This window comes from Engystomops pustulosus, chromosome 3, assembly GCF_040894005.1.
Source record: "Engystomops pustulosus chromosome 3, aEngPut4.maternal, whole genome shotgun sequence".
Taxonomy (NCBI): domain Eukaryota; kingdom Metazoa; phylum Chordata; class Amphibia; order Anura; family Leptodactylidae; genus Engystomops; species Engystomops pustulosus.
Genome location: NC_092413.1, coordinates 4368803 through 4440891, shown reverse-complemented (window position 1 = coordinate 4440891; position 72089 = coordinate 4368803). Strand labels below are relative to the sequence as shown.

Genomic DNA, 72089 nt, shown 5'->3' with positions numbered 1-72089 from the left:
TGAATAAGCCTGACAGGACGACATCCAGGGTGATGACGAGGAAGGCTGACAAAGGAGAATAAGCCTGACAGGAGGACATCCAGGGTGATGATGAGGAAGGCTGACATTGAAGAATAAGGCTGACAGGAGGACATCCAGGGTGATGACGAGGAAGGCTGACATTGGAGAATAAGCCTGACAGGAGGACATCCAGGGTGATGATGAGGAAGGCTGACAAAGGAGAATAAGCCTGACAGGAGGACATCCAGGGTGATGACGAGGAAGGCTGACATTAGAGAATAAGCCTGACAGGAGGACATCCAGGGTGATGATGAGGAAGGCTGACAAAGGAGAATAAGCCTGACAGGGGGACATCCAGGGTGATGATAAGGAAGGCTGACAAAGGAGAATAGGGCTGACAGGAGGACATCCAGGGTGATGATGAAGAAGGCTGACAATGGAGAATAAGGCTGACAGGAGGACATCCAGGGTGATGATGAGGAAGGCTGACATTGGAGACTAAGCCTGTCAGGAGGACATCCAGGGTGATGATGAGGAAGGCTGACAATGGAGAATAAGCCTGACAGGAGGACATCCAGGGTGATGATGAGGAAGACTGACAAAGGAGAATAAGGCTGACAGGAGGACATCCAAGGTGATGACGAGGAAGGCTGACAATGGAAGATAAGCCTGACAGGAGGACATCCGGGGTGATGATGAGGAAGGCTGACAAAGGAGAATAAGCCTGACAGTAGGACATCCAGGGTAATGACGAGGAAGGCTGACAATGGAGAATAAGCCTGACAGGAGGACATCCAGGGTGATGACGAGGAAGGCTGACAATGGAGAATAAGCCTGACAGGAGGACATCCAGACTGATGATGAGGAAGGCTGACAAAGGAGAATAAGCCTGACAGGAGGACATCCAGGGTGATGAAGAGGAAGGCTGACAATGGAGAATAAGCCTGACAGGAGGACATCCAGAGTGATGATAAGGAAGACTGACATTGGAGACTAAGCCTGTCAGGAGGACATCCAGGGTGATGATGAGGAATGATGACAATGGAGAATAAGCCTGACAGGAGGACATCCAGGGTGATGATGAGGAAGGCTGACAATGGAGAATAAGCCTGACAGGAGGACATCCAGGGTGATGATGAGGAAGACTGACAACGGAGAATAAGGCTGACAGGAGGACATCCAAGGTGATGACGAGGAAGGCTGACAATGGAAGATAAGCCTGACAGGAGGACATCCGGGGTGATGATGAGGAAGGCTGACAAAGGAGAATAAGCCTGACAGGAGGACATCCAGGGTGATGATGAGGAAGGCTGACAATGGAGAATAAGCCTGACAGGAGGACATCCAGACTGATGATGAGGAAGGCTGACAAAGGAGAATAAGCCTGACAGGAGGACATCCAGGGTGATGAAGAGGAAGGCTGACAATGGAGAATTAGCCTGACAGGAGGACATCCAGGGTGATGATAAGGAAGACTGACATTGGAGACTAAGCCTGTCAGGAGGACATCCAGGGTGATGATGAGGAAGGCTGACAATGGAGAATAAGCCTGACAGGAGGACATCCAGGGTGATGATGAGGAAGACTGACAAAGGAGAATAAGGCTGACAGGAGGACATCCAAGGTGATGACGAGGAAGGCTGACAATGGAAGATAAGCCTGACAGGAGGACATCCAGGGTGATGACGAGGAAGGCTGACAAAGTAGAATAAGCCTGACAGGAGGACATCCAGGGTGATAATGAGGAAAGCTGACAATGGAGAATAAGACTGACAGGAGGACATCCAGGGTGATGATGAGGAAGACTGACAATGGAGAATAAGCCTGACAGGAGGACATCCAGGGTGATGACGAGGAAGGCTGACAATGGAGAATAAGCCTGACAGGAGGACATCCAGGGTGATGACGAGGAAGGCTGACAAAGGAGAATAAGCCTGACAGGAGGACATCCAGGGTGATGACGAGGAAGGCTGACAAAGGAGAATAAGCCTGACAAGGGGACATCCAGGGTGATGATGAGGAAGGCTGACAAAGGAGAATAAGCCTGACAGGAGGACATCCAGGGTGATGACGAGGAAGGCTGACAAAGCAGAATAAGCCTGAAAGGAGGACATCCAGGGTGATGACGAGGAAGGCTGACAAAGCAGAATAAGCCTGAAAGGAGGACATCCAGGGTGATGATGAGGAAGGCTGACAAAGCAGAATAAGCCTGAAAGGAGGACATCCAGGGTGATGACGAGGAAGGTTAACAATGGAGAATAAGGCTGACAGGAGGACTTCCAGGGAGATGACGAGGAAGGCTGACAATAAAGAATAAGCCTGACAGGGGGACATCCAGGGTGATGACGAGGAAGGCTGACAAAGGAGAATAAGGCTGACAGGAGGACATCCAGGGTGATGATGAGGAAGGTTAACAATGGAGAATAAGGCTGACAGGAGGACTTCCAGGGAGATGACGAGGAAGGCTGACAATAAAGAATAAGCCTGACAGGGGGACATCCAGGGTGATGACGAGGAAGGCTGACAAAGGAGAATAAGGCTGACAGGAGGACATCCAGGGTGATGATGAAGAAGGCTGACAATGGAGAATAAGGCTGACAGGAGGACATCCAGGGTGATGATGAGGAAGGCTGACAATGGAGAATAAGCTTGACAGGAGGACATCCAAGGTGATGATGAGGAAGGCTGACAATGGAGAATAAGCCTGACAGGAGGACATCCAGGGTGATGATTGGAAGGCTGACATTGGAGAATAAGACTGACAGGAGGACATCCAGGGTGATGATGAGGGAGCTGACAAAGGAGAATAAGCCTGACAGGAGGACATCCAGGGTGATGATAAGGAAGGCTGACAAAGGAGAATAAGCCTGACAGGAGGACATCCAGGGTGATGACGAGGAAGGCTGACAATGGAGAATAAGCCTGACAGGAGGACATCCAGGGTGATGACGAGGAAGGCTGACAATGGAGAATAAGCCTGACAGGAGGACATCCAAGGTGATGATGAGGAAGGCTGACAATGGAGAATAAGCCTGTCAGGAGGACATCCAGGGTGATGATGAGGAAGGCTGACAATGGAGAATAAGCCTGACAGGAGGACATCCAGGGTGATGATGAGGAAGGCTGACAAAGGAGAATAAGCCTGACAGGAGCACATCCAGGGTGATGACGAGGAATCCTGACAAAGGAGAATAAGCCTGAAAGGAGGACATCCAGGGTGATGACAAGGAAGGCTGACAATGGAGAATAAGACTGACAGGAGGACATCCAGGGTGATGACGAGGAAGGCTGACAAAGGAGAATAAGCCTGACAAGGGGACATCCAGGGTGATGATGAGGAAGGCTGACATTGGAGAATAAGCCTGACAGGAGGACATCCAGGGTGATGACGAGGAAGGCTGACAATGGAGAATAAGACTGACAGGAGGACATCCAGGGTGATGACGAGGAAGGCTGACATTGGAGAATAAGCCTGACAGGAGGACATCCAGGGTGATGACGAGGAAGGCTGACAATGGAGAATAAGACTGACAGGAGGACATCCAGGGTGATGACGAGGAAGGCTGACAATGGAGAATAAGACTGACAGGAGGACATCCAGGGTGATGATGAGGAAGGCTGACAATGGAGAATAAGCCTGACAGGAGGACATCCAGGGTGATGATGAGGAAGGTTAACAATGGAGAATAAGGCTGACAGGAGGACTTCCAGGGAGATGACGAGGAAGGCTGACAATAAAGAATAAGCCTGACAGGGGGACATCCAGGGTGATGATGAAGAAGGCTGACAATGTAGAATAAGGCTGACAGGAGGACATCCAGGGTGATGATGAGGAAGGCTGACAATGGAGAATAAGCTTGACAGGAGGACATCCAAGGTGATGATGAGGAAGGCTGACAATGGAGAATAAGCCTGACAGGAGGACATCCAGGGTGATGACGAGGAAGGCTGACATTGGAGAATAAGACTGACAGGAGGACATCCAGGGTGATGATGAGGGAGCTGACAAAGGAGAATAAGCCTGACAGGAGGACATCCAGGGTGATGACGAGGAAGGCTGACAATGGAGAATAAGCCTGACAGGAGGACATCCAGGGTGATGACGAGGAAGGCTGACAATGTAGAATAAGCCTGACAGGAGGACATCCAGGGTGATGACGAGGAAGGCTGACAATGGAGAATAAGCCTGACAGGAGGACATCCAAGGTGATGATGAGGAAGGCTGACAATGGAGAATAAGCCTGACAGGAGGACATCCAGGGTGATGACGAGGAAGGCTGACATTGGAGAATAAGACTGACAGGAGGACATCCAGGGTGATGATGAGGGAGCTGACAAAGGAGAATAAGCCTGACAGGAGGACATCCAGGGTGATGACGAGGAAGGCTGACAATGGAGAATAAGCCTGACAGGAGGACATCCAGGGTGATGACGAGGAAGGCTGACAATGGAGAATAAGCCTGACAGGAGGACATCCAGGGTGATGATGGGGAAGGCTGACAATGGAGAATAAGACTGACAGGAGGACATCCAGGGTGATGATGAGGAAGACTGACAAAGGAGAATAAGCCTGACAGGAGGACATCCAGGGTGATGATGAGGAAGGCTGACAAAGGAGAATAAGCCTGACAGGAGGACATCCAGGGTGATGATAAGGAAGGCTGACAAAGGAGAATAAGCCTGACAGGAGGACATCCAGGGTGATGATGAGGAAGGCTGACAAAGGAGAATAAGCCTGACAGGAGGACAGACATGACTGGAAGCGGTGAGACTGATGGGTTTCCTGGGACAGTGAAGGTGGATGATACTGAGAAAGACGAGCAGAACGCTGGGTACATGGGGAGGTGCGATGAGGAGGACAATACACAGGACATTTAGGGGGGAATTTAATAAGACTGAGAGGATGACAAGGTTCATAGGGCTGGAGATTATAGGACTTAAAACAGGATGGTGGGTTATGATTGTTTAGATTGTTAGATTGACGGGTTGACAGGGCGAGAAGAATGTCTAGGGTAATGCAGTTCCAGCATCATACAGCAATATCATAAAGGAGCAGTCTTAGTTCTATTTGCAGTTCCAGCATCATGCACTAATATCATAAAGGGGCAGTCTTAGTATTATGTGCAGTTCCAGCATCATGCACTAATATCATAAAGGAGCAGTCTTAGTTCTATTTGCAGTTCCAGCATTATGCAGTGTTAAGTTAAACTACCAGTCTTAGAAATATTTGCATCAGTGTTTTCTTACAGTACTAGACTTAGCAGCATTTGGATCAGTGTTACCTTATAGTTCCATTCTTTCTAGTATTTGCATCATTGTTACCTTACACTACTAGTCACAAACCTGTATGCATCACTGTTACCATACAGTACTAAGCTCCCTCTGCTACTTCGATTGGCTCAGCCTCTACCACCAATCCAAAAGGGACACGGCCACCTGTCTCCACACAAATGTAGGATGTAACTCCATCGCCACCAGCAGCACCACAATCACCAAGCCTGTCCACGCCATCCATTCAGTTCTCCATCTCCCAAATCATAGGGAGAAAGCGAAAGTTTGGCCTATCACACTCACCAGCTCAGGTCTTGAATAGGAAGACATTTCCATATTGCTGGTCTTTGAAATGCTCCCATTCAGGCTGGTGGAGACAGACAGCTTTAAAGATCTGATGGCGGTGGCTGTCCCACAATATGAGTAGGCAGTCCAGCACCAAAAGGTCGTGTCCAAATCAGGTGTACACTGTGCAATGCTATTAGTCCCAGCAACATGATGGGGATGGTTTGCGGGTATAGAGAGGGTAGAGTGCAGCCCAGAAGGAGGGGATCGTTCTCTTAACCTACTACGCCGGGAAAGTAGGTGCATCATAAAGTTCGGAGCTATGGGTGCATTAGGTCTTAGTGACCGGAACAAAATGAAGGTCTTCCTCCAGCCATTAGGAAAGGAATTCGGTGTATTGTTCTATGATATATTAGTGTCTCTTTAAGTGTGATTTTAATACCATATGTGTCGCATATTTTGCGTCTTTTAATTTTGCACTTACCTGTACGTTACTATATGCACTGATTTTTTTACCGTCTCCTTGCTGCACCATCCCTATGCAAAGTAGATGTTTGTTACCATGCTTTTGCTATTTGGGTTATGTGATTGCTTTGATATAAGGGGCATTTGGTTTACTGTAGGTGTAAGCAGCATAGTACGTACTGTTAGATTGTTTGTTGTCACTATGACAACGCAAACGTACCTCCCCTTTATTTCCAGTGGGAGGCGCGCATGCGCTGTCACAGCCTTGAGAAAGTGCAACGGCCCGTTGGCTTTGCGGCACTGCGTGCCTCCCTGTGTATGTTCCTATACTAATAAAGAAGACTTATTTAACCAGCGGTGAGTGCCACTTCGTTCTTCTCATCTTACCTTTTAGTACCATGGTGCACCTCCCAATTCACATGGTGCACCTTAACTGCCCACTGGATTCATGTAGTGTCGGCCGTTCTGGCTCATATTCTGCCCGCACCCAGGATTGCCAGACATCAGTCCTTGTGTGTCATCACTCCTCAGGTGAGTTGAAGTAGTGACCAGCTGCACTCCAGCACCAATGACTGGGCCAACATGTGGGACATTTGTTTAGCTTCCAATATGCCACCAATATGGTCACAACCGATGATGCCATGGTCAGCTCTACCATCCCCATCTTTGACTTACTAGAAAAAGCTCTTCAGGCCATGATGGAGGATGTAATGGTGGCACAGGAGGAAAAAGATGAGGAACAGGTGTCAGGACAGTCCACACAAGGTTCCCTGGGTAGGTTGAATGACCAGTATCCAGGTACGGCACTGTCCCACCAGGGGACACTTTTGGAAGAGTATTCGAAAGAGCAGGGTGACACCCAGAGCATCTCAGTGACTGATGAGTGGCTGGGAATAAAGAGGTGGAGGAGCAGCTATTCCTTGCCTCTAGGCAGCCCAAACCACATGAACCATTATATGCTCCAGCACCTGAGCAACAACACTGGACTAGTTATGATTACTGGATGGCCACCCTGCTGGATCCATACTAAAAGGATAGTGTAGCACCCTTCATTCCAATACTATAATGTGAGACTAAAATGAGGCATGGTGGTGTTGTGGCTAAATTGCCATCAGCCTGTAAAAGTAGGGTTAATGTTTATACTGTTTACAATTGAATGTAACACTATGTTTATCCTTTTCTGCAGCAAGGTCAGCCATTGGTTGGAAGTCTGGAATTTCCCCCAGAGGAGAAGTTTATCAATATTCTCTCGGGCTGGAGTTTAAGGCAGTATTGAGTTCCAGTTAGTGATGGGAATTCTTCAGGCTCATTAGGATAAGCAGAGCCGGCTCTTCTGGCTCCTGAAGGGCTCCCTTTTAAATATACAATAGGGAGCCGCAGGCCAGTCAGTCACCAGACACCACTCCACTTTCAAGCCGATTGTATCAGGTTAAAGGGGGCGTGGTGAGCCGGTTAGGGGCGGGGTTAAGGGAGCCATCGGCTTCGTGAACAAGAGCTGGCTCTATGTCCGGCTCTTCTTGCATCCCCTCACAGACTCTGCCTGGCATAGCAGAGGCCTTTCCACCTGCACCAAGCTCCCTGTGCCACGACTAGGGCTATGCCGTATTACAAGGCAGCCACTCAGGTAAGATGGGAATCCAGCTGCCCCTCACGTAAGGTTTGGCCCCGGTGGGAGGACGGTATCGATCGTTCGTGGTACACTATATCTTGGACGAGTTTATAAAGGTACAGGATACCCAGGAGGAGGCAGTATAATGGCGAGTAAAACCCTAATATGACAGTGAGGATCCGTATACCCGGCCATTACACCATCAGCTATATATAAAGGTAACAGTATATCAGGTAAATAGATGGGGCAATATATTAGGGGGGGGGGGGGCTGGAAATGTAAGGAATACAGAGAACAAAGTATCAGTAGGACAGATAGTCCAGAGTCTGCAACAACAGAAAGTCCAGCCGTAATCTAATCAGGTCACCAGAGCTGGAATTTTCACTCTCAGAAAACAAATGATATAGTATCAGGATATCCAGGAGCAGAAAACCAGGAAAACCTGATGAGATCTCCCATAGAGACCCCTGCAATGTGTCCTGATACCGTGGGGTCTCACACATGGTCCTAGGGTGGTCACCAGAGCTTCAGGTCTCCCAGCGCCTTGTGATGGGGGCGCTAATAAGGGGTTCATTAGGATGGGGGTCGTAGGGACCCCATAGAGAAGAGTGGGGTCACTATTAAGGGAGATAGAATGGCTGAGGTCCACCAGTCATGAAGGGGAGTCACAGCGAGGACACAATCACAGGTCTATGAGGACACGGAGATGACGGTGATTTTCCAGAATATCCGGTAATTATATGATGCTCTGGCTGTAACCTGTAATTGTACAGAACTGGCTTCATTCTGCGCTCAGAAAAAGAAGAGGAGACAATGTTTCCCTGTAATCGCTCTCCTTCTATTACCCCTCCTCGTCGGCTCATAAATCCCGGGAACGAGGGATGAGTAGAAATGCGTCAGTCACAGTCAGAACCGCCAGACAGAACGAGAGCGAATGGATCTGAACCCTAGGAATGGGGTCATTCTAGTAATTGTAATGAGGATCTCCACCATAGACAATCCCTACCTGCAGCCAGTGTGCAAGGTCCCTGCAGCACCCCCGCAGGGAACATGAAGTATTACACATTATTCACTATTATCCATGGTAATGCGGGAAAGAAGGGACCTCCAGTGGTTAATCTGGTCCAGGGATGAGGCTCCAGAACACAACACCCCAATAAACACCAAGACCCCAAGTGCAATAGAGAAGCCCAATATTATTATGACCACACATGAGATAGCTGCGAGCAGTTGGCCAATATACACAGTGGTCGAGCATAAAGTATGTCCACAACGGGCCGGGGGAGACATCTGCTGCCAATTCTTATTTTCCCTGATGTCTCCCATAGGAGTAGAAAGGACCACATCTGTGCTCTATGATCTCTGCAGCCAATGTTAGTTATTTATCCCGGCAGAGGTGTGCAATCGGACCTTTGTGCATGCTGTTAGTAGCAGCAGAACTGTGATTCATGAATTTATATTCCAGGATTGTAGCCTCTCCAAGTGCGCTAAGGGAGTGTCCTCACACTGCTGTGCTCTGTGCAGCCAGTGGTGGTATGTATTGTCCCTGGGGAGATGTGTAATCAGGCCTCACACTGCTGTGCTCTGTGCTCTCTGCAGCCAGTGTTATGTATTGTCCCTGGAGAGATGTGTAATCAGGCCTCACACTGCTGTGCTCTGTGCTCTCAGCAGCCAGTGTTATGTATTGTCCCTGGAGAGATGTGTAATCAGACCTCACACTGCTGTGCTCTGTGCAGCCAGTGTTATGTATTGTCCCTGGGGAGATGTGTAATCAGGCCTCACACTGCTGTGCTCTGTGCTCTCTGCAGCCGGTGTTATGCACTGTCCCTGGAGAGATGTATAATCAGACCTCACACTGCTGTGCTCTGTGCTCTCTGCAGCCAGTGTTATGTATTGTCCCTGGAGAGATGTATAATCAGACCTCACACTGCTGTGCTCTGTGCTCTCTGCAGCCAGTGTTATGTATTGTCCCTGGAGAGATGTGTAATCAGGCCTCACACTGCTGTGCTCTGTGCTCTCAGCAGCCAGTGTTATGTATTGTCCCTGGAGAGATGTGTAATCACACCTCACACTGCTGTGCTCTGTGCTCTATGCAGCCAGTGTTATGTATTGTCCCTGGAGAGATGTGTAATCAGACCTCACACTGCTGTGCTCTGTGCTCTCTGCAGCCAGTGTTATGTATTGTCCCTGGGAAGATGTGTAATCAGACCTCACACTGCTGTGCTCTGTGCTCTCTGCAGCCAGTGTTATGTATTGTCCCTGGAGAGATGTGTAATCAGACCTCACACTGCTGTGCTCTGTGCTCTCTGCAGCCAGTGTTATGTATTGTCCCTGGAGAGATGTGTAATCAGACCTCACACTGCTGTGCTCTGAGCTCTCTGCAGCCAGTGTTATGTATTGTCCCTGGAGAGATGTGTAATCAGACCTCACACTGCTGTGCTCTGAGCTCTCTGCAGCCAGTGTTATGTATTGTCCCTGGAGAGATGTGTAATAATAATACCTTTTTTGGAGAGAATACCAGATGACCTAAAGACGGGTTCCATCTGGAACCTTTTTAACCTCTTTAGAATCTTCCTGTCATAGAATATTATGGGGACTCAGTGTAAGTCTATGGGAAATTGCTTTGTCATTGTGTTTGTGCTGAATGTCTCCTCTCCTGGTAGAAAGTATGTAATGAGAACAGTCCCGGTCCCTGGTGTCCTGCAGTTAGAGAACAGGAAGAGACTCCTCCTCCGCCATAGACCCCGGGCTCCAGCCTGTGTAGCAGGGGAGCAGCCTTCTGAGAGAGAGGGGCAAGTAGCCAAGGCCTGATCTTCAATCATCATCATGCCAATGTCTGCTGCAGATCCTCAACCATCATCATGTCAATGTCTGCTGCAGATCCTCAACCATCATCATGTCAATGTCTGCTGCAGATCCTCAACCATCGTCATTTTATACTGCAGATTTGCAAAGCACAAGGTAAAATCTGCAACAAACCCACAGCAAATGCCCAATAAGTTTGCACAGATTTGCTGCGCTGGTGGTGCATGCATTGAGTCATGCAGCCGCAGCCTAGAGCGCTAAGAGCCTGCGGAGCTCTGCATGGATCTGGCTGTAGGTCCGATGTTTCATGGGATGTCATTGCAGCAGAACATCTGCAGGTTCTCAGGATCTACAAGAGCCTCCGGGTCCTCCCTGGGGACCTGCACATCTCCTGAGAAGCTGGCACAGCCGCACAGACTCCTCATTCACAGATTCCCAGCGCTGGCAGGATGCCCCGGAAGGAGTGGAAGTCAGAACAATGTCATATACATTCCAATTCTTCTGTCCCGGCCAACCAATCACAACCTCAGCCCACATCAGCATATCATGCACACAGGAAGACGGACAAGTGGCTGCTGCGGGACTCTGGGATGTGATTGGCTGCTGCGGGGAGGCAGTGGCGGGGTGTGAGCTGCTGCATTGTTTTCTGTATTGGTAAATAGACGGGCATGGAGCATTAACCCTCAAAACCCATTGACACGTCAAAGCACCCAGGATGCGGCAGCGTGGACCACGCAACGTCCACGATTTACTGAGCGGTTTCTGTTCTTCTTCTCAGACATCGCACTTCTTGCTCCCAGCTAAACGTTATCTTAAGAGGGAGGATTGACGGGGTTAATTGCAGGTTAACACACGGCTAACACGGTGACACGTGGTGTCCAATCAAACACTTTGTAGACATGTGTCTTACATATAGGGCTGCGAGGAGACCCCTGAGGTGTGGCCCATGGCCGGTAACATGCTGTGCCCCCATCTATAATGAGACCCCTATATATAATGTATCATCTATAGAACCCGTCTTCTCATAGGGGGAGAGACATCTAAGAGATACTGATTCTGACATCTTCACCAGGGCCACATCATTGTAGATCTACAGAGATCAGCGGCTCCTTAGGCCACGTGACGCTCAGAGCAGGCGAGGACCACAGTCCGGCATCGCTCGTGTCACCAGAGATCCGGCTGATGGTGACATTGAGGCTGTAACACGACCGTGTGATGATCTGTGTGTTATCTTGTGTCCTTAGCGATGCGATGGCTCCAGTGCGACGTTGTATCTAGTGACTGTCACTGTTACTTCCTACGGTTACAGAAGATCACAACCTGTTACATCCTAGTATCATAATCGTATATACTCTATGTAGCTGCAGGACGGCACAAAGGGCACAACAGGCCGGGGGTCCGACAGTCCAAACTTCAACTTCATCTGCATCCACTGCATGTATCTTGTACTACTACTCCTATCCTGGATATAAACAGGCACAGCACAGTACTACTACTCCTATCCTGTATATATGAGCACAGCACAGTACTACTACTCCTATCCTGTATATATGAGCACAGTACTACTACTCCTATCCTGTATTTATGAGCACAGTACTACTACTCCTATCCTGTATATATGAGCACAGTACTACTACTCCTATCCTGTATATATGAGCACAGCACAGTACTACTACTCCTATCCTGTATATATGGGCACAGCACAGTACTACTACTCCTATCCTGTATATATGGGCACAGCACAGTACTACTACTCCTATCCTTTATATATGGGCACAACACAGTACTACTACTCCTATCCTTTATATATGGGAATAGCACAATACTACTCCTCCTATCCTGTATATATTGGCACAGCACAGTACTACTCCTCCTATCCTGTATATATGAGCACAGCACAGTACTACTACTCCTATCCTTTATATATGGGAATAGCACAATACTACTCCTCCTATCCTGTATATATTGGCACAGCACAGTACTACTACTCCTTTCCTGTATATATGAGCACAGCACAGTACTACTACTCCTATCCTGTATATATGGGCACAGCACAGTACTACTACTCCTATCCTGTATATATGTGCACAGCACAGTAATACTACTCCTATCCTGTATATATGGGCACAGCACAGTACTACTACTCCTATCCTGTATATATGGGCACAGCACAGTACTACTACTCCTATCCTGTATATATGGGAACAGCACAGTACTACTACTCCTATCCTGTATATATGTGCACAGCACAGTAATACTACTCCTATCCAGTATATATGTGCACAGCACAGTAATACTACTCCTATCCTGTATATATGTGCACAGCACAGTACTACTACTCCCATCCTGTATATATAAGCACAGCACAGCACTACTACTCCTATCCTGTATATATGGGCACAGCACAGTACTACTACTCCTATCCTGTATATATGGGCACAGCACAGTACTACTACTCCTATCCAGTATATATGGGCACAGCACAGTACTACTACTCCTATCCTGTATATATGGGCACAGCACAGTACTACTACTCCTACCCTGTATATATGTGCACAGCACAGTACTACTACTCCTATCCTGTATATATTGGCACAGTACTACTACTCCTATCCTGTATATATGTGCACAGCACAGCACTACTACTCCTATCCTGTATATATGGGCACAGCACAGTACTACTACTCCTATCCTGTATATATGGGCACAGCACAGTACTACTACTCCTATCCTGTATATATAGGCACAGCACAGTACTACTACTCCTATCGTGTATATATTGGCACAGCACAGTACTACTACTCCTATCCTGTATATATGTGCACAGCACAGAACTACTACTCCTATCCTGTATATATGGGCACAGTACTACTACTCCTATCCTGTATATATGGGCACAATACTACTACTCCTATCCTGTATATATGAGCACAGCACAGTACCACTACTCCTATCCTGTATATATGGGCATAGCACAGTACTACTACTCCTATCCTGTATATATGGGCACAGCACAGTACTACTACTCCTATCCTGTATATATGGGCACAGCACAGTACTACTACTCCTAGCCTGTATATATGGGCACAGCACAGTACTACTACTCCTATCCTGTATATATGGGCACAGCACAGTACTACTACTCCTATCCTAGCCTCAGTCTGTGTAGCAGAGGGGACAAGGACATGTGACTGATGAGACAGGTCCTGCTCCATGTCTACTAGAGTGTCTGTTACACATTACTGGGAGACCCCCAGGACTTGAACTTCTTCCAGATAGTCGATCAGGGAGACTCGGACCAGGAAGGCTCGGAGGGGACTACTACTATACACTGACTATAAGGAAAGGACTACTACTATACACTGACTATAAGGAGGGGACTACTACTATACACTGACTATAAGGAGGGGACTACTACTATACACTGACTATAAGGAGGGGACTACTACTATACACTGACTATAAGGAGAGGACTACTACTATACACTGACTATAAGGAGGGGACTACTACTATACACTGACTATAAGGAGAGGACTACTACTATACACTGACTATAAGGAGAGGACTACTACTATACACTGACTATAAGGAGGGGACTACTACTATACACTGACTATAAGGAGAGGACTACTACTATACACTGACTATAAGGAGAGGACTACTACTATACACTGACTATAAGGAGAGGACTACTACTATACACTGACTATAAGGAAAGGACTACTACTATACACTGACTATAAGGAAAGGACTACTACTATACACTGACTATAAGGAGAGGACTACTACTATACACTGACTATAAGGAGAGGACTACTACTATACACTGACTATAAGGAAAGGACTACTACTATACACTGACTATAAGGAGAGGACTACTACTATACACTGACTATAAGGAGAGGACTACTACTATACACTGACTATAAGGAGAGGACTACTACTATACACTGACTATAAGGAGAGGACTACTACTATACACTGACTATAAGGAAAGGACTACTACTATACACTGACTATAAGGAGAGGACTACTACTATACACTGACTATAAGGAAAGGACTACTACTATACACTGACTATAAGGAGAGGACTACTACTATACACTGACTATAAGGAGAGGACTACTACTATACACTGACTATAAGGAGGGGACTACTACTATACACTGACTTTAAGGAGAGGACTACTACTATACACTGACTATAAGGAGAGGACTACTACTATACACTGACTATAAGGAGAGGACTACTACTATACACTGACTATATGGAGGGGACTACTACTACACACTGACTATAAGGAGAGGACTACTACTATACACTGACTATAAGGAGAGGACTACTACTATACACTGACTATAAGGAGGGGACTACTACTATACACTGACTATAAGGAAGGGGACTACTATACACTGACTATAAGGAAAGGACTACTACTATACACTGACTATAAGGAGGGGACTACTACTATACACTGACTATAAGGAGGGGACTACTACTATACACTGACTATAAGGAGGGGACTACTACTATACACTGACTATAAGGAGGGGACTACTACTATACACTGACTATAAGGAAAGGACTACTACTATACACTGACTATAAGGAGGGGACTACTACTATACACTGACTATAAGGAGGGGACTACTACTATACACTGACTATAAGGAGGGGACTACTACTATACACTGACTATAAGGAGGGGACTACTACTATACACTGACTATAAGGAGGGGACTACTACTATACACTGACTATAAGGAGAGGACTACTACTATACACTGACTATAAGGAGAGGACTACTACTATACACTGACTATAAGGAGAGGACTACTACTATACACTGACTATAAGGAAAGGACTACTACTATACACTGACTATAAGGAGAGGACTACTACTATACACTGACTATAAGGAGAGGACTACTACTATACACTGACTATAAGGAGATGACTACTACTATACACTGACTATAAGGAGAGGACTACTACTATACACTGACTATATGGAGGGGACTACTACTATACACTGACTATAAGGAGAGGACTACTACTATACACTGACTATAAGGAGAGGACTACTACTATACACTGACTATAAGGAGGGGACTACTACTATACACTGACTATAAGGAAGGGGACTACTATACACTGACTATAAGGAAAGGACTACTACTATACACTGACTATAAAGAGGGGACTACTACTATACGCTGACTATAAGGAGGGGACTACTACTATACACTGACTATAAGGAGGGGACTACTACTATACACTGACTATAAGGAGGGGACTACTACTATACACTGACTATAAGGAGGGGACTACTACTATACACTGACTATAAGGAGGGGACTACTACTATACACTGACTATAAGGAGAGGACTACTACTATACACTGACTATAAGGAGAGGACTACTACTATACACTGACTATAAGGAGAGGACTACTACTATACACTGACTATAAAGAGGGGACCACTACTATACACTGACTATAAGGAAAGGACTACTACTATACACTGATTATAAGGAGGGGACTACTACTATACACTGACTATAAGGAGGGGACTACTACTATACACTGACTATAAGGAGGGGACTACTACTATACACTGACTATATGGAAGAGACTACTACTATACACTGACTATAAGGAGAGGACTACTACTATACACTGACTATAAGGAGGGGACTACTACTACACACTGACTATAAGGAGGGGACTACTACTATACACTGACTATAAGGAGGGGACTACTACTACACACTGACTATAAGGAGGGGACTACTACTATACACTGACTATAAGGAGGGGACTACTACTATACACTGACTATAAGGAAAGGACTACTACTATACACTGACTATAAGGAGGGGACTACTACTATACACTGACTATAAGGAAAGGACTACTACTATACACTGACTATAAGGAGGGGACTACTACTATACACTGACTATAAGGAGGGGACTACTACTATACACTGACTATAAGAAAGGGGACTACTATACACTGACTACAAGGAAAGGACTACTACTATACACTGACTATAAGGAGGGGACTACTACTATACACTGACTATAAGGAGGGGACTACTACTACACACTGACTATAAGGAGGGGACTACTACTATACACTGACTATAAGGAGGGGACTACTACTATACACTGACTATAAGGAGGGGACTACTACTATACACTGACTATAAAGAAGGAGACTACTACTATACACTGACTATATGGAGGGGACTACTACTATACACTGACTATAAGGAGGGGACTACTACTATACACTGACTATAAGGAGGGGACTACTACTACACACTGACTATAAGGAGGGGACTACTACTACACACTGACTATATGGAGGGGACTACTACTATACACTGACTATAAGGAGGGGACTACTACTACACACTGACTATAAGGAGGGGACTACTACGACACACTGACTATAAAGAGGGGACTACTACGATACACTGACTATAAAGAAGGAGACTTCTACTATACACTGACTATATGGAGGGGACTACTACTATACACTGATTATAAGGAAGGGGACTACTACTATACACTGACTATAAGGAAAGGACAACTACTATACACTGACTATAAGGAAAGGACTACTACTATACACTGACTATAAGTAGGGGACTACTACTATACACTGACTATATGGAGGGGACTACTACTATACACTGACTACATGGAGGGGACTACTACTATACACTGACTATAAGGAGGGGACTACTACTATACACTGACTATATGGAGGGGACTACTACTATACACTGACTACATGGAGGGGACTACTACTATACACTGACTATAAGGAAACGACTACTACTATACACTGACTATAAGGAAAGGACTACTACTATACACTGACTATATGGAGGGGACTACTACTATACACTGACTATAAGGAGGGGACTACTACTATACACTGACTATAAGGAGGGGACTACTACTATACACTGACTATAAGGAGAGGACTACTACTATACACTGACTATAAGGAGGGGACTACTACTATACACTGACTATAAGGAAAGGACTACTACTATACACTGACTATAAGGAGAGGACTATTACTATACACTGACTATATGGAGGGGACCACTACTATACACTGACTATAAGGAGGGGACTACTACTATACACTGACTATAAGGAGGGGACTACTACTATACACTGACTATAAGGAGGGGACTACTACTATACACTTACTATAAGGAAGGGACTACTACTATACACTGACTATATGGAGGGGACTACTACTATACACTGACTATAAGGAGGGGACTACTACTATACACTAACTATAAGGAAAGGACTACTACTATACACTGACTATAAGGAGGGGACTACTACTATACACTGACTACAAGGAGGGGACTACTACTATACACTGACTATAAGGAGGGGACTACTACTATACACTGACTATAAGGAGGGGACTACTACTATACACTGACTATAAGGAGGGGACTACTACTATACACTGACTATAAGGAGGGGGCTACTACTATACACTGACTATAAGGAGGGGACTACTACTATACACTGAGTATATGGAGGGGACTACTACTATACACTGACTATAAGGAGGGGACTACTACTATACACTGACTATAAGGAGGGGACTACTACTATACACTGAATATAAGGAGGGGACTACTACTATACACTGACTATAAGGAGGGGACTACTACTATACACTGACTATAAGGAGGGGACTACTACTATACACTGACTATATGGAGGAGACTACTACTATACACTGACTATAAGGAGGGGACTACTACTATACACTGACTATATGGAGGGGACTACTACTATACACTGACTATATGGAAGAGACTACTACTATACACTGACTATATGGAGGGGACTATTACTATACACTGACTATAAGGAGAGGACTACTACTATACACTGACTATATGGAGGGGACTACTACTATACACTGACTATATGGAAGAGACTACTACTATACACTGACTATATGGAGGGGACTACTACTATACACTGACTATATGGAGGGGACTACTACTATACACTGACTATATGGAGGAGACTACTATTATACACTGACTATAGGGGGGCTGCTACTACTACTACTATGCACTGACTATAGGGGGGCCGCTACTACTACTACTATGCACTGACTATAGGGGGGCCGCTACTACTACTACTATGCACTGACTATAGGGGGGCCGCTACTACTACTACTATGCACTGACTATAGGGGGGCCGCTACTACTACTACTATGCACTGACTATACGGGGGCCGCTACTACTACTACTATGCACTGACTATAGGGGGGCCGCTACTACTACTATGCACTGACTATAGGGGGGCTGCTACTACTACTACTATGCACTGACTATAGGGGGGCCGCTACTACTACTACTATGCACTGACTATAGGGGGGCTGCTACTACTACTACTATGCACTGACTATAAGGGGGCTGCTACTACTACTACTATGCACTGACTATAGGGGGGCTGCTACTACTACTACTATGCACTGACTATAGGGGGGCCGCTACTACTACTACTATGCACTGACTATAGGGGGGCCGCTACTACTACTACTATGCACTGACTATAGGGGGGCTGCTACTACTACTACTATGCACTGACTATAGGGGGGCTACTACTACTACTATGCACTGACTATAGGGGGGCCGCTACTACTGCTATTATACACTGACTATAGGGGGGCTACTACTGCTATTATACACTGACTATAGGGGGGCTGCTACTACTACTACTATACACTGACTACAGTGGGTGAGTATTCCTGCATTGTTTGCTGTTTGCTGCCTTATGATCAGACATTGTTACTTTCTGTCAGACTGTATCCGTACAATACAAGACGCTGTGAGCCGTGACGCTTATCTGGACCCATCTAGAATGTCAGCGTCTGTGCCCCTGGAATGTGGCGCTTCCCGTCCTCTCTCCTGTATTCTGACCATGACCGTCTCTTACAGCCAGACATGACGTATAGGACTGAATATGGGGTGCAGCAGGTTCACAGGAAGAGGTAAGTTACCGACACCATAACCGGAGGTCGGCTGCACAACCACCGGTGGCTAAGCTGCAGTGATTTACTGTGAAAGATGCTGCACAATCACCGGTGGCTAAGCTGCAGCGATCTACTGTGGAAAACACACTGCACAATCACCAGTGGCAAAGCTGCAGCAATTTACAGTAAGACATGCTGCACAATCACTGGTGGCTAAGCTGCAGCAATTTACTGTGAGACACATGCTGCACAATCACTGGTGGCTAAGCTGCATCAGTTTACTGTGAGACACATGCTGCACAATCACTGGTGGCTAAGCTGCAGCAGTTTACTGTGAGACACATGCTGCACAATCACTGGTGTCTAAGCTGCATCAGTTTACTGTGAGACACATGCTGCACAATCACTGGTGGCTAAGCTGCAGCTATTTACTGTGAGACACATGCTGCACAATCACTGGTGGCTAAGCTGCAGCAGTTTACTGTAAGACACATGCTGCACAATCACTGGTGGCTAAGCTGCAGCAGTTTACTGTAAGACACATGCTGCACAATCACTGGTGGCTAAGCTGCAGCAGTTTACTGTAAGACACATGCTGCACAATCACTGGTGGCTAAGCTGCAGCAATTTACTGTGAGACACATGCTGCACAATCACTGGTGGCTAAGCTGCAGCAATTTACTGTGAGACACATGCTGCACAATCACTGGTGGCTAAGCTGCAGCAATTTACTGTGAGACACATGCTGCACAATCACTGGTGGCTAAGCTGCAGCAATTTACTGTGAGACACAGGCTGCACAATCACTGGTGGCTATGCTGCATCAGTGTACTGTGAGACACATGCTGCACAATCACTGGTGGCTAAGCTGCAGCTATTTACTGTGAAAGATGCTGCACAACCACCAGTGGCTAAGCTGCAGCTATTTACTGTGAAAGATGCTGCACAACCACCGGTGGCTAAGCTGCAGCTATTTACTGTGAAAGATGCTGCACAACCACCGGTGGCTAAGCTGCAGCTATTTACTGTGAAAGATGCTGCACAACCACCGGTGGCTAAGCTGCAGCTATTTACTGTGAAAGATGCTGCACAACCACCGGTGGCTAAGCTGCAGCTATTTACTGTGAAAGATGCTGCACAACCACCGGTGGCTAAGCTGCAGCAATTCACATCAGCGGCGTTGTGACCAGGGTTATACACATTCCCTTCTGTAAAATGATTCAGGTTTAGAATACGCAGCAAATCTTTCGCTGCTGCAGATTCCGGGTGTGAAATTCCCCCTTACATAATACAAAGGATGAACTCCGGCCCATGCGGCAGTGCGGTGTCTGCTGCGGCTGCAATCGCTGCAGGAATTACACTCGGGTTTTGGCCTCTGCGTTCTGGTGCTCTGGACCATTCCTGCAGATACACAGGTCAGACACAATGTGGAACTACTCCGGCTTTAACATTGGGGGGGGGGGGGGGGGGGTGCTGTATCTTTATTTTGATCAGTTTTTCCTCTTTGCAGGTTTTTGGGGACTTTTTAAGGTCCATTTTTGCGACTATTAACAGGGTCTTAAGAAATGAACCTGTGGGTGGGGCTGTTGCAGTTTTCCTAAATGATGTTTTCTTTGTTTTGCAACAACAAAGTACAACTGACCCCAAGATTAGTTCCATTTGTGCACCTTAAAAGTCACAACATAAAAAACAGACATGTATCATAACGGCAAGATACATAAAGATACATAAAAAGTTGCAAACAAATGATACATGAGCCCAGTGTGTATCTCCCAGAATTCACTCAGCTGCTGCTATGTAAATCACTGCGGGTTGAAGGCGCAGCCTCCATGTGATGTGTGCAGGGAGACCCGAGGATTTACTATGGGAAAAGCTCCTGAGTCGTCCCGAGAACTCGCTGCTTGTCATAACATTTCTCTGACAACAGATGTTTCCTGCTGCCGGGGTCCATGGGGGTCTCCGAGGATGTGCTGCTAAACCTCGGGGCTGGACATGGATCTCCCGGATTTTGGACAAGTGCTGAGGTCTCTTCAGCAAGTTCAATGTACTGTATGAGACTGGGTCAAAAGGACCTGGTGACCCGAGGTCGTGGGGGTGAGGTATCGGGCACGCACCCGTCTGTTTATGAGCTATTCTTGGATTTGTTTTTCTTCCCCTTCGCCCTATTTTGTCTCGTATTACAGATAAGAAATGTATATAAATATCTTGTCTATGTCCCCAAAATGTCCCAATCCTCAGAGTTGATTGGCTGCAGCAGGAGCCTCCCCCCTGTATTCTGTAGTGCAATGGATTTCTGAGCTCTATCCCTGCAGCCAGAGATGGAATAAAAGGAACAGACAAATGCCTAATCCCTCCCTACTAAGGACGGCGCCATATCATTTATTGTGGTGCTGCTTGGTATTGCAGCTCAGCATCATTCTCTTGCATAGGACTAAGCAGCCAGTCGGTCGTGGTAGCAGCGTTAGACCCCACCAAACTGATGGCCCACCCTCAGTAAGTCCTGGATCTCTGCAGGGTTTCTACACAACCCGGATATAATGAGGTGATGATTATATTTCCCATGATCCCTCCAGGTTTAGAGGACACAACCATAATGTCTGCCTGACCCCACACATAAGGAGGGGGCACGCAGGCCAGGGACCACCAGTGTGGCCGACGGTATGTACCAGGGCAGGGACGGGGGCGAGGGAAGAAAAATGAAGCAAACGCAGATATTTTTAACATTATATTTATACTTTCTTTTTAAAAAATAAATATGTTTCTACATAATATTTAATCTGCAAAGAAAGATGTGTTAATGACTGCTTCTCACAACAATACAAATGATAGCACCAATAAATAAAACACATATTACAATTAAAAAAAAAAAATAAATGTTAGGCAGAATTAACTTTTTGTGTTTTTGAAATTTATTTACAAAAAAAAAAAAAAAAAAAAAAAAAAAAAAAAAAAAGAAAAGAATAAAGGAGAAGGAGCGGGGAACCTGTAGTGTTTAATGCTGGATATACATATAATCCCCCTGGGCCCAGGCCTTGTGGTAGAGACTTGGTTGTCTAGGATTGTGATGGCTTATACGGATGACAGCGCTACGTGGTGCAGGTATACAGCGGGCGCTGGTCAGTGGAGGACGTCCGGGGGGAGGTGGTCAGGGGAAGCCAATAGTGGATGATCGGATGGACAAGTGGTGGACTACACGACTACACAAAGCTTGTAGTTAGGGGGGAGGGGTCTGCTCTTTGACACTTTTCGAGTGGACCAGCCACCTGGACATAGGTTGGAGGGACAAATACTATGGATTCACTGCCAGGAATTATTCTGTGCGGCTTCCATCTCTTTATTTTATGGACCCATTCAGTTTAAAGGGTCAGCGACAACCGGCTGTCACCGCATGGACAGCAAACAGGGAGCACGAGTGTGATTAAGGGTCATTTCACACGGACAAATCCACTGCTCGAAACGCAGTCCATGTCTCGCCGCTACAGATCGACTTAGTGGGTTTGCGGGTCGGAGACATGGACCAAGATTCAAGCAGCGAGGTCAACCCTAGAAGGAAACCATAAGGCTCTAGTTGTCCATGCGCAGCCCCCGGTGCCTGTGACCGCTCTGCTTTACACTGCACACCACCATGTAAAAGATTGGGGAATCGTCCTGTTCTTCTAGAGTTGATGGGCAGGGGACAACACAATACACACCCCCATGTGTAAGCACAAGTGTTCATCCTCCAGTGGAAAGACTAAGGGTAAGAAGTCATCATTCAATATAACATCTGGTGACATGAAGCTTGTGCCTCCCCATGCAGTATGCGCCGCTGCTGTGATGGTGAATGGGGGAGGGGGTCAGGGATACCGGCCTCACCTCCTCCCACCATCATCTCACTCAGATAACCTGACACACTGCAGCACAGGAAGGCAAGGCTTGCTTTGTGCACAGGCGACTCAACAAAACCCATGAATATGTTGGGTTTCACATGTGCAAAATAGTAAAATCCTAAATCACTGCTTCCCCGATTTACACAGTCCACACAATAAATACTTGCATCTAGAACTGGCTGGGCCAAGACACCAAATACTAGCTGATAATGAGGGCGCCCTGAAAGACGGACAGGTGCTTGCTACATCTGACGCGTTTCGCCGATCTCCGTGTGTCACATTAAAGTACAGCAAATAAATACAATAAATACTGCCAATGGGACGTTACTGCTGGGGAGAGCTGGTTTGCAGTCATGGGGACGTGTCTGACCGACAAGCAGATAGAATAACACACGCATCTGTCATGGTAGCTGCTTGCGGGAGATGCAGACAAGGTTTTATCCTTCGTCTAGAGCAAAGGCAGCAGGTAGATGGCTCCTGAGCTGTTCCAGGGCAGCAACCTACCTCCTAGACAGTCAGAGAGCTACTTATCCCCCTGCTCTAGAGGAAAGATGAGGGAGTAGAGTTGTCTGCTTACCTAACAATTAGATGAGTGCAAGCGTGATGGGCAGTGGGAGACGTACAATACCAGAGACCCCCTCCCCACCCAGAGCTGACTGACCGCCTGCACCAGCGATGGTAGCAATGACTTGTAAAGAAGAAAACCACCAGAGAGAAGAAGGGGTAAAACATTGGACAATTAATGTATTTGTAATTGTATAAATTATTTTAAATATAACAAAAGAAATACTGAACCCTCCCGTGCTCTCGCCTCAATTCATTTATCAGCTTTTTTTCATAGAAAGGGACATTAAATAAGTGTAAGGGTGAGCTGCTCTGCCCCCATGTATACACATACACACACTCCAGGTCCTCAGGCTCACACGAGGTGCAGATATTATCACTGACCGGGGCCTCATCCGCCATGTTGCACATGTTTGGGGCCATCAGTAGACTTGCAATGTGCTTTTTAGATCCTACAAAAAGGCACTTAGTCGCTCCATATCTAAATTTGGCACTAGAATAAGGTCCCCCCCCCCCCCCCAGCAGTGGGAGGGATCATTTTGGATCTTCATGGGGTGTTCTCGTACATAATGGACACAATCATTTACAAGCTTCGAAGGGGAATACATGGACCACCGCACATGTTCATCCACACCGGTAAATGTATGACAGCCACCCCTTCCTCCTACGTGAGAAGGTTTCCCAGACAACTTTGCAGTGTACGCAGGGATTTCGTACTAACACAGTCTAGCAGCAAAGGAGCCAACTCCCTCATGCAGGGATCAACCCTTTATTTGTGTCATTGTTTTATCAGTTAATCTTTCATCGGCACTAGAGTCCTAAAACCAGACAACAGTACAGGGTATTGCGGGGTGAAGGAGCAAAAGCCTCAGACATTTCTAAACTGCAAGGCACGTGGAACCTTAGAACAGGTGTGTGTATCTGTATACATGAGATACATAGGCAAGGCTACAGTGAACGCAATCTATAGATTCTAGCTATTCCACCAGCTGCAACTCCAGGACTCACGGTGTTAGGTTGAGATATAGTTGGTGCTCGGACCAGGTCGCTTCAGATTCTCAGACATGCTAAGCCAGTCCTGGTACTATGATTTGGGTGGGGGGGAAACCGTTCACCCACTGGAAGGCAGTCTCACTCAACATAAACAAGTCTCATTCATTAAACAGCAAGCTGCACTCATTGAGCGATTCGTACTCTTAATATAGTCATTTCCACTCATTATGAGTGAGTCTTCCTCACTGGGGTGAGTAATTAACTCAATGTACAAGAGTTCACGTCATTGGCCGATTGCTTGCTCATCCCAATGGATTCTAGTGATTACCGCCAGGTCCGGAACCATTCCTCTCATGACCTCCTTGGTTTTGGTCCAGACAATCCTTGCTTCTGTGGGATCTTGAAGTAGTGTTGTATTAAGACCTCAGAGATAAAACTGGAACTGGCTCAGCATATGCCCGACAAAATGGAGCCAACGGGTCACAACAGGGTAAAAACCTCCATGGGAATTAAAGTCCATATACACACATCGGTCGACATTAGATGCCAAACATGGGTGGAAACTGTGCACGATGGGCAAGGTTATACAATGACGTTGTCTCTCGGCCAACCTATGGCACCGATTAGTCTCCATTTCCTCAATGAGTCCATCTGCAGAGGGCACAGGGCAGGTTTTGTGAAGGATCGAGTTTTGCAGCTGTAGGACTCCAGAACATCTCAGCAGGGTTTCTTTTTGACCTTTGATCTGTGTTTTTTTTTTTGCATTTTTTTTTTTAGTTAAGTATTGGTTTAGCAGAAACTTAGCAACGACAGATTATGATCCAGAATAATAATGTTATTATTAGAGGTTAGCGTCGTCTGAGTAGCTATCCCCCACGTACGTCAGTTAAAAAACGAAAAAAGGTTGGCGACCAAAGTCCAGTAAATTACTATTTTGTTAAGAAAAACCCAATATATATATATACACACATATATATATATATTTATATAACTATTTTTAATTATTATAATAATATATTTATAAGAATCCAAAAAAGTTATGACCCCCGCTGTTCTGGCTCTCGATGTGTAGCAGCATCAATTCTGATAAGGAGAAGGAGAAATGGCGGTTACTGAATATTACAGCTTTTTCTTTCCCTCCTTAGGGACACGGAATGCATGAGAACCAAAGTGCTGTGCCGAGTTTCGATCCTTCATTTCATTCACTCCATTTTGTCTCTTTCAGGAGACTTTCTCCTCATCTCACCGCCGTGGTTTTTCACATCTGGAAGTATTGGAAAGAAACAAGATAAAGCAACTTAGTTTTTTTAGCAAAACTAAAATAAAATGTCATAAAATACTGAAAAAGGACTTTTTGAGAGGGCAGCGACGCCTACACGGCGACATGGAGAGGTCTGTCTACTAGTGAGTGTGTGATGCCAGCACACGACGGACCATGGACACTGTTACACTCCTACATTAGTCTGGAAATCATCAGGGGACGGGACTCAACAAGAATAAATCACATCTGAGGAAACACAAGGCGCAAGACGTAGCCAGTATTTCATAAACTAATGTCGTGAAAGGATTCATTGCCATGACAAGGCTTCTTAATATCCCAAATGAGAAGAATATGGCTCTGCCTGTGGGAGAAAGAAGAAGAGATCTCCAGGAACCAGCTCCAATATCTCACGTCCAACTCTAACCTTGGCTGACATCTTTACATGGCCGTAATGGATCCATAGGGCGCTAACCATCTCTAGGCTGGGGGGCGTACACTCTGCCCTAGAATACCGTCCCAGTGTAAAGAGAACAGCGGACACATCTAAATACGAGGTAACCCTAATCCTAGGACTCACAACAGATAGAAAAGCATTCAGGGTACAGACAGGTGTTATTTGGGGTGACTTACTTTGCTGCAAAGGGGTGGCACGTGTTAGTGAGCGAGGTCAGCAGAATAGGGGGCTGCATACGGCTTGGTCTGCTCTAGGCTTCTTACCTCTCCTAGTGAAAGACAACAAACTGATCTAATTGGGTTCTCTGGGCAATCTCTATCAAAACGTAAAAGCTATGGCTGATAACTGAAGAACCTGGCGCCTTACACTGCCCATCTAGGCCGCAAGGGGTACAGCTGGTATTATTAGACAATATATAGCAGGGAGACTCAAGGACTCGGCTTTCCCTTCTGTCAAAGGGCAGACAAAAACTCAGGCTGTGCCATACACGAAGTGGAGCTTGTTCTGGAATGGTATGTACTGCTTTCCTCTAGTGTCAGCTAAAGAACAGACTGTCACATACATTGGGTAAATCCACCTCGGAGGCTCTGGTTCGTGTAGACGCTGGGTAGACTGTGTGGGCTACAGGAGATTAGCAGTAGTAAGCCTCCCTGCAGATACACCAGGCGGCTATGGGATGACTGATGGATGACTGATGTGCATCGCTATTGTACAGGTATGAAAGCAAACACAGTACAAATACAGAAGAACACAGGCCGTCCTCTGAAGGCAGAACGTCAGGCAGCAATAAGCAGGATGAAGCGGCTCTATCTTTGCATTTGTTTCCCACATGTACGGTAAACCAACCTGCAAGTCCTTTCGTTTAACTCAAGCTGCTTCGTTTTGCAACGTGAGTCTGTGTTTTTACAGGAACATTTACAGGTCTGGGGGTCTTGGACAAACAAGTGTTTTCTCCTCTCTGTCTCTGTGCAAGGCTCACAATGACTGCAAAAAGCAAAAGGAAAAAAAAGAGTTCTAAGCTACAGCGCAACAGCAAGAGAAATGTCAACATGCAATACTCCTGAACACATTACAAGCAATCCCACCCATCCCCTGCAACACTCCGGGGTGACCACCTGCCCTGCCTGCTTTTATAGCTCCCATCCGCGCATGTGCTGAAATTATGGATACAAAAGCAGGAACTCTCAACACTCAGAAGAAGGTGGTCACCCTGTCTAGTATCATAGGTCAGAGTGGTGCCATCAGGGCTTACAGTAACACAACCCAACAGGTTGTCCGCTAGCTTATGCCTCTTCTGGCCACTCTGGGAATACATAGGTAGGTGGTCGGGTCCTTATCTGTACCTTATTGTGTTATGTCCTTTGTCAAGAGGCAAGACAAAGCAGACAGCAGAGCATTAGGAAGCCAGAAGCTGCATTTGGAAGGAGTAAAGCTGCACAATTAATGTAAAAGGCCAATAGTGGAAGAGTTACGATTAGACCAAGGATCATGGGTTAGGAGGGAATTTCTAGTTTATTCTACCTTCCAAATGCAGCACGTCAGGGTTAGAGTACAAACAAAAGGAGGGAAGAGACAAGTTTGGTATCAGAAAAAGAAGAGGTTGCACACTGCCTGTCTATATACCATCACCAACGTCATACAGCAAAATGCGTGTGAGTGTATGACACATGAAGACCACCAGGAGATGAACACAAATGGCTCACGTCATGCCTCCCTCCACCCGACCCCTCTAAAGGTTTTCACATGAACTCAGGAACTTTTTGTACCGAGTGAACAATCACAAATTTTCCCCGGGGGCCAATAATTCAGCCATTTCAGTTCTTCTCCAAAAGGTCGTATTTTTGGAGCCCGTACTAATCGTTCATTACGGCAGTCTCACTCAGGACCCAAGGTGAAGCGTACACAATGTATGATGATCTTATATTAGGGAAAGCCATTGTTCACACCACAAAACCCATCACGTCCAGCGACGAGATATACACAAGTGACGTGGTACGAACCATGCTAGGGCGTTGTGAGGGTTGCCTACACGCCACCACCACGGACTCTCCCACTGAGGTTTTACCTGTAATGGAGATGATAATTTCTCACCTATAGGATAATGTTTTTAGACTTAGGTCCCTTAGACTGCAGACTGTCGGCAGGATAAAAATTAAAGGGATCCTGACAAACATGTCACGTCTACAGCCAGCTGTCTCCGACAATGACAACACTTTCACTTTGGCTCAAAGAGAGACTGCGGCTTTCCAAGACCAAGTAACGAAGGCCCACAGGTCACACTGAGGCACGGAGGGCGCATTGTGACTGCATCGCTGGTTCTGGACAGCATTATACATCACATGTTACTTCACAGATAAAATTGAGAGAGAGATATTCGGCAGGAGAGTAGCTGCAAGTCATGACTTTATGTCCGAGAAGTCATCATATTTTGTGCTGGATTCAGATAAGGGTCCCACATGCCTCTAAAAGTCAAGGAACTGGAAGATGCTATTGTCCACCACCAATGCTGCCACAAGCCACCGCAATGTCATCCCCAACAAGACAAGCTGACCCAATGTTATCATGAGATCTGACAAGATAATGAAGAAGGGAATCCATACAGCGCGAGTGGTAGGGGTCATGGGAAATGCCATGACCGAAGGATCATTACCGGGAAAGCAAGTCTCATGATGACATTAAGACAGAATAACATGCCCTTTTCATCGTGCCCCGCCACCACCAAGGCCTCCAATTAAATCAAAACAAGTGGGAGATTCTCGAGTTTTATCGACCTCCATCCGCAAGCCACACGAGCAGATTAATGGGATTAAAGTTATGGAATGAGGTGACACGATGCCAGATTTTTATTTTATGGTTGGGATTTTAGTGAGCACACGATACAAACGTACAAGCGGTGCGATTTGTACCGGATTTTCTTGCGCTTTCGTTTATGGCCCTTCCCTCGTTTTGCTTTTCTGGAAGAAAAAAATAAACAAAGAGCGAGAGACAGAGAGAAAGGGCAAAAAACGAGAGAAACTCGTACAAAATTACGGACGGCAAGTGCAGGGACGCTACACAGTGACTCAACATTACTAGATGAGTTTAGGTGGAGCACAGTGAAGACCCTGTGCTGGGGGCATCCGTCATAAAGTTTGGGATTGCACGAGGCACAGGGGCGGGGGATGAAATATGACCGATTTATGTGCTCAATACTAATACTATTCTATTAAGGGTAACAAACATGATGACATCATCACATCAACCTGGATCTAAACACTTAAGAAGTCTAAACACTTAAAAGTTTCCCCATCGAGGAGGCACCAAGATGCATCCATCACCCCAAGACGGGGCCACCTGCAGAGCGTTTCTATCATCTTCTCTGCACTCTTCAGACATATTTGGGTATTGCTACCTTGTGGAATACAATGCGATCAAAGTGAAGATCCAGTGCAATAATTAATGAAACCCACATCTCTGTAGCCACCGCTGAATAGAGACCTAGCGTCAGGAGGACTGGCTTGCTTGGGGCAGATCCCTTCTCTTTCATGTAGATAGAGTACCTGCATACTAGGCTGGAATGTGGCTTCCCGTCAGACTTCACCATGACTAGGCCCTCATACACAAACAGGATAGCGGCAGCGTGACCGCACCTAATCTACTCTAGACGCCACACAGGTGCTTGCTATGGGCTGTGAAAGGCATCAAACATGGAGCTGGCTTCAGTTCATAGACAGCACAGGACAGCTTTATCATCTTGCAAAACTTGGCGATGAGGAGAGCAGGTCTCGAGCAATGCTCGCCGGTTATCTTGGTCACGGCTATCTCCTTCTGCCTCATTATGAGGCTGCATGGACAGCAGAGGTGACCTTTCCCACACACGTGGCTGGATATTAATAGAAAGCTTAATAGGAAAAACATCTCTCTCCAAGAGGCCTTTCTACAGGAGAGCAACATGGGATATGCCCTCCAGCCTTGCTCTGACACTTCCAGCAGGTAGCTGCTCGTTCAGAGAGTCACTATGGCAGGGATATTGCTTGGGGGTAATATTACAGCAGAGGCTTCTGATCAATCGTCCATACTGGATCCATGGGAGGACATGGTGGAGTGCTGAAGCTTCTTCCATTTATACCTTGGTCATCCACCTGCAAGCCGTAGATGACGGAGTTTTCATCCGAGAAGGTAAAACCTGTAATACTCTCCCGCAGCACAGCGACCTCAGCTGACAGGGTGCAAGTAGAAAATCCAACAACAAATCTACCAGCTGATTAGCAAGGATGGCAAAAATGGGACACCCTGCTGATCTGATACAGATTGGTCTTCCCTAATGATAACCCATCATGAAAATGACTGGAAAAGCAACCACAATATAGGAGGACTGGTGCATCTGCGCTTACAGCAATCTCTGAATCTCTGCACACATTATTGTAAATCTGATTAAAAACTGGAAAAACGTACGTATATATTAGCAGTCACTGGCAAGCAAAGACAACTTTTACTAACAAGCGATGATTGGCTTGTGCACTGGTAAAAGTAATGATATCCAAATTGGCGGCCACAAAAAAAGCGTAATGGCTTTTGCACATCTCCCCAGACGGGAAACATTCCGGCTCTGCCGTGCGGACAATAACTTTGTCAAGTACATAAATCCCTGTCCAGACTGCGAGGCACCATCTCCCGATATGAACAGGTTAACATCTCCTGGACCATGCAACATAATGAGCGTGCAGCAGCTGGAGCAGGTTTTTGGAGAGGAAAAAAAAAAAAAAAAAGCTGTAGTTGCACCACTGCCAGCTGACAGGTCCTGACAGAGTCCCAGAAAACGCCTCACCTTATCCCCCCTGGGCTCCTGTCCCACCCCCTCCTTCTCTACCCACCACCTCCTCTTTTCTAAACATGGATTGGAATGAAAGGAGGCATTCAGGCAACCGAGGGCCACAGGTCTCAGTTTTAGTTCAGTATATATGGAGCCTGGCAGATGGGTCATGATACCCCTGGACACACAAAGATTGGGGTATGAAACCTCTAGGCATTATATAGTGATTGCGGACAGGCTGACAAGCAGTGTGTATAGAGATACAGAGAATCAAAAGAAAATAGTTATTTCCCTCTAAGATTTTGTCTATTTTCTCACACTTGATCTGGGTCATGCTCCATTCGCAGGTTAGAAGTCCTGAACTCATAAACCATCACCACAGCAAAGGTTGAGTACCCTGATAGCCAGCAAGAAGGTTATCCAGGTATTAGGCGCCATGTAGCCTCCTACCTCAGCACAGTTAGAGAAGCAAAGAACGAAGGGGAGCGTCATTCAGAGAGGATAATCTCACGTACACAACGTATTGTCCACCGAGGAGCATCAGTGACAATATACTGCACATTAAAGCTGACCATCTCATCATATCAATGCCAGGACCCCCTGAGAGCCCACCATTTACTCTTAAGCAGGGGAGTCCTCTGGCTCGATATATTAACCTTTACATTGCTGCAAAACGGGTTAACAATAGGTCAAAATGCTTCCTAATGGTGGGTAAAACGTGCAAATATCATATATAGAAAAGGGGTCACTTACTTTTCCTGTTTGCCTTTAATTTCTTTCTTTTGTCTGCAGATAAATAAATATAATTTAATTTTTTATTTATTTATTCCCCCCCCCCCCCCTAAGATTGATAGAGAATGGTGGTCTCTGGGGTCTCACCTGCATTCACAGCGACTGTGTTGCTGGAAGGTCTTTTCCACATACAACTGACTCATGTGAGGCTTCATCCTCAAGATCTACAAGAAAGAAGGCGAGGAGGTGTCACTACCATGATAATAGGCCCGGGGATCTTATAATATGGCATTATACAGATCGCATGTCAGCCACCGGTGCTCACGTACAGATACGCAACAATGTCCAGTTACTCAAGAATGTTAATCCAAGTGTCTCAGTAAAAGTTTATAAGAAGCTGAAATGGAATTACGTGCAGCAGCCCCATGTCTTGTAAAACATGCCAGGGAAATGGGCCACATACCTGCATGGTGACATTGTACCACTCCGTGGGTACGCACTCGAAATTTTCGTCACTGCAACATCCCGCACACCTCATAAGGGGTAAGCAAGAAGGTTTGAAGATGTACTCCACCTCATCTGGATACTCCTGGTAGATATCCACCAAAGTCTCCCGCACTTTACACATACTGCGCTCGTAGACGTTTATAAATGGCACCACTGGGAGGAGAAAGAAACATGGTGGTCAGCGATATACACACAAGATATATCATTATAAATGCTCACATCACACAACTAGAATATGGCCTAATTCACACAGACTGAGGCCTGAAGTTGGCCGTCTGCTGGGGAATCTGTAGATGACCATATCACTATAGAAATGCAAGTTCAAGGACAAAAGATCTTTATTAAAACCTTTCAAAGACAAAAATATCTATTTTTTTTCCACTTTCTTCCAGATGTAACCTATGGGATTGAAACTATAGCTCTGGACAATGTACTGTCAGCCCATGACCTTGTACAGAGTCCCCGCACATCACAGATAATGCACCATATTCCAACACACAGGGTTTACTCTCATTTTCTTTACTGAACAGAAGGCGCTCTAATTCCCGTCTCGCAGAGCTCTGTTATGTGTGAGCGAGCTAATTAGTCGCCATATCTCAACAAGTGGACAAAGACTCCCAGTTAGGATCTGTGGAGCCACATGGTGCCCAGATTAGCAGGAAAAATTCCGCTGCAGCTACTGCATCCCAGGACGATTGTTTCATTGGCCTCTAGGATTAGAAATGAAAGCTCTTAAAAATCTCCCCGGCATCCCGGGCCAGGGACTAGTGGCAGCTCCAAGAACTTCCAGCTGCTGCACCCCTGTGACCACACGCTGTCACCCCCTTAACCAGACACAATCGCAAAATCGTAACACTTGTTGCAAAACTAAACAATTTATTCCCTTGGGTTCTGTCACATGAAGACATAAGACTATTCACTGAAACCGCAGCATCTTACAACAAAGAGAAATCATTTCAGTTGCTTCCATCGTGGTCATTGGCCGGTACAGGGGCCGGAATACATGAGGATTCTGGGGCCGTCATACTCCACTGAGTCTGTCAGGAGTCCTCAGTTAACTTCCAGAGACCCCCCTCCTTTCTGCCAGTAGTGGTCCAAGACTAGAGACCACCGGAGCAGCTGCTGGGAATCGGCCCTTCCCCCTCTTCTACCACTCCTAAGACAAACTGTAGAAGGGCCCCCACCCCCACTCAGGTTCCATTATGTGCATCTCAATTTTTCCTTACGAGCCTTTAAGATACAATAACCCCCTCCCCATTAGCGTCATGTGGCACTAGCAGATAGCGCACTCACCCCGCAGCTCACAGCATTGAACAGGGAAAGAAGGGAAATCCTGTTCTCAGCAAACGGGATACATGGCCGACGCTTCTTGCAGGGGATATGACAACTTTACACTTTACGTTGTGGATTATGGGATCTGGTGTCCGTTCTTTGCAGGGGTTAATTGGCCCAGAGCATGTCCGTGGCCCCGCGTGCAGGCGAGAAGCACACAGTTACACCATGTTTGAGCTTATTCGGAGCATTGGCGCGAGGGTTGATAACCTTAGCTGATAACTTCAGCTGCTGCCATCACGGAAACTTGTCCTCCGCTCAGAACCTGCTTTTATCACATGTGCCGAGGGCAGCTGCATGCAGTACGTGCTCTGCTAAATCTCTGTTTAATTTTGCCACAACAATTAAGATATGATAAAAGGCGCTGTACCCATAAGAAGGTAAGAAGTCTTGACCTCTGTCTGCTGTCGACAAGGGAAATGATAATGAAACTCAAGGGTGTTTAGCCCTCGGCTGCTGCAATCATGTGACAGCGAGTCGTGACTACGTAACAATGCTGGGACGTGCACCCCCATCCTGCCGCACGATCTCCACGTATCAGGAGCTTAAAATAAAACCGGCTGACTAATCTGCAACCTCCCGCAGTCTGGATGAGGAGAATAGGAAAGCTGAATGAGACGCGGCAGCTATCCTTGTACTTGTGTAGCCGGGTGTGAAGGGGTTATTCTCAGATAGCAATGGCGTAGTGCTACGTTATGCCATGATGTGATCAGCTGTGAAAGACTGATCCTGACAATATATGGGCCAGAGCACTGAATTCTGCTTCGCTGCCCCCTTACCCACTATGGCTACCAGAGCTTCAGCCCCAACAAGCTCAGTTGACCAATCATAAAGGTATATTCCAGCCATGTGAGGTAGGAACATCCCTGCATTCATGGCAAGGAACATGTCCAAGGTTCTAGGAAAGGTGCAGACAGGTCCAGTGTGCCACCCTTGCACTGGACAACTAGTCCACCCCTGGTGTCATAGTGAATTCCCAGGAAGGCTACTACCTGAAATATGCCAGACAAGCACCTTCACCACATCTCAAATATGGTGGCACATTATCCACTTAGAAAATGGAACTTGGTGCCCAATCTGTTACATGTATTATCTCTCTCAGGTCACCACAGTCATCCAGAACCAAACAGAAATTTACCAAATTCACCGACACTAGCAAAACCGACAGACAGACCCACCTAAATTAGAAGGAGGCAGATATAAAAACAAAGGCGCTGCTCCTTACCTTCTGTGTGTTTTCGCTCTTTTTCATGTGTGGGGGCCGCCCGAGAAAACTGCAGGGAACAGAAACGGAAATTACAAATAAGGACTTTAATGAATAAAGAGCCAAAAAAAAAAACAAACAAAAAAAAAACACACACCAGTCTCAGAAATAAATGAAGGAAAACTGATAGAATGACAATCCCTCCCCAGGATGGTCACAATAGCATTAGATCTCATGTGTAGATATGACCATAAGTGTCCCATGAGGCCCATGTGAGCGGGTCACAGCCTGTAGATAGTGTTTTTTATTAATATGTTTTTATGTTGCAGTGCGGCAGGGGCTGTATAGAGCAGAGAATAGTAGCCGGCCTTCCACACTATTTACATAGAGAGCAGGATCCTCCCCATACATGGCAATGTTATTGAAGGGTGTAACCACAGCTGGGCAAACTAAAGGATTTTTAGGTTATGGGCATTTTTATGATAAGTTTAGTGACCCAGTGTAGAGGATCCTTCCCGCTTTTACCCTACATCCAGCTTCTGTTTGCTCTTCTATGGCCTTTGGAGCAGAGGTTTTATTTGATTTTGGGCTTGTCCTTGTGATCCCTGCTGCTCTGGGATCAGGGATTATACAACATACGGCCATATTCACACTGTAGCTACGCAGCGGCCTCGGGTATTTGACTAGTGGAGATGTAATCAGGAGCACAGGAAACCATTAAGCTAGAACAATAGGAAACTATCATGAGGGCAATAGATGCTCAATGACTTCCTTCAGTGTCTTAGCTTTTGCTTCGGCTTCCTGCAGGCTGGCGACACTGTGTGGTCAGGGATATACACCATGTATGTTGGTCAGTAGCTTCAGATCATACGTTGCAGCTGCCTGACTCCTCCACTAGATTGAGGTAGTAGTAGGCCCTGCGCCCTCCAGCCCTGCGCCTTCCCATGTTGCTCATATCTGAAGGTCAGTCAGTGCAAAACAAACAGCGCAGCAGAGCCGACCGTGCGTGTTGTGAGCTGCATACATGTTTCAGGCTTGGCTCTGATGGGTCCAAAGTCTACGATCCAATAACTGGAGCAGCACACACAGGTTGGAACATTGAGCAACACAAGTAAACTTCACTGAGTGTTTGTGCCCCCAGGGAGCAGCGTACATTATATATAACATTATTATATAAGGTCACATTCTCCCTGGATGCAATGTATGGAGCAGGAGCTATTGTACAAGGCTGCATCCCCATTGCGGATGCCGTCACAGTATTGCTGTACAGACTCACAAAAATGCTGTTTTTAGTTTTATTCAGAATATAAAAGTAATTCCACATCTCAGTACGGCACATTACATGACACCTAGCGAGTCTGGCGGGAGATAAGTGAGAGCCACCGCCCCGGTGACCACACAAGGGCCGCGCAGGATTCTGATTTCCATATTGCAGGGACAAGGAGCAGATAACACATCTGGTCCTCTTCTGCATATTCACACCAAATCTCATCTAAGCTTCCAAATGCGGAGATGAATACTGAAGCGGAGATCTGGTTACCACTCGACACGGCGGCTCGCACCAAGCGACCAATGAAATCACTGCCTGCAAATAATAACAAAACTAGAAGGCCTTGGCGCTAACCTTTACAGAGGTCCGTGCACACTATGGAGGATGGAATTAGGAAGGACCTTGAATGACAGCAATAATCACAACTAATAGCCAATTATCCAGCCAGGTTGTCAACTCTCCACCGTCATAGAGACCCAGCACTTGTGTACCGTCCACCGGTCCATTCTGGTATCAGCACTCACAAACACTGCAGAAGTGTTTTCCAAGGACAGAACTAAACCTGTAGAGTGATTATAGGTCCTGCCTGTCCTTGTGGTCTGTGCCAGTCATGGCAGGAACAGTGCGCCCCTCCAAAAGGCGCCGTGATCACTGCCGCAGGCCCCTGCTATGTTGGGTGACCTTTTCCCTTGCAGTAAAGCTGGAGGACTGCTGACATGGCTTTGCTAAGACTTGAAGGAGCTCCAGCTCTGTACAGCGGGCTGCCATTTCACCCGCAAACAATGTACATAGCACCTGACCACTCGCTGGCACAGTCATCACAAAACTCCTGGGCACACGGCGGGCTAGAGACCAAAACACAAAGCGAGCAGGTATTAGCAGCACTGCCCGACAAGAGGAGACCGTCTAATACTTCTATGAAGTAACTCCCTTACTTCTACAATATAGAGAGGTTCAGAAATAAATCTGCACTCAATTCCACGGCCATCATTCACCTTCCTCCACTGCTGGGTTATAACATAAGCGCCTGCTGTGACCTTGAATAGTAACATCTGTGGTAACAGGAAAGTGAATCAAACTGTACGGGAAACCGAACACAGTATCGGGGCAGATGTAGCAGAGTCACGCTGTTATTATCTATGACACAATATGTCTTTTTTTTTTCCGCTCAACTTGCTAATCAGAGTTTTTGTACTTTCAATGTTACTGGAATATCTGAGTCTTCCAGAGGTGTGTAAGGAGTTAAAAGTCCCTGAAATCGGATATGGGCTCTTTGGCACACTAACCCCTGTACTTTACTGTAGGTTGCACTGTGGGGTACAGACCCTGCTACCACTCTCCCTCAGCACTTTAGCTGTGTGCAAACTTTCCCCTAGTGTAATAGAGGGCTTATGTCAAGAGCTGAGCTGGAAGCTACAATACAGCAGTTACACCTCCTGAACACGCGTTTCCCGTAGATTTATTCTCTATAAAGTGAGGTTTGGATCCTGCCCAGATTTTCCAGCTATCGCTGTGAACAATGACTCTTTACAGCAGCCAATAGCACAGTTCTGGAGAAAACCAGCGCTGGATTCTCTTAAAAGCAGACGTGGTAGATGGCAGGGTCTCCCCAGACTCCTCCACAGCTAGTCAGAAACAAGGGAGCTGAACACACAAGAGCAAACACTAAGGAAGAAGTGAGAGGGAAGTGCACAACATGACCTTGCAGATACTTGGACTAGGTCATTGTCTAATTCCTTCCTTGTCTGCTCTATGGAAGCTGCAGGTCAGGCCGGCTCGTGTTTCGGGGATCAGAACTTAGTAGCTTATTAGGGGTTGAGGCATGAAGGGCTCCTGGGGTAGTTTGTGTGATATATATGTGAATAGGTTTCTCTAGTGCTATGGATATAAATTGTGCTAAGAGAATCCAGCACCAAAAGTAAGAACCAATAATGGGTCTCCCGCAGCACAAAGGCTTTACTTCTTTTTTCTGAATGGCACAAGACGCTAAGAGCTTCTCAAAGGTTTGGCGAGGAAGTGAAGCAGTTAAAACGTCTCACTCCGCCTGTCTTGCCACAATCTCTCCTTCCTCATTAGTTGAGCTTTGTAACTGTAAATGCTTGGAAAAACAATTAGGGCTTACTTGTAAAAACTGAATGTGAGCGCCCAAGAACCCTTCCCAAAACCTCAAGCAGAGCACGGACAGAAAAGAGCAAAGCCTTGTGATCTGTCAGAGCGAGGAGCCTGTACATTCAAGGACATTCCCAACTCACAAGGCTGAGAATGAGGCCTAGCCATGGATTGCTGGCAGTGTGCTCGCACAGATGAAGGCGAGAGCCTGGCCCAGTCACATGAAAGAGATTTAAAGGCCTTTCGTCTGTCTCAAGGCTAGTTTACATTTGGAAAAAAGTGTACGTGCAGCATGAGCCGCCTGGTAACCCGGCCTCCTGATCTGTCGTCAGAATGAAAAGGGGAGCCAGCGAGCAGGGGGCGAAACTTAAGTGACCCATTAACAGTCCAGTCACACGCTGCCCGCTCACTTCTCCAGCCCTGTATCTATGACAATGCTCTGGGGAGATACATGGCCCCATAGCAGTGTTACTGGTAGACGGTGAGCCGGGCCCCCTATCCTCATGGATATATATGTATCTGACTGTAACTTATTGTACATGATTACAGACACTGATGCTTCTTCATCAATACCGACATATTAGATCTGAATAACAGATACAACCTATAGTAACAGACTATCAGTGGTATCGCCACCACATCCACTGTCACTGCTGTCCCCCAGGAGCTGACACTCAGACATCTAGTGAGCCCTTGGGGATGTGCACCTTGCCGCCAGAACTTCATGTAACTTATGGGGCTGTATTATGCTGCCCACGTGTGCCGGTTCTGGCTCATTTCTTTATTGTTCTGAGCCAGCGACTAGAGGGCTATGATATAGGACTGGTCCCGCTCCCTCTACCATCACATCAAGTTCACACAATACACCGTATATCAATTCACAAAAAACAAAAACCAAGAAACGCGCCTGCAGGGATCACCTGCGACCAGCTGTCCCACGTATTGTGGATATTTATGGAAAGTGCTACGTGCCCAAGCAGAGAATGATCACATGTGCTGAGCTGGTACAAAGCAGGGGCACAAGGAGGGAGGAAAGAAGAGCTGTCACACACTGACCCCCACACCATGGAAGTGCCCCTCTTACCTGGGCAGAGTAGATACACACCAGCAAGCCCCAGTATATCCAAGAAAACAGAAAGTACATGGTTCCCAGTAACATCCGCAGAGGAGCCCCCCGAGAGTGTGCTGCAGCCGAGGACCCCCCACTCCCAGGTGTGACAGTAGATCTTCAGAGCCCGGGAGCCGGGGTCATTCCATGAATCCAGACCCTGCTCTCCGGAGCCGCAGCTGTAACAGATCCCACACAACGACAACAAAGCGGAAACAAAGTTGCAGCCCAGAATAAGTTTCAATCCATGTTTGCAGTAATCCCAGTGCGGGCGGCGGGTGTCCGGGGACGTGCGGCTAAACTCTACAACAATCCCAGCGATCAGGAGACAGACCCAGCGTTACTTCAGCGGCTTCTCGCAGCTCTGTGTCACCCACAGCAAGAACAAGCGATAGCTAATGCCTGCGCGGTACCGCCCCGGGGGGAGGAGCTACCGCAGCATAAGGAGCAGCTCTGGTGTACTGGGGCCAGAGCCTACAAGAGAGCGGGCAGCACTAGATAATAATCAGTAATAGCGCAGGTATTCACACTGTACACAATATTAGCGGATCCGCTCTTCCATTCTGCGCCCAGCCGTCCGCTCGTACAAATCCCTTCCGCCTCTCACCACCAGGCGGCGCCCGCCACCACACGGACACTTACCCGCTCACAGCCTGCAGTCCCATGTACCGCCACGGTGATGACTCTCTGCCTACAAATCATGTAGTCAGGGCGGCAAACTGGGCACTTGCCCAGGGCCGCCTGTCTTAAAGGGGCCCACTGCATGTGGACTTTAGTGGGCAGATATAGTGCTCCTTTATACACCCCTTGGATGAATTGCTGAAGATGATTATCATCTATCTCGTGTCTATATGTCCACTGTCTGTCTAGTTATGTAGCTGCTATAATTTGTCTATTTCCTATCTATATATCAGATTCTATCGAATCATTTATCTATCATATATCTTCTATCTATATATAATCTATATTTATGCATCTATAAATCTATCACCCATCTATAAATCCATTTTCTTTCATATTTCTCTTCTATCATCAATCTCCCTATAACCCAACCATTTATCTATCTCCTATCATCTATAACCTGCTTTATATTTCTGCCTCTATAAATCTACAGTCTTTATCCTATCATCTCTCTATCTCCTATACAATGCCCCTACAGTCGCACATTACACCTCGCCTTGCCCTACTATTGTTTGTAAGCTACAAAGTGTTATTCCTATTGTGCAGGTGTAAAGGACCCTCTTACTGTCTGTAAAAAGCTAGCTTTAATTTGGGGCCCCACTTTTGGTTTTGCTCATGGCCCCACTTTGTGTAAAACCGTGGCTGGCTCTTATTAGCAGCTCTGTGAGGGCACCTACTGGCCACACTGCGATCAGCCATGACTTCTCCCCACACATTCTTGACATTTTTTAATTTGGTCACAAGTTTCTGCAATGTTGATGAGTGCGGTGAATAAGTCACATAGAGAGGAGGACGCTGCGGCTGCTGTCACTTCCATGGATAGAAAGGATCGGCAGATACATGTGATCAGCCAATATAAGCCAACATCATGAGATAACGAAAGCCCTCGTCTTCCATATCAGGGCATCATAAAAATATCACAACTTTAGAAGTTCTAATAATGATGGGAAATCACACAACAGATTCCACTGGGTCATTACTTATTATCAAAAACTAGGGTAGATGCCATGTGTGAGAAACTAAGTGCCCCCCTTACTGCTTCTATAGGAATGGAGAGGGTAAGTTACTCATCACATGCTTTTGATTCATTGACCATCAGCCAGTTCTGGAGCATCAGGAGGAAACATCAGCGGGATCTTACAGAAGACATTGGGGCTTATTTACTAAGGGCCCCGGGGACCGCACTTTTGTCACTTATGATTTAATCTGGCGTTGGAAGTGTGCAGCAATTTTTTTTGATGCACTTTGTTCATGCTGCAGAAATGTGGCGCTGACAGAATTGTGGTGCACGTCAATAATAAATGTGGCGCTGACAGAATTGTGGTGCACGTCAATAATAAATGTGGCGCTGACAGAATTGTGGTGCACGTCAATAATAAATGTGGTGCTGACAGAATTGTGGTGCACGTCAATAATAAATGTGCCGCAAGCACAGACTAAGCATTGGCAGCCCCTTTAGGTGCACATTTTCCGTCTTGTTGGACACCGGGCAGCCGCAACGCACAAATGGCACAGACACTTTAATAAATGCAGGGCCACTGTCTCTTACATGAATCTGGGAAGGTCATAAGGAAATCTCCAACAATCTGAGGTCCATCATTCTACAATTGGAGAATATCTAGAACAGTGGACAATCTCCCAGGAGTGGGAGTCACCCCATGGTCAGACCAGGCTGTACTCAGACACTGCAAAACATAGGAGCCACATTTTTGAAACTTTTCAGGTCTCCGTTGACATGTTGGGGCCAGTTCACACATCAGTTATATCATCAGTTGTTTGCATCCTGAGCCAAAACTGGGAGCGCACATAACAGGCGAATATCTCTCCATTATTTATACATTTGTGTAAGTTTCCACGCCTGGTTTGGGTCATAATAACTGTTGCAAAGAAAAAAAAAAGCCTGATGTGAACTGGAGCTTACCAAAGTGCATGACAGCACAGTAAGCAGAGACTGAACACGTATGGCGTGTTACAATGGCCACCAGGAGAATTTGGCAGTGCAGATGAAGCTGGTAAAATGTGGCAAAACCCGAAAAGATAAGTGTTTTGGCACAAATAATGCCACAATTCAGGCACATTTTAGGCAAACCCTAAGTGATTACAAACGTAGGTCTTTGACAGATCTATTGCCCTCTCAGACGTCCAGGCTTGTGGAGTGACTCTGAAGCGCATATTTGTGTTTTTGGGCTGTAGTTAGATTATTTATAGTTAGTTATCTGTAAGGTCCATGCCAGACCTGTTTGGCTTATCTCCCCTTGGAGAATGTATGGCGGTCGGCTTGTTATGTGTCAGCCTCACGATGGTTATCGTGGCCGCACTGATTAGAGATGTGAGAGGCTGAAGCACCGAATCATGGGAAAGTGCACTCCTGGAGAGCCCCAGAAGGAACATTACTAACACTGATCTTACACACTGATAATTCATTGGCCCACATTTATTAAACTAAAGTTTTCTGCTTGACTTTGCAGTGAAAACAACATGTAAACTGCTTGTACGTGTAATTATAAAGTGTCTCAGCTGCTCTGTGTCCACCAAGACAGAAAAATTGTCACCTAAAGGGACTGTTACTGCTTAGTCAGAGTTTGCAGCACGTTTATACCTGAAGTGCGACACAATTCTGCAGCATGTACAAAGTGCACCAAATAAAAATTTAGCATGAATCTGGCGCCCTCCTGCACTACCTCCACAGCCAAATTGCACATGGTACAGACTGCATCACTATCCATAAATATGGTGCAATGTGTTCATTTATGGTGCACAGTACATGGATAATACATGTGAAATCACATTACTCACTGATGACGAATGTATATTGTCTGGCTTGAGGGTTGTGGATCCTCTGGACCACTGCAGACGATGATACAAGCCACTACCATTTTTTGTGCACTTTGTTCATGCTGCAGAATTGAGTAATAAATGTGGCGCACAGTCCGACTAAGCAGTAACAGCCTCTTTAGGTGCACATTGAGCAGCCGCAACACAAAAATGGCGCAGACCCGTTATAAATACATGTGCATGCAGTTTACATGTTCTTTTCAGTGCAAAGTCTACTCTCTCTTTACTAATCCATTCTATGTCCTATCTCCCATCAGTTATCCAGCAAACAGCAGATATATACCAAGTTACAGGCTTCTCTGCAGTCTTTTTCACCTTACACCTTGTAAATAAGACGGTGGCTGATGGCTGGTTCAAGCAGCAACATCTTTATTTAGTAAATTATTTATTAAATTATTTTATAATGTTCCCTTATAAAGAATGGCTGGACCATTATACAACCTCTTGTGTCCCCCCTCATCCTCATAGACTGTAAGCTCTTGTGTCCCCCCTCATCCTCATAGACTGTAAGCTCTTGTGTCACCCCCTCATCCTCATAGTCTGTAAGCTCTTGTGTCACCCCCTCATCCTCATAGTCTGTAAGCTCTTGTGTCACCCCCTCATCCTCATAGTCTGTAAGCTCTTGTGTCACCCCTCATCCTCATAGACTGTAAGCTCTTGTGTCATCCCCTCATCCTTATAGTCTGTAAGCTCGTGTCACCCCCTCATCCTCATAGACTGTAAGCTCTTGTGTCCCCCTCATCCTCATAGACTGTAAGCTCTTGTGTCACCCTCATCCTCATAGACTGTAAGCTCTTGTGTCACCCCCTCATCCTCATAGTCTGTAAGCTCTTGTGTCACCCCCTCATCCTCATAGTCTGTAAGCTCTTGTGAGCAGAGCCCTCACTCCTATTGTTCCATATGACTGTTTGTCCTTTGTAATGTAATATAGTTGTATATGTTCCCTATGATTTGTAAAGCGCTACGGAATTTGATGGCGCTATATAAATAAAGATTATTATTATTATTATTATAAAGTCAGACAGAAAACTGGTGCAAACACTTAAAGAGTAACTATAAAGGTTTTTTTCCCCCCACAAATAAGTAGCTCTTGGGATGTAAAACAACTTTGCCTATTATCTTTGTTACCTATATGCAGCAGTTTCTTTGCTATTCCCCTCATATTAGCTCAGTTCTGCAATGGCTGCCTCCTCTCCATGTGCTGATAAGCCCTATGAGACCGTAGCTTGCTTACACTATGCTACTGGTCGGTTTCATGGGAGTGGAGGAGCTGCTGTTCCCTGCTCACAGAGGAGGAGGTCATGTGACAGTGAATGTGGGAGAGCTGGAAGTGTACAGAACAGTGATTGCAGATGTCTCCTGCACAGAATAGTGAGGTACAAGATCTCCCTGTTCCCTCCATCCCAGTCTGTGATTCTACAGACTTTTCTATGTCTCTCTCTGCACCTTATGCTGCTTACCTCCCCCACCTTGTTATCAGCAGTATCAGCTCTGTGCAGATAAGCTATTAACCCTTAGTGGTCACATAGCAAAGGCTATAGACTGCATGTAACTGGATTACTTATGATTTCTACCACCTATTACATGTTCCCTGCTCCTCCATGTGATGGAAACTGCCAGGCTGTCACCATATACATCCTGTATGTACTGTACATGTCCCCTGCTCCTCCATGTGATGGAAGCTGCCAGGCTGTCACCGTATACATCCTGTATGTACTGTACATGTCCCCTGCTCCTCCATGTGATGGAAGCTGCCAGTCTGTCCCCATATATATCCTGTATGTACTGTACATGTCCCCTGCTCCTCCATGTGATGGGAGCTGCCAGGCTGTCACCATATACATCCTGTATGTACTGTACATGTCCCTGTTACATTACTTTGAGAGAGAACACAAGGCATCATGGGACCTGTGGGCAAGCTAACTGGCCTCAGACTGAAGGCATAGACTGACAGACATTAGTCTCCGCCCACTTCACCTCTGGTGAGAAAGATTTTTGTCAAACACTTTCAGAAGAGAAAATGCCAATGCCCTTTTGGAAAGAAAAGGGTGAGCAGCACAAAGTAGGTATCAAAGGGGGAATCACATATAATAATTTGGTAAAATCACTATAGCTTTACAGTTACGCTTTAATAAATGTAGCCACTGTCTTTCAAATATGGAAGTGCGAAAAAATCTTAGGTTGGGCGCACGGCGGTAGTAATTGCCACAAGTTACAATCCAACATGTTGTGTTTCATTGCATTTCTAAAAGCATTCTGAGCGCATCAGCAAAACGCGTCCTATGAAAGTATATGTCGTTAAAAAATGTCAATGAAAACGCATCGAAAAACCCTAGGAAAATGCAGCGATTGAATGCAGCCTGACCTGTCTGTCCCCTGCACATTATTGTCTCTTTTCCAAGTGTATACGATCAGAAAACTACAGAAATGTTACATCAATAAATCTGACCACTTCAGTAACACTGCCAGTATGTTGCAGATTTCCTAGTTATGCACAGAATTTGCCCTCAAGTAAATCTTGTTAACAACTTCTCTGAATTAATATTTATCGAGAAATATGAAGAAAAATGTGAGGTCAGGAGATAAAGACAGATTGTGCAGATTAGCTGATGGTAATCACTAGGGAATGACTTAGGACTCGTAGCACTCGGCGCCTCATTTATAGCTTTGGCCAAAGCTTGTTGTATCATCTAGTGAAGATTCTACAAACACTTCTGCAGCATCCTAGGATGAGTTGTTCACCTTTAGAATTTTTTGTGGAAAAAACACCACTCTGGGGGGGGGGGGGGGGGGGTTACATGGGTTTTCAGACTTTGCACTGTGTAGGGTGTATTCGGCTGCGGCATATGGGTACAGGCAGAATGTCTATGGTGGTGGAGTACTAGGACTGTACAATTGAGGGGGGAGATCAGAGAACTGCACAGTCATGCTAAAAGTCTCACATTAAGGCTAAAGTCGTCCTCTATGTGAGATCTTGGTGGCAGGTTAAACAATGACCATGCACTGGGCTCACCAGTGTCACTGACTTCAGGCGAATGTTGTCCTTAGCCGCTCTTTTAACTATTATCACTCATGTGACCTTGTCTTGTTGCCAGGAGCTGGAAGCAGGAATGTGGCCAACCACACGGCACAGCGGGCAGACACACCTTTCACACCTTACATGCGAGGTCCAGTTCCCCTGGATCCCTGGACTACGCTCCTTCAGACCAGTAAACACTTACAGTATGTGGAAAACAAAACAGTCATCTTAAAGGAGAACAGCCGCAGGACATACGCACCTCCAGGCACCGGCATTAATGGCAGGAGGCAAAGCATCTCCGTTTTCTACAACTATGTGTAAAAATGTATATGCGCTGACCATAGGGTAAAAGGCAATGAGATGAGAAAAAAGGCGACAACTCAACGATTATTGCTGTCCATAAAAACCAAACAGACAGATACATCAGGGTGTGGTCACACGGGTGCTGGTTACATATCGCATGTGTCTCCATGGAAACACATATGTGATTGAGCTGAGGACCTCACACTCGTCCTCACTAATGAGATCAAAATGTGCTTCAAAATACAATTCATGTGCAACGTGTAAACGCAGCAAGGGCTTATTCAGACGGCCGTGTCCGCGATGTCCGTGTTCAGTCCGTATTGTATCCACATCAGTTTTTTTTTAATATCTGTATGTTTTTTTTCATCTCCCTTTCATCTGCCTAGAAAAATTACAGAAAAAACGGACCACATATGGATGTTATCCGTGTGCTGTCAATTATTTAAGGGATCTGTTGACATCTATACAGGTCCGTGAGCTGCACATGAGAAAAAAATAGTGCACGCTGTAATTTCTTTTTCACTTTCTGCTCATCCATGAAAAATAATGGATGTGTGAACAGACCCATAGGAATCAGTGGGTCCGTATGCCACCCACAAAAAAACTGGGCCGTTTTTAAGCAGTCCATTAAAAAACGCATGCGTTTTTTCCCGGTTTTCCCCAATTATGATAATTGGGAAAAAACGGACAAAAACGCATGCATTTTTTTAACGGACTGCTTAAAAACGTCCCAAAACGGGTTCAAAATGCCACGTGTACCACCACCCTTAAGGTGAGAAGCTTCTCTCAAATGAAACACAGCATAGAAAAAAACTAACCCAAATAGCTGTTCTTTTAATCTCCTCCTGCCCTCCTGTATGTTCTGAATATGGCGCATTGGATGTGGCATTGTTAGGCAGGATATCCTCCATGCTACATATGTTTCTTCTTATATATACGTATTCTGTCCACAAACTGCCCATAGAAATAACAAAGATGTACAGATTCATCTGGAGAGACTCCATGCAGCGTACAAATTGCTTGCAATTCCCACATGCAGCCTACAGGATGCACTCTCACTCATTTCAGCTACATGTCTCCAGACCTGACTATAAGTGGCATCTACTAATCAATGGTAATAACCGGACTCTGCCGCCATTGTAATATAAATGGACAACACAGTGTAGGCAAAATCAATGTAGGCAGAAATCAACAGAAAACCACCCAAGAGTGTTCGGCCACACATACACTCATCCAACACAAATCCCTCCAGGCATCCCATACACACGGCACAATATGTGTACTAAATTCCAACTAGCTTCCCGGGAACATCACCCATGGGAGGACTCCAGAACAGCCCAGTATGAATGAGATGTTTAGGCAGCTCTGGTAAAGATGTTGGTTTTGGTCAATCTGCATCTCATGTGTATGGGTAACTGTGGACACTGGAAATACTTTTTTGGTTCGGCGCCTACAGTGCTCCTGGGGCTTGTCCCATCTTGCATAATAATTAATACCCTGCTTTGTCTGTGTGACAATTAATGAGTGTTAATTTCTGCTATATATAGTAATATGTAATTGAATGACATGTTGATATGGAGCGAGGAGATTCATGTTCCCAGGGAAGGAACCACATGGAACCCAAGGCAGAATAATGAGGGTTTTAGAGGTCGCTCTCTGACACTAACCACAGGGTTTCCTATCGGGTACATTTATGGAATATGATGTGTGATGTCTGATCAGTGGGACCCCAAGAGCAGCCGGCACCTGCAGAGGAGGAGCAAGTGATAAAAACAAAAACATTTCCGCTCATAGCAAATGGTACAGCAGAACCCTCAATGATTACCATACAGATACCAAAGGGTGATGTCGCACGTCATGTTTTTGGACCGTATTAAAGCAAGTGTATTTAGTCAGGTTAAAAACGCATCTGTTTTTTTTTACTGTTTATGCATAGTAAGAGGACTGAAACCGAATGCGGTCCAAAAACAGGACATGTGGCAACCTTAGGAAAAGCCCATAATCAAATGAGATGGCTACTGATGAGTATATGATGGACAATCTAGGGAATCTATAGCCAGAGACTGGCTTGAGAGTCACAGAGCAGGTTTCATGGCAGATAAAATAATTTAAAGACCAACCTACAATCCTATAGTGTTGATCTAGAACAAAGAAAAAACCCAGGCGGGTGTAAATTGTTCCATCGTAGGGAAAAAATTATGGCAATATGGCAGCTGGAATAAATCTAATGTGATATTATTACACTGCAGACATCTCCACCCCTCCTGACCCTGTACCATGTATCATCCATAACATGTGATATTATTACACTGCAGACACCCCATCCCCTCCTGACCCTGTACCATGTATCATCCATAACATGTGATATTATTACACTGCAGACATCCCGGCCCCTCCTGACCCTGCACCATGTATCCTCCATAACATGTGATATTATTACACTGCAGACATCCTGGCCCCTCCTGACCCTGTACCATGTATCATCCATAACATGTGATATTATTACACTGCAGACATCCCTTCCCCTCCTCACCCTGCACCATGTATCATCCATAACATGTGATATTATTACACTACAGAGATCCCGGCCCCTCCTGACCCTGTACCATGTATCATCCATAACATGTATTATTATTACACTGCAGACATCCAGGCCCCTCCTCACCCTGCACCATGTATCATCCATAACATGTGATATTATCACACTGCAGACATCCAGGCCCCTCCTGACCCTGTACCATGTATCATCCATAACATGTTATATTATTACACTGCAGACATCTCCACCCCTCCTGACCCTGTACCATGTATCATCCATAACATGTGATATTATTACACTGCAGACATCTCGGCCCCTCCTCACCCTGTACCATGTATCATCCATAACAAGTGATATTATTACACTGCAGACATCCCTTCCCCTCCTCACCCTGAACCATGTATCATCCATAACATGTGATATTATCACACTGCAGACATCCCGGCCCCTCCTGACCCTGTACCATGTATCATCCATAACATGTGATATTATTACACTGCAGACATCCCGCCTCTCCTGACCCTGTACCATGTACCATCCATAACATGTGATATTATTACACTGCAGACATCCAGGCCCCTCCTGACCCTGTACCATGTATCATCCATAACAAGTGATATTATTACACTGCAGACATTCCTTCCCCTCCTCACCCTGCACCATGTATCATCCATAACATGTGATATTATCACACTGCAGACATCCCGGCCCCTCCTGACCCTGTACCATGTATCATCCATAACAAGTGATATTATTACACTGCAGACATCCCGGCCCCTCCTCACCCTGCACCATGTATCATCCATAACAAGTGATATTATTACACTGCAGACATCCCTTCCCCTCCTCACCCTGCACCATGTATCATCCATAACATGTGATATTATTACACAGCAGACATCCCGGCCCCTCCTCACCCTGTACCATGTATCATCCATAACATGTGATATTATCACACTGCAGACATCCCGACCCCTCCTGACCCTGTACCATGTATCATCCATAACATGCTATATTATTACACTGCAGATATCCCGGCCCCTCCTGACCCTGTACCATGTATCGTCCATAACTTGTGATATTATTACACTGCAGATATCCCGGCCCCTCCTGACCCTGTACCATGTATCGTCCATAACTTGTTATATTATTACACTGCAGATATCCCAGCCCCTCCTGACCCTGTACCACATATCATCCATAACGTGCAATATCATTACACTGCAGATATCCCGGCCCCTCCTGACCCTGTACCATGTATCATCCATAACGTGCGATATCATTACACTGCAGACATCCCGGCCCCTCCTGACCCTGTACCATGTATCACCTGCGGTAGTGAGGTCCATAGAGTTGCTGCTCTTACAGTAAAAAAAATCCTGTCTGAGTAGAAAAGGAAACTGTCCTGGGGTCGTCTCCCTAGTTAAGGAAAACCATAATTCACTGAGAGGTCAGGAGACGCAGGGTTCCTCTTATGGTTTCTTTATGTGGTTTAGTTGCAGTTATTTACGTCACTAAAAAAAGTCCACAATAAAAACAGTACATGTGTACATACCCTTACTGATGCCAGCAGAGCAGCATTCGCCACATCTGTTATCCGTTACTTACTAAATGGTTTCAGTATGTAGAGTGAGGGTATGATCAGACGCTGGCATGATATCTGACGTACGTGTCTGCTGCAGGCTGCCTGGAAGCGCTTGTATACAGCTGATCTACACAAGGACGAGCCCCTCATTCACCAGGGCTAATGCTCTTCCATGCAGTATCTGGGCACATAGGTGCCATGCCACTTATTACTGCAGTGCTCTTTATTTCACAGTACAGATAAACACTGTCATGGGAAATACATGTATGGACTTCAATGTAAGGTTGCAAGATTTGTATGCTCCATATGTGGGAGAGGCCCCTCATTTGTTGTGGGGATCTGTCTCATTGAATGTGGATTATGAATAGACTTCAAAGTGGAAGATGTGCAGAAAGTGTGTACAGGCACTAATGGTATTTGAGGTCTTTTTTTCTTAAAATTCTCCAAAGGAGGATTTAATGTTACTACATACAAGTAGTAGTCCTGGTTGTGCTTTGACCATCCCAAAAGACAGACTGCACCAGGAAAGTGTTTAGGACAGTGATGGCAAACCTTTTAGAGACTGAGTGCCCAAACTGCAACCAAAATCCACTTGTTTACTGTGAAGTGCCAACGTGGCGGTGACTTATTGCTACCTGTTCTTCAACATCTTTCAATTGTATCGGCCGCCTGAGGCCACCAATACAGTGGAAAGAAGGAGGGCAAATTCAGATTATCATTCCAGCTTCTCTCCAGGGTCTCTCTGTACAGAAAGAACGGTGGGTCCAAAATGAGGACCTCCAAAAGATAATGCACTTCTTTCAACAGCTTCTAACTTTTCAAGCAGTTCAAAACAGTCAATGAAGTGTCGCTGTAAAATAGTGCTGAGAGCAGCATCTAAGTTGCCTGGGACTGCAGGAAGATTTGATGGATTTGGTCCTGTTTGGTGAACTTTGTCCTGGGGTGATGGCCTGAGTGCCCACAGAAAGGGCTCTGAGTGCCACCTCTGGCACCCGTGCCATAGGTTTGCCACCAATGGTTTAGGTGAACCGCTCTAAAAAGGGATGTGTTTGGGATCATTCCCAGGGGTGAGTTTAAAGGGATACTTTTAAAAAGGTTTATAAAATAAGGTGGAATAAAATAAATCTCCCATTATTTTGGCAGGTGCCATCACTCCGCAGGTGCTGAACTATTAGTATTGCCTTCATGTTCAGAAACTGAAGGTACTAAACCCTACTACGCAATAAACCACCAGAGACATCTCCGCGGGTAAGCTGCCATTTGTTTTGTATTAGAAGCGTCGGTCTTTGGGATGATGGATGTGCACATTGCGTGCCAGCCTTGTAGTATGTACTCCACCAGTGCCGGCGTCTAGTTATGCTGCATTCACGATCTGATTTCATTCTAGGCCGACATTAAAGGTCCTCCTAAACCTTATAAATAAGCTCCTGAAACCACAAGGCTTTTCTTCTGTTTATTTGTTTCTGAGACGTCTTATCAGGAGAGGTAAGTGATGTATAGCTAATGGTTCCTGTGCTAAATTACCCGGGCACAGCAGTAAACACAATCAACAGGTACGATTACAGACATGTTCAATGATGAGGACGAACACGGAATATCATGTGACATGCCTCGTGCGTGGCTTCCTCGTATTACCTCCCACATTTACCGACGTCTTAGGCCTTAGTCATAGTAATAACTTTCTCTTATGGGGTAAGCTAGAAGATTGTAGGTTATTTACACAAAGAAAACTCACCACATCCATTGGTAACATCAGGACATGTAACGGAAACACACATGGATGGCACTTTAGAGGGGCCTTTACATCACATCAAGGAGAATTCATTAATGTGTCATGGGCTCGGACATAGTGCGGTCTATTGCTGCCCCAAATTCATCATTGTGATGCCACTGATTTTAGTTGGTCTAAACTGTGCACTACAATGTGATGCACCCTTTTATTTTTAGTGGTTATTTTCCATCCAGCCATGCCCCCTGTGTTGGATAAGTCGTAAATATGTCAAATAATGGTCTAAAAGCCTAATAAATCTATCAGAAGGCGTTTACTTCCCATTTACATTGCATTAATGTAAACACAATGTAACAGCAATATTAGCGGAATGAAAACACAATGGGCCACATTTATCTAAACGTCTGCGTCAGTTTTCGGTCTGACTTTGCACTGAAAAGATGGTGGAAACTGCTTGTACGTGTATTTGTAAAGTGTCTGCACCAGTTTTGTTTTGCGGCTGACCTGTGCCCAACCCACAAAATTCTGCACATATAGGGGCGTCTGCCGCAGAGTCTGACCGTGCACCACATTTACTACTCAACAGAATTGTGTTGCACGCTGTATGGTAAAGCTGCACCAGAAATAAGATGATGCCACTTCCCGAGCAGTGCAGGGGGCGCCAGATTCATGAAGACCCTGCACCAGCGTTCAATAATCTGCCGCCCCCTGCACACGACACAGGCAACTGTAAATAGTATAGACTGCACCGGTACTGACAAATGTGGCCCAATAAGGCTGCATTCACACAACCGTTGGGGGCACATACATATGTCTCCATAGACTGCAATGGGAGCACGGAGCGATACGGTGCAGAACACGTGCGCAGCACCGCACACAGAGAAAAAAAATAGGATATGTCCTATATTTCCCTGTGTTACGGCCACATGCATCTCTATGGAGGGGGAAAGGGTCACCCCTCCTCCTCTCCATCGCGGTCAAACGTATGCCCGCCCGGCTACAGCCCAGCGAGCAAACGTTTGTGCGCATGCCGCCTAAGGGAGGTTTATTAAACCAGTTGATGAATACTCCAGAGTTGTATTCTGCCCCAGATAAGTCATGCTGGATGATTTATCTGGTTCAGTGTAACACTGTTGATTCGGACTTTAGACCAGCTATTAGTTGGTCTAGTTTATGCCATTTTGTGGTGCATAGCTGATTTTGTTTTTTTGGTGCACATACTACAACTTGGTCACATGCCCCAAAGACCACGCCCCTTTTCAGACGAGTTGGAAAAAACTCTTAAAATGGTCTAAAACCTGTAATAAATGTGGCGCTCTGCAGGATTCTGGCAGAGACAGGTTGATGTATCTTCCCCAATGTGTGAACACAGCATTTAGAGGAGCCTAGGGACCACAATGTGTACTCCACATATCTTCTTTGACATTGCCTGCAGCTGATTGGACAGTATCAGATACGATTATCATAACACACGCCCCCCTGACTGGGGTCAGATACTGGGACTGATACCTCCACCACCGTGGGGGCTAGAAAGAAAATTCATAGTGCCCCTGAATCTGTGAAGCAGCCTATACTAATCATCACCTGTATCTATGCTGTGTGTAGCAGAGCCGGCAGGCGACATGTGATGATGTCATCTTCCTGCCCGCTTCAGAGCTACATACAATAGGAGAGGGGAGGGGATCTGCTGGGGGGAAGGTGAGTATATATGATTATTATTTTACTGTGGAAGCACAATAAGAAGGGGGGAGCTGCTGAGAGGGGCACAATTAAAGAGAGGGGGCTGCTATGGGTAAAATAAGAAGGGGAACAACTAGGGGGCACAATAACAGGGGGAGCTGCTAAGGAAGACAAAATATAAGGGGAAGCTGCTGGGGAAGACAAAATATGAGGCGTCCTAATATGAAAAGTATCTGTGGGGGCACAAGAAAAGAGGATGTTTATATGATGGGGAGCTTCGGGGGGCACATTAAGAGGGGCTGTTTTAATGAGGGGGGAGTACAATCAAAGGGTGCATTTATATAAGGGGGGAGCAGTGGGGGGCACAATAAGAGGGGGCATTTACAAGAGGGAGAGTTGCGGGAGGAGGGGGCAAAATAATTGGCAATGTTAATATGTGGGGGAGCTGTGGGGGGCATTAAGAGGGGTGTTTATTTAAGGAGGAGCTGTTGGGGGGGAATAAAAGGGGAGCAGAATAAGAGACACTTATATAAAGGGGAGCAGCGGGGGGTTTATATGAGGTGGGGCTGCGGGGGCACAATATCAGAGGGGGTGTAAATATAAGGGGGAGCAGTGGGGGGCACAATATCAGGGGGGGGGGGTTTATATGAGTTGGGGCTGCCGGGGGCTACAAGGTGAGGGGAGATTTAGGGCACTATGGGCACTGCAGCTGTTCTCCCTCAGCCGTAATAGCTGGCAGGTAAGACCATTGGCTGTGAGGTATTATACAGCACAAGGCAGGGCATGTGCCGCCATTTTAAGTACAACACTCTACCCATTCAGTTTCCAGGATGACAACCAGTGCCCCAACATGGGGCTCATTAGACTGTGAGAGGATTTTACCTCAGATATATCCACCATGGAGGACCTGGCGGTCGTACCTGCCGCAGCCGTGTGGTGGCGCTCCTCTGAGGAGAATTCTAGTCAGTCTCCTGCCACGAGATTCCCGCCTTCGGCACGGTAGACGTGATCGACCCGCGCGCTCCTCCGATTGGCTGACCCAAACATCCGACCAATGGCCGCGCGCTGCCTTGGGACTTGGCCCCGCCCACGCTAAGACTCCGCTGCACGACGGGCGGGAGGGGAGAAGCGGGAAGGTATCACGTGACGCGGTGTCTGAGGTGATGAGGGGAAGCGGCCATTACTCAGGTCAGAGGCTGCTCCGGGTCCTGTGTCCTAATGCTCCAATGTAAATGACCTCGTGACTCGATAAAATATCTAGAAATTTTGTGTGAGCAAGAAAAATTCAGCCTCAGGCTAGTTTCCAGTCATGAAAATGTAGTGGAGAAGAGAAAGTTTTCTCCTCAAAATTGCGTAAAAAAGCTTTGGTTTGTGTTCACACCTGTGACCCAGTACCTGACACCAGAATGGTGGACAGAGGGGTCAGAAACCATGAGAAGAGCCCGATCACAGGATGGAAGGCCGGAGGACCCCATAGGCCGGAGACTCGCCGTGTCTTCGGTGCGTTCCTGTAAAAACGCATCAGTTTTGCATATTGTTTTTTTAAATTTGGATAAAGTGTCCTTGTGTTTTTGTGATTTGTGTGTCTAAAAGAGGAACCTGATACCCCCTACCCCGCTGATTGTAATAATGGGGTCCACAGGAACCCCCTAAATGCCCCATATGCAGATCCGAAGCTTGGTCAGGGATCCATCTACTGGCGTTCACCTACCTGCCTATAGAAACAACGGGGATGCCGGGTGATCATGGTGGCACAGTCATATTGGGGGCACATGCCCCTCCCGTCACTCCTGAAGGTCCTAGTACTTGGGCCCCCACGATCAGACACCAGGTTTTGGACCCTCAAGTAATCTGATAATTAGTAGGTCCGCATCATAGTTCTGGAAAACATCTTTAACCCCTTAACGCTCTGCGCCGTAGCTCTACGGCACAGAGGTACAGGGAGTGTATGAAGAGGGCGCGTGGGCGCCTCCATCTTTATTACGATCGCCGCTCCCCCGAACATCATCGGGGGGGGCGGCTATCGGTTGCCATGGTAGCCTCGGGTCTTCGTTTGACCCGAGGCTTAATGGCTTCTGCAGATTCGTTACAATGAGCCAGTGGCTCATTGTAATGAATGAGCTGCAAAAATGCCATATACTGCAATACAGAAGTATGGTAGCAGCGATCTGACCATCTAGGGTTAATGTACCCTAGATGGTCTATGAAATAGTGAAAATAAAAAGAAAAAAAAAGTTTAAAAAATAAAAAAATTTTATAAAATATTAAAAATTTAAATCACCCCCCTTTCCCTAGAACAGATATAAAACATAATAAACAGTAAAAATCACAGACATATTAGGTATCGCCGCGTCCCAAAATGCCCGATATATCAAAATATAAAAACGGTTACGGCCGGCGGTGACCTCCAAGGCGGGAAATGGCGCCCAAATGTCCGAAATGCGACTTTTACACCTTTTTACATCTCATAAAAAATGATCAAAATGTCACACAGACCTCAGAATGGTAGCAATGAAAACGTTGGAATGAAAACTTTCGCAAAAAATGACCCCTCACACATCTCCGTGCGCCAAAGTATGAAAAAGTTATTAGCGTCAGAAGATGGCAAAATTTTTTTTTTCTTTTTTGTACACACTTGTTTAATTTTTGAAAATATATTAAAACACAATAAAACCTATAAATTTGGTATCACCGCGATCACACCGAAGAATAAAGCTGAGGTGTTATTTGGAGCGCACAGTCAAAGTAGTAAAAACTGAGCCCACAAGAACGTGACGCACGTGCGGTTATTAAAAAAAATTTCCACATTTGGAATTTTTTTGCAGCTTCGCAGTACACGGCATGTTAAAATAAATAACATTACGGGAAAGTGAAATTTGTTACGCACAAAATAAGCCCTCACACAGCTCTGTACACGGAAAAATAAAAAAGTTATGGATTTTTGAAGGTGGAGAGCGAGAAATGAGCCGAAAAACCCTGCGTCCTTAAGGAGTTAAAGCCACTGGGCCCGTGGTTCTGTGACCGGGCCAGTCCATTATTACTACTCATGAGATTAAGTGCTGAAAAAACTGTGATAGAGAATATTAGGACAAACAGGATGAATCCTCCGGGACTTTATTCGTGTCTTGTATTTAGAGCAATAAAGTAAAAACTGCTGAGAAACGCGTTTCTAGGCCAATAATACAATGGGAAATATATGTGATCACCTAAATCTCCGCGTTCTTAGTGTGCACATAGCACAATGGGGCAGGTTTACCATGTTGTGCAGCTCAATTATCACCATAAGTACATATGTCCCTATGCGTCATGCGTGTTGTACAACCTCCATCACAAGCTGCAGGGCACAACGAGATTCTTGTGAGCACGGTGCTCCGATATTGCGGCATGGCGATTGCTAATTGACATCCCTTTCTTATTAGTGACATCTTTGAAGGCTCTTTGTGTTGTTTGTGTGCTGTAGCTCCAGATATGTGACACATATGACAGTGACGGCACCTTTGATCCCGCAGGTGTCATAATGATGAAACGTTTACAGAAATGTTTCCCTAAAAAGAATGGAGCTTCTATGAATACTGTTCATGTTTGTGGCCCCTATAACCCCTGGAGCCATTCTTCTGATTACAAGATAAAGAGCCGGTCCTTCAGGCTGTAGTAGAGAAGACAGAATCCCACGTACCGATCCTATATGGCACTGCAGGGGGCATGTACATTCCCAACACACTCTAACCACAACAAACCCTTACTTAGGTATAGGAGGCATGCTTGGGTTATAGCAGAAACTCCATGGCACTATACGCGAGCAGCAGGTGCCATTGTGACGGTATACATATGCACCAGGAGCCGTTGTGACGGTGTACGCGAGCAGCAGGTGCCGTTGTGGCGGTGTGTGCGAGCGGCAGGTGCCGTTGTGGCGGTGTACGCGAGCAGCAGGTGCCGTTGTGGTGGTGTACGCGAGCAGCAGGTGCCGTTGTGGTGGTGTACGCGAGCAGCAGGTGCCGTTGTGGCGGTGTACGCGAGCAGCAGGTGCCGTTGTGACGGTGTACGCGAGCAGCAGGTGCCGTTGTGGCGGTGTGTGCGAGCGGCAGGTGGCGGTGTACGCGAGCAGCAGGTGCCGTTGTGGTGGTGTACGCGAGCAGCAGGTGCCGTTGTGGTGGTGTACGCGAGCAGCAGGTGCCATTGTGACGGTATACATATGCACTAGGGGCCGTTGTGATGGTGTACGCGAGCACCAGGTGCCATTGTGACGGTATACATATGCACCAGGAGCCGTTGTGACGGTGTACGCTAGCACCAGGTGCCATTGTGACGGTATACATATGCACCAGGAGCCGTTGTGACGGTGTACGCTAGCACCAGGTGCCATTGTGACGGTATACATATGCACCAGGAGCCGTTGTGACGGTGTACGCGAGCACCAGGTGCCATTGTGACGGTATACATATGCACCAGGTGCCGTTGTGACAGTTTACACGAGCACCAGGAGCCGTTGTGACGGTGTACGCGAGCACCAGGTGCCATTGTGACGGTATACATATGCACCAGGTGCCGTTGTGACGGTTTACACGAGCACCAGGAGCCGTTGTGACGGTGTGTTTTGCAAACATTAATATTAACAGCAATGTAATTAGGCAAGTCTCCTCTCCTCCACTGTTGTATTGGGTTTCAAAATGCAGTGTAAATGCCACATGTGAACTCAGCTTTAGGCTACGGTCACGCGTGCCACTAGCGTTGCGTTCATAACCACCGGGACACCGGGGTCTGATTACCGATCGCATACATTTTCTTGGGTACGCTAGCGGCACGTGTGACCATGGCCCTGTGGAAGTATACATGATCACCGTGCACCGTGTGACAGTATCCAGGAGCACCAGCTCATGTATAATGTTTTATATTTGCCACTTTCTGTGACACGTGTGTCATGCGTAAATCCTGGCTCTAGTGATTATGGCGGGTGACTGTTATCACCCTCGCTGTATACACTCGCCCGCCTGTGTCAGTTGCAAAGAAAAACATTTGTGTACACAGCAATCTATGAGTGAGCTGTTTCTGTAAATTATCGTTAAGTACATACATAAAACAATTTACGCAGGTCACCTGGTGCGTACGTGTCTGTGCGACGAGCGGAACGTGCAGTCGTTATGAGCTTCCTCCCGCTGTGTGCTACTGCCTTCCTTCCTCTTCTGTAAAATGTTTTATATTTACTGTGTTGTCCTGTTATGATTTGTTATTCTATGTCTTCTGTATGGTTTTATATACTGTGGATGTATTCAATGTCTGTATGTACCAGTAGTTCTGAGATTGTGCAGACAACAAACCACCAATGGCTTGACTTGGAAATGAAGGTTTAAGCTGGTGCCACACGCATTGCTTTGTCTGCGTGTGAAAACGCAGACAAAGCCATGCCTACAGGGGCGGGCCGCGACCCGATCGCATCGGCGTTTCTGTGGAAACGTCTGCGATCAGGAACGAGCCGCCGGTGTTTTGCGCTAATGCAAAACACTGGCGGCTCGTTCCTGATCGCAGGCGTTTCCTTAGAAACGCCTATGCGATCGGGCAGCGGCCCGCCCTGGTGGGTGCGGCTTTGTTTGTGTTTTGGATGCGTTTTTGGCCCGTTTTTAAGCAGTTCGTCAAAAAACGCTTGCGTTTTTGACCAGTTTGAATTTAAATAATTGCTCAAACCTGTCAAAAACTACTGCGTTTTTCAAGGCATGCGTTTTTTGGCGGACTGCTTAAAAACGGCCCAAAAACGTGTTCAAAAAGCCATGTGTGACATCACCCTCAGGGTGAAGACACATGTAGCGTTTTTAGGCCGTTTTTGGGCCGTTTTCAGATCTTAAAAAATGCATGCGTTTTTGACCACTTTGAATTAAGATAATTGGTCAAACCTGTCAAAAACGCATGCGTTTTTTACGATCTGAAAATGCACTAACTAAAAACGGCCCAAAAACGGCCTAAAAACGCCACGTGTGTCTTCAACCTGAGACTGCGGTCACAGGGGGCGTTTTGAACCAGTCTTTAAACAGTCCGTTAAAAAACGCATGCGTTTTTGACTCGTTTTAATTGAGATAATTGGGAAAACCTGTCAAAAACGAATGTGCTTTTTAACAGACTGCTCAAAAACGGGTTCAAAACGCCACGTGTGACCGCTGCCAAACAGGTTCTAAGCAGCCAAACGGTCAAATACGGATTCGTTTCAAACTGACTGAAAACGTATGCTTAAAAATGGACCAAAAAACACCATGTGATGCCACACGTGGCATTTTTGGTCCTTTTTTTTTTTTTTTGGTTTATCTTCATTTCTGGAAGTGTAACAGGTTCAAAGCCCTCAAACGCATGGAAAACAGTAAAAACGGACTGAAAATGCCACACGTGGCATACCCCTCAGAGTGCGCTCACATGTGGCGTTTGCATTGCGTTTACAAATTCATTGCGAATGCCAGGGGGTGAGGCTCGGCCCCACCGCATCTGCTTTTCCAATGCAATACACCGGGTGCTTGTTAAGAATCGCATGCTTTTCTTTTGAAACTTATATGCGATTGGGCCGACCCTTCCGTATTCTGTCCTGATTGCATTTTGAAACTGAATTCAAATGGAACGTGTGAACGGAGCCTCATGATTTATGACTCTATATGGAGACATATAATATGAACGCAGGAGCCTCCTTTGAAGCTCCCCACATACGGGCTTCTTATATCTGTCTCTTTAAACTCACAGGTTTTGTAGTCTACATCAACTATGACCAAAGAGGCTTTTTACCTGACCGCATAATCGCTCCCATTATCGTCAGCCTGCCCTCATCCATGGAAGATTATCATATCAAAGCAAGAGAGATGAAGCAGCTGTGGACAGAGGATGGAGGTGAGCAGCCGTTACATGAATGAGACGGATTATATAGGTGTCAGGAGAAGAGAGACTGTGAGTAAAGCCTTTCTATATGTATTTAACCCTGCACTGGCTAAGCCAAAGGAGCACATGTGTGGTTATAGGCACATACATAATGATTGAAGGTGCTACGAGTGGGGGGTTATTAAGACACATTGGGGGACATTTACTTAGAGTGTCGGTGTCTGCATTGGCTTTGTTACCGACCTGCTCTCGGAAAGAAGATACACATTTAATATTGTAGAGCTGTGCAGAGACATTTCTGTCCCCGAGCCCATTTTCTGTCCCTGGGACCAAAATCTGTCCCAAGCACCAGAAATGTGTCCAACAGTCCCTGCTAGACCAGTTTTCTTTTGGTCTACTTTCCGCCAGTTTACAGCGCCCAAAAATGGCTGTGACACATATTAATTCTGTCTGAGTTTCCACTACGCCAAAGCCACGCCCCTTTTCGGAGAAGAGTCGGAGCAGACGGAAAAAGTCATTTTTTCTGTCCCCGACAGCTAATAAATAGGTAGGAGAGCAGAACATGTGGTGAGAGCGCCACAAAACTGTCGGAAACGCCATAGTAAATGTCCCCCATTATACCTTCCAGTCTTTAAATCCCCCTGCTGGTCCGTACCTACTAAGGGGCTCCCTGGAATTTTGGTAGATGTGGGCACAATCATCACTGCAGGTGTAATCTCGCCTGTCCACAAAAATGTCCAAGAAGGGGAGATTTTTGTTCCTTTTCCTGGTGGAGAAAGCATAATATATCTCCTACGTTGTTGCAATAGAAACGTGTTTTCTTGTATAGGAGCTGTAAACTTTGGGAAACTATTAATACTGATTATTTTCGGGGTGTGGTCACACGTACCGCTGTGTTTATGTTAAAACAATGCAAGACACCGGGTTCTGGTTACCGATCGCTGGCGTTTCCATAGAATCACTTATGCGATCAGGCCGAGGCCCGTCCCCATACACTAGTGCGTGTGACTGTACCCATAAATAATTTCGGTTGTTGCAAAGGGCAAAGTAGGGAAATGTAATAGGAAACAGACAGCACCATTGTCTTTGCAGTGGCCGACCGGAGTCACTGCAGCTTCCCCTCCACAATAAGCCGATGAGTGAGGATTCTGCCGCTTCGTCCCACGTTCAGTCGTCTGCGGTCACAGTATTTTCTGTTTTCCTGTCATGTTGCTGATGGGAAGGATGACGTGATGCCCAATAATGCAAAAATGTCAGTTTTCTCAGACGCTGATCTGACTAATGTGTGGATCTCCTGAATGGGGGATCCGATCGGTTAACTTTTCACAAGTGCTCACAAAGCGCTATCCTGTCATCTGGTTTTGGAGTGTAAGCTCATGTGACTACTAATGTACTGTTTCTGCTGTGTGATTGACATGTCCATTGAGCACGACTTCTGATTCCACATTCTCCCACACAGCTTTACCATCCTTTATAGGACTACCACAGATATGAGACGTTCATATACCGCATGTCCCTTTGGGCAGCAGTCCTCTCATGCTCTCATTGTTGTCTGGACTATTCATTGTAGTGGAGTGTGAAGCGCAGATATTGGCTGGGGTTGGAAAGCCTAAACATTTGTGTGACTTTATGTGGCTTCCTAAAAATAACTGGGAACATATTCAAACCCTATTACTTGATACAGATTTTGTCAATGTAACCATCTTCTCATAGTGACTACAGAAGGTTAGGTCTGGCAGGCTGCAAAACACAAACTGTCCTCTTTACACCAGACACTGAAGTGTGACATAGCAAATACAACATGGCAGCCAATCAGAACGTACCTGTCCACTACCTTGCTGATCAGAGGCAAGCAATTTTAGCATATAATATAGTGTATAACGAATGTCATGTATGTACATAGTGACTCCATAAGCAGAATAGTGAGTGCAGCTCTGGCGTATAATACTGGATGTAACTCCGGATCAGTACAGGATAAGTAATGTCATGTATGTACACAGTGACTGCACCAGCAGCAGAATAGTGCGTGCAGCTCTGGAGTTTAAAACAGGATGTAACTCAGGATCAGTACAGGATAAGTAATGTCATGTATGTACACAGTGACTGCACCAGCAGCAGAATAGTGAGTGCAGCTCTGGGGTATAATACAGGATGTAACTCAGGATCAGTACAGGATAAGTAATGTCATGTATGTACACAGTGACTGCACCAGCAGCAGAATAGTGAGTGCAGCTCTGGGGTATAATACAGGATGTAACTCAGGATCAGTATAGGATAAGTAATGTCATGTATGTACACAGTGACTGCACCAGCAGCAGAATAGTGAGTGCAGCTCTGGGGTATAATACAGGATGTAACTCAGGATCAGTACAGGATAAGTAATGTCATGTATGTACACAGTGACTCCACCAGCAGCAGAATAGTGAGTGCAGCTCTGGGGTATAATACAGGATGTAACTCAGGATTAGTACAGGATAAGTAATGTCATGTATGTACACAGTGACTGCACCAGCAGCAGAATAGTGAGTGCAGCTCTGGGGTATAATACAGGATGTAACTCAGGATCAGTACAGGATAAGTAATGTCATGTATGTACACAGTGACTGCACCAGCAGCAGAATAGTGAGTGCAGCTCTGGAGTATAATACAGGATGTAACTCAGGATCAGTACAGGATAAGTAATGTCATGTATGTACACAGTGACTGCACCAGCAGCAGAATAGTGAGTGCAGCTCTGGGGTATAATACAGGATGTAACTCAGGATTAGTACAGGATAAGTAATGTCATGTATGTACACAGTGACTGCACCAGTAGCAGAATAGTGAGTGCAGCTCTGGGGTATAATACAGGATGTAACTCAGGATCAGTACAGGATAAGTAATGTCATGTATGTACACAGTGACTGCACCAGCAGCAGAATAGTGAGTGCAGCTCTGGGGTATAATACAGGATGTAACTCAGGATTAGTACAGGATAAGTAATGTCATGTATGTACACAGTGACTACACCAGCAGCAGAATAGTGAGTGCAGCTCTGGGGTATAATACTGGATGTAACTCAGGATCAGTATAGGATAAGTAATGTCATGTATGTACACAGTGACTGCACCAGCAGCAGAATAGTGAGTGCAGCTCTGGGGTATAATACTGGATGTAACTCAGGATCAGTACAGGATAAGTAATGTCATGTATGTACACAGTGACTGCACCAGCAGCAGAATAGTGAGTACAGCTCTGGAGTATAATACAGGATGTAACTCAGGATCAGTGCAGGATAAGTAATGTCATGTATGTACACAGTGACTGCACCAGCAGCAGAATAGTGAGTGCAGCTCTGGGGTATAATACCAAATATAGTAGGTGCTTTATAAATTTGATGTGTGGTCTCTGTATTGTAGTGCTGCACTAACATACTTGCACAATGCTTGCCTGTTAGGATGATGAGTCCTGCACATTTTATCATTCAGTTAGATTATTAGCTAATTTTGTAAATCTGACACAAGAAGTTTCTTACATAACTGTAACGGCTACTTTCCCCAGTGAGGAGCCGCTCTCATTCCCATCCTCTTATCAGCCATGTCTTCTGGGGATGTGCTTTATCTCATTAACAATAGTTGTGGGTCACACCATCAGGTATGTTCCTATCTGATCAATCACACAAAGACAAAGCAGCTGACAACAGCTGATCCTCGGAAAACAGGTTGTCATCCAACTAGCAACTATCACATCCAATGCAATGAGATTAATAGAAAAGGCCGTGTATGCTTTATAATCTGGTAGATTGGAGAGTTCACTTCTGTATACTCAGGTGCGGGATTGTTTAGAAATACATGTATACACATCAGTATAATGTAAGACATTGGATATTATACATAGCCACGTATGGATGACACCAATGGTGGAACAGTTAAAGGGCTAGTCCATTCTCCTTTACAGTTAATTATTTCTGCAACGTTCTTATATCCTGTAGGTATGACTTTATCACATTTATATAGACCTCTGCTTTCTGTCACTGAATGAGATTGTTCTTGTCTTGTACCTTCCCTTCTATAACCTTGCTCTACCAGTACTGTTCTAACAGGGGTAGTGAGTGGCCACATTCACTTCAATTTATAATATGATCAGCCATTTGATTAGCTGTATAGTTCACCCCGCTGCCTCCTGTACCTGGCCATAAGCCACGCTTAGGTATGGCCCGGCTAGGCACACAGCCATGTGTGAGAGGCCGTACATGGACTATTGTAATGGTAACAAGAAAAGGGACATGGCCTAAGCTGCAAACAGTGCACCAAATAATTCTGACCAAATTTTTTTTTTTTTTGTGGTGTGAAACTAGTCAAACGTTAAACGTCCTATAAAACAGATCTGCTATAGAGCATTCAATGCTGTGCTAATCTGGAACTCTGGTCCTCACTTGTCCATCGTTTTCAAAGGATCTCTGGTCGTTTTAAAAATTTTTAGGACTGATATACAGTCATTTTATAAATTGATAATGCTGGTCCTCATATGAACCAGGTTGTACACTTCCCAACTAATTTTAACCAAAGGGTTATTGAAAAATAACTAGGGCATAGTCACATGCTGCGTTAGCATCGCGTTTACATTGCATTTTGTAAATGCAAATGCAAACTGTAATGAAATTAGGCAAATCACATCTCCTCAGCTGTTGAAAACGCAACCAAAACGCATCATGTGACTACGCTCTTTGAATGTCACATGCTGCGTTTTGTTAGTCTCAGTCGTGTTAAAAGCCATTTCATTAGGCAAAGCTCTCTTCAGCTGATCATTTGTGTCTTGAGGAGATGCTGCAGTGTGCGGTGCAGGGAGGAGAGGAGAAGCTGCAGTGTGTGGTGCAGGGAGGAGAGTAGAAGCTGCAGTGTTTGGTGCAGGGAGGAGAGGAGAAGCTGCAGTGTGCGGTGCAGGGAGGAGAGGAGAAGCTGCAGTGTGCGGTGCAGGGAGGAGAGGAGAAGCTGCAGTGTGCGGTGCAGGGAGGAGAGGAGAAGCTGCAGCGTGCGGTGCAGGGAGGAGAGGAGAAGCTGCAGCGTGCGGTGCAGGGAGGAGAGGAGAAGCTGCAGTGTGCGGTGCAGGGAGGAGAGGAGAAGCTGCAGTGTGCGGTACAGGGAGGAGAGGAGAAGCTGCAGTGTGCGGTACAGGGAGGAGAGGAGAAGCTGCAGTGTGCGGTGCAGGGAGGAGAGGAGAAGCTGCAGTGTGCGGTGCAGGGAGGAGAGGAGAAGCTGCAGTGTGCGGTGCAGGGAGGAGAGGAGAAGCTGCAGTGTGCGGTGCAGGGAGGAGAGGAGAAGCTGCAGTGTGTGGTGCAGGGAGGAGAGTAGAAGCTGCAGTGTTTGGTGCAGGGAGGAGAGGAGAAGCTGCAGTGTGCGGTGCAGGGAGGAGAGGAGAAGCTGCAGTGTGCGGTGCAGGGAGGAGAGGAGAAGCTGCAGTGTGCGGTGCAGGGAGGAGAGGAGAAGCTGCAGCGTGCGGTGCAGGGAGGAGAGGAGAAGCTGCAGCGTGCGGTGCAGGGAGGAGAGGAGAAGCTGCAGTGTGCGGTGCAGGGAGGAGAGGAGAAGCTGCAGTGTGCGGTACAGGGAGGAGAGGAGAAGCTGCAGTGTGCGGTACAGGGAGGAGAGGAGAAGCTGCAGTGTGCGGTGCAGGGAGGAGAGGAGAAGCTGCAGTGTGCGGTGCAGGGAGGAGAGGAGAAGCTGCAATGTGCGGTGCAGGGAGGAGAGGAGAAGCTGCAGTGTGCGGTGCAGGGAGGAGAGAAGAAGCTGCAGTATGCGGTGCAGGGAGGAGAGGAGAAGCTGCAGTGTGCGGTGCAGGGAGGAGAGGAGAAGTTGCAGTGTGCGGTGCAGGGAGGAGGAGAGGAGAAGCTGCAGTGTGCGGTGCAGGGAGGAGAGGAGAAGCTGCAGTGTGCGGTGCAGGGAGGAGAGGAGAAGCTGCAGTGTGCGGTGCAGGGAGGAGAGGAGAAGCTGCAGTGTGCGGTGCAGGGAGGAGAGGAGAAGCTACAGCGTGCAGCGCAGGGAGGAGAGGAGAAGCTGCAGCGTGCGGTGCAGGGAGGAGAGGAGAACCTGCAGCGTGCAGCGCAGGGAGGAGAGGAGAAGGTGCAGTGTGCGGTGCAGGGAGGAGAGGAGAAACTGCAGCGTGCAGCGCAGGGAGGAGAGGAGAAGCTGCAGCGTGCGGTGCAGGGAGGAGAGGAGAAGAGATTATTTGTATTTTGCCTTCTCTGTGGTCTCCAGTATTTGTAGTTTCATGCTCTGAAGCTGCAGTGTGCGGTGCAGGGAGGAGAGGAGAAGCTGCAGTGTGCGGTGCAGGGAGGAGAGGAGAAGCTGCAGTGTGTGGTGCAGGGAGGAGAGGAGAAGCTGCAGTATGCGGTGCAGGGAGGAGAGGAGAAGCTGCAGTGTGTGGTGCAGGGAGGAGAGGAGAAGCTGCAGCGTGCAGCGCAGGGAGGAGAGGAGAAGCTGCAGTGTGTGGTGCAGGGAGGAGAGGAGAAGCTGCAGTGTGTGGTGCAGGGAGGAGAGGAGAAGCTGCAGTGTGTGGTGCAGGGAGGAGAGGAGAAGCTGCAGTGTGTGGTGCAGGGAGGAGAGGAGAAGCTGCAGTGTGTGGTGCAGGGAGGAGAGGAGAAGCTGCAGTGTGCGGTGCAGGGAGGAGAGGAGAAGCTGCAGTGTGCGGTGCAGGGAGGAGAGGAGAAGCTGCAGTGTGCAGTGCAGGGAGGAGAGGAGATGCTGCAGTGTGTGGTGCAGGGAGGAGAGGAGAAGCTGCAGCGTGCAGCGCAGGGAGGAGAGGAGAAGAGATTATTTGTATTTTGCCTTCTCTGTGGTCTCCAGTATTTGTAGTTTCATGCTCTGAAGCTGCAGTGTGCGGTGCAGGGAGGAGAGGAGAAGCTGCAGTGTGCGGTGCAGGGAGGAGAGGAGAAGCTGCAGTGTGCGGTGCAGGGAGGAGAGGAGAAGCTGCAGTGTGCGGTGCAGGGAGGAGAGGAGAAGCTGCAGTGTGCGGTGCAGGGAGGAGAGGAGAAGCTGCAGTGTGCGGTGCAGGGAGGAGAGGAGAAGCTGCAGTATGCGGTGCAGGGAGGAGAGGAGAAGCTGCAGTGTGTGGTGCAGGGAGGAGAGGAGAAGCTGCAGCGTGCAGCGCAGGGAGGAGAGGAGAAGGTGCAGCGTGCAGCGCAGGGAGGAGAGGAGAAGAGATTATTTGTTTTTTGCCTTCTCTGTGGTCTCCAGTATTTGTAGTTTCATGCTCTGGGTCTCCACAAGTATTGTCTGTTCTTAATGCAGTATTTGGTCTCTGGAGTTGTGTTAGTGTACTGTGGTATGTATAATTTCTGGGGTGGTATTTTGTGTTGTATTGTGGTTGCATGTGCATTTATGGTGCTAGTTACTGATCAAGCCCGTTAAAGTTGAGAAGTATCAAAAAAATGGCCAACGACTCCACAGCCCTGATTCTCTATCAAGGAGAGTAACAATTGTTTCAGTATAAAAGCCATAACTCAATAATAATGGGTGAAGCGCTGGACGGGGCCTTATAGGAAGTGTACAACAGATGGGATCAGACATCTCTGACTAATGACCTGCTGTCGCTTGTATCCAGATGTGTGTGTAATAAGTTACAATTGTATTTCCATCCGTCACGGTTACACGCCGTCTTATGTCAGGACACACAGTACATGAGGAGGAAATAAGGAGTAACACATGACATATTCTCTAAAGGCTTTCTGGGAAGAGACCATCCATGGTGTGAAGGAGCAGGGTCACTCTACTGACAGGACCCCTGTGTTCAGGCTGTAGATGTAGAGGCCCCTTTTAACCACATCTTACCAGGGATGTTGTGATGCTACATGTGGTCATACAGTGTTTGCAATGTATTAACCTTATTTAAAAGGAATCGGCTCCTGCAGACACAAGGCAGATCTTAAAGAAATCGTACATTTGCAATCTGACTTTCCTGTTGTAGAGTTGTTATGGCCTCATGAGGTCTGACAGGTGATGAGTTTCTGCAGGACAATGTTCCCGTCTTTGATCAGTCTTCACTCTTCTTTATTCACTCCCAGCCCACAGGACCTGAACATTTGATCACCTGTGACGTGACATGCAGGTTAAGTGGCCATCAATTTTCTATTCTCACAAAACATACACGTTTTTTCATGATCTCTTAGTCCAAATGCCTCTGAAACGACCCGGAACTTGGTAAACATCAGGTCTCATCAATTAGCAGCGGTGATTACAGCCAAACGTATGTCCTCGCCATTAGCTGGTGTGTGCTCTAAACGAGACTCCCTGAAGATGGACGAGGAGCCATCACCTCTATTATTGTGTTCTGTTCCTGTGAAATATATCTCTCTCCAGTCACCATGTGCAGGATTAGGGCTTTTATTAAGCTTCCAAACTGAGCTGCAGTGTAAAGTATGAGGGACAGAAAAGCCATCTGAAACATTCATCCTACCAATACCCTTAGTAACATAATAATTCTCTTATTTTTGTGGTTACTTTGGATATGGACAATGGAAACATGTGATTAGAAACTCATTTACATTTCCCACCTCATGTATCCAGTAACTTTAATGGGTCTCTTCAGACATAGAGGCCACAGTACTGTGTGATGTATAGGAGGGATACTGATGGAGAATAGAGGTCACAGTACTGTGTGATGTATAGGAGGGTACTGATGGAGAATAGAGGTCACAGTACTGTGTGATGTATAGGAGGGATACTGATGAAGAATAGATGTCACAGTACTGTGTGATGTATAGGAGGGATACTGATGGAGAATAGAGACCACAGTACTGTGTGATGTATAGGAGGGATACTGATGGAGAATAGAGGTCACAGTACTGTGTGATGTATAGGAGGGATACTGATGGAGAGTAGAGACCACAGTACTGTGTGATGTATAGGAGGGATACTGATGGAGAATAGAGGCCACAGTACTGTGTGATGTATAGGAGGGATACTGATGGAGAATAGAGACCACAGTACTGTGTGATGTATAGGAGGGATACTGATGGAGAATAGAGGTCACAGTACTGTGTGATGTATAGGAGGGATACTGATGGAGAATAGAGACCACAGTACTGTGTGATGTATAGGAGGGATACTGATGGAGAATAGAGGTCACAGTACTGTGTGATGTATAGGAGGGATACTGATGGAGAGTAGAGACCACAGTACTGTGTGATGTATAGGAGGGATACTGATGGAGAATAGAGGTCACAGTACTGTGTGATGTATAGGAGGGATACTGATGAAGAATAGATGTCACAGTACTGTGTGATGTATAGGAGGGATACTGATGAAGAATAGATGTCACAGTACTGTGTGATGTATAGGAGGGTACTGATGGAGAATAGAGGTCACAGTACTGTGTGATGTATAGGAGGGATACTGATGAAGAATAGATGTCACAGTACTGTGTGATGTATAGGAGGGATACTGATGGAGAATAGAGACCACAGTACTGTGTGATGTATAGGAGGGGTACTGATGGAGAATAGAGGCCACAGTACTGTGTGATGTATAGGAGGGATACTGATGGAGAGTAGAGACCACAGTACTGTGTGATGTATAGGAGGGATACTGATGGAGAATAGAGGCCACAGTACTGTGTGATGTATAGGAGGGATACTGATGGAGAATAGAGGTCACAGTACAGTGTGATGTATAGGAGGGATACTGATGGAGAATAGAGACCACAGTACTGTGTGATGTATAGGAGGGATACTGATGGAGAATAGAGGTCACAGTACTGTGTGATGTATGGGAGGGATACTGATGGAGAATAGAGGTCACAGTACTGTGTGATGTATAGGAGGGATACTGATGGAGAATAGAGACCACAGTACTGTGTGATGTATAGGAGGGATACTGATGGAGAATAGAGACCACAGTACAGTGTGATGTATAGGAGGCATACTGATGGAGAATAGAGGTCACAGTACTGTGTGATGTATAGGAGGGATACTGATGGAGAATAGAGGCCACAGTACTGTGTGATGTATAGGAGGGATACTGATGGAGAATAGAGGTCACAGTACTGTGTGATGTATAGGAGGGTACTGATGGAGAATAGAGGTCACAGTACTGTGTGATGTATAGGAGGGATACTGATGAAGAATAGATGTCACAGTACTGTGTGATGTATAGGAGGGATACTGATGGAGAATAGAGACCACAGTACTGTGTGATGTATAGGAGGGATACTGATGGAGAATAGAGGTCACAGTACTGTGTGATGTATAGGAGGGATACTGATGAAGAATAGATGTCACAGTACTGTGTGATGTATAGGAGGGATACTGATGAAGAATAGATGTCACAGTACTGTGTGATGTATAGGAGGGTACTGATGGAGAATAGAGGTCACAGTACTGTGTGATGTATAGGAGGGATACTGATGAAGAATAGATGTCACAGTACTGTGTGATGTATAGGAGGGATACTGATGGAGAATAGAGACCACAGTACTGTGTGATGTATAGGAGGGGTACTGATGGAGAATAGAGGCCACAGTACTGTGTGATGTATAGGAGGGATACTGATGGAGAATAGAGACCACAGTACTGTGTGATGTATAGGAGGGATACTGATGGAGAATAGAGGTCACAGTACTGTGTGATGTATAGGAGGGATACTGATGGAGAATAGAGGTCACAGTACTGTGTGATGTATAGGAGGGATACTGATGGAGAGTAGAGACCACAGTACTGTGTGATGTATAGGAGGGATACTGATGGAGAATAGAGGCCACAGTACTGTGTGATGTATAGGAGGGATACTGATGGAGAGTAGAGACCACAGTACTGTGTGATGTATAGGAGGGATACTGATGGAGAATAGAGGCCACAGTACTGTGTGATGTATAGGAGGGATACTGATGGAGAATAGAGGTCACAGTACAGTGTGATGTATAGGAGGGATACTGATGGAGAATAGAGACCACAGTACTGTGTGATGTATAGGAGGGATACTGATGGAGAATAGAGGTCACAGTACTGTGTGATGTATAGGAGGGATACTGATGGAGAATAGAGGTCACAGTACTGTGTGATGTATAGGAGGGATACTGATGGAGAATAGAGGCCACAGTACTGTGTGATGTATAGGAGGATACTGATGGAGAATAGAGGTCACAGTACTGTGTGATGTTTAGGAGGGATACTGATGGAGAATAGAGGCCACAGTACTGTGTGATGTATAGGAGGGATACTGATGGAGAAT

General features: G+C 46.3%; 1 protein-coding gene across 6 annotated transcripts; it reads right to left on the bottom strand.

The window, feature by feature from the left end:
- Window positions 1-22400: 22400 nt before the first annotated feature.
- VEGFA (vascular endothelial growth factor A) lies at window positions 22401-40092 on the bottom strand. Of its 6 annotated transcripts, none has more exons than XM_072139793.1 (9): window positions 39651-40092; window positions 35209-35257; window positions 32608-32804; window positions 32292-32368; window positions 32166-32198; window positions 29527-29574; window positions 27467-27604; window positions 26797-26888; window positions 22401-26169 (listed from the first exon to the last, which is right to left on the bottom strand). In XM_072139793.1, exons 1-8 carry the CDS (start codon window positions 39723-39725, stop codon window positions 26834-26836), a joined length of 672 nt encoding a protein of 223 aa, XP_071995894.1. In that variant the 5' UTR covers window positions 39726-40092; the 3' UTR covers window positions 22401-26169; window positions 26797-26833. The 6 variants fall into 6 exon arrangements, with proteins under 6 accessions (XP_071995894.1, XP_071995893.1, XP_071995897.1 ...); XM_072139792.1 differs by having other exon boundaries at window positions 29509-29574; window positions 39651-40089; XM_072139796.1 differs by lacking the exon at window positions 29527-29574 and having other exon boundaries at window positions 39651-40085.
- Between the last annotated feature and the right edge of the window lie 31997 nt (window positions 40093-72089).

What these genes read in the sequence shown, in the direction of transcription:
- VEGFA (XM_072139792.1), bottom strand. Translation starts at nt 39,725, where the DNA reads ATGTTACTGGGAACCATGTACTTTCTGTTTTCTTGGATATACTGGGGC. An exon ending in ATTAAAGGCAAACAGGAAAA is followed by an intron (nt 29,575 to 32,165) that starts GTAAGTGACCCC and finishes TTTTTCTTCCAG; the next exon opens with AAAAGCAAAACGAGGGAAGG. An exon ending in TTAAACGAAAGGACTTGCAG is followed by an intron (nt 26,889 to 27,466) that starts GTTGGTTTACCG and finishes GTCTTTCACTAG; the next exon opens with GAGAGGTAAGAAGCCTAGAG.